Here is a 71,107-nt window from a genome sequence, read left to right as displayed (position 1 = left end):
AAAGAAGTGCTTCTGTCGTGCTTTAACATGATACATCCTATCTCAAGACTTCGAGCGGGTCAGCCTACGGCTTCAACCTCCTATCCCGAGGGCGGAGTACTTCTCATTAGGCCAGTTTAGCAAACTAAACTCTAGCGGCTTTGAGAGAGAAATTAGGCTCCCCGGCTAGTGACCGCACACTCGTGTCGAAAAAAGGAGTGATAAATAATAATAATAATAAAACTTTGCAACGACTAAGAAGAAGAACACTTATTATAAAACGGCTCAAATAAACTTAAGAGCCCCCAAGTGACTTGGGTAGAAGAATGATTGCATGTACCGAAGTACTTATATCATATCTATGTTCAACTGAACTTTAAACGCGTCTTAACCGACCGTCAGCTTCTCCCTCTTCAGTCAAGGACCGAAAAGTGTTATGTACTCCATCGGTCGAGAATATCGACGGTGTTTCCAATAACTAGGCAATCAGGCCATAAGGCTGTAACAGACAAAGCGCGCTCAGGGAACTTATGCTATATTACCGTGAAGTGTAAGAAGCATCTTTGAAGAAAATAGTACCCCCACCGATACCTTTCTTCGGTGCTCATTGTTATTATGAGACTTGTGCAATAGATTTTTTGTACTCATGAGTTCCGTTGTGTGCCGACCATCATTGAAAACTATAAGAGCGCTAGCTTTCGGCTTCACCCAGTCTGAGGTCCGGCTCGGTTGACCCGATCGTGACAATCACAGAGGTGCTCCCTTTACTCCCTAGCCGAACAATCGGGAATGTAGGGGTAAACACAGGAGCGAGGCAACCCAGCTTGCAAATCGCTTAAGTCAATATGGTGCATATTGTGGCGTAATACACGAACAAGGAACGAAGCCGTACAAGTATAATCATATGCAAGTGGAAAAGCTTCATGAAGGAAGCCCCCAAATGAAGGTATTTGAATTTATGCGTCACAAACAAAGTTTGGACAAGGAAAAAAATTACAAGCAACTTTTTTCCAAAAAAGTATAATGCTTGGTCGAGCCAAACACAAGTTAAAAATTAAAGTTTTGAGCATGAAAGCGACTTAGCTGGTTAATGTGTTCGGTATTGATGACGCGGTCCGAGCTTGATGCGGGGCAAGGTTCCATCCCCCAAGCTGGTCCCGAGGTGGCGGAGCGGAGAACTCGACATGCCGAAGTGGTGACATAGCACGGTCAATGCAGACCGGCAGAGTGACGCCGAAGTCCCCGGATCATTTTCCTGTGCACAAAAAATAGTGCAAACCAGACATAATAGTAATAATGATAATAAAAAAATGTTGCATAATAAATAATTTATGCAAAGTGAGGAATAGAAGAAATATGGCCTGGCGCCGAAGTCAATGTCGATGCAGGGCGTCGGCGTGATGTAGTAAAGGCGTGGCAAAGCCTGAATTCACAGGTCGGTCCGAGCTCCGGATGCGGCGTTCGCCGGACTATGTACGGAAACTGATCGAAGCACCACGTGATCGTCGTTAATGCGGTCACCATTTGATAGACCTGTGTACATATCATGGACAAAATAGAGTAATAATTCCTTGGGAAAAATGAACCCAAACAAGCAAAAAATACTGGCATTAATAGCACCTGGTTTATTTGTTGTAGCAATCCGAAGGAAGGTGATTCCCAAAATTGGGACTCACTCCGCACACCCATTGCCTGATGGGCGATAAAACAACGGCATGGAAATGTTGGTAAAGGTTGACTCGCCGAGGCAAAGCCCTCGGCTCAGCTAACGTGACGGACCTGGTCGGCTAGTGACGCCGAAGTGTCCGGAGTAGGTTGATGAAGAGATGGCGAAGCCCCCGGTCCAGCCGAGATGTCGAAGCCTCGACGTCAGCCAATGAGTTGAAGTAGGTCGGCGTGACGGACACCAGCTTGAAGAAGCAATAGTGCGGCCCTGTCGATGCAGGTCGTGACGTGGTCGATGCTGACTTGATGAAGCGACCGTGCGCCGATGCTGGTATGCCCGCTCCATGTAATCCGTGGGGCGGCGATGTTGATGATGATTTATCCTTCGCGATGCCGGACTCTTGTTTGGTTTGCCGAGATGATGATCCGAAGAAGTTGAGCTCGGCTAAAGTGACGACGTGTCTAGCGCAGGTCGGCAGCCGTGGAGTAATATTGCCGGACTGGTTTGACACCAGCATGATGTTGAAGATCATGTTCAAAAGATCTTAAAGTTAGTGGGATGTGTTCGGGAACGAAACACAATACCCCATACAAAACTTCCTTCAAAAGGGATGTCGGAAATCCCGTTCATAAAAAAGATGAACTCGGGTCAGATTCGTTTTCGCGCAGAAAACAGATCCGAAAAGTGATGCACTAATCGGAAGGTTTTCGGAGTTTGGACGGTCGGATCGAGCTGAAATTTTGAGAGGTGGTAGATATAGAAAGTCCGTAGACGATCAACGGTTGGATCTTCCAAAAGACGTCCGAGCTAGAAGCTGGACACCACGCCCTAAACTCATCCAAATTCCCATCCAGATTTGACAGGACTCCGGTATATCATGGATTGCCAGAGATTCCTCCATCGGAACTCGACGAAATTTTGCATGGTCTTTGAAGACTCAATTCCACACAATTCCACCAAAGGGATCGTCAAAGCGATGCTCTAAGAGGTGGTGGCAGCGGATACAAGTTCGTTGTTTGGAAAAACAGCACGGTCGCTTGAGGGCAATGTTGACGTTGAGCCCCCGAGCTCCATAGATGATTCCTCCGTGATCTTAATAGAGATCGGAATTGATGTTTGATGAAGGCCCTTGTCCGAACATGGTGATCCGAACATGGGTCGCAATTCTTGGTCGAACCAAGGTGACCAGTCGAACTGGTGACGGAGACGCCGAAGTCGCAGTTGATCTGCCGGCGAGCCATCGATCCTTTTGTCGATCACACAGCGGAACTCTCAATGAAAGCACCAATGTCGGTGTCAAAACCGGCGGATCTCGGGTAGGGGGTCCCGAACTGTGCGTCTAGGCCGGATGGTAACAGGATACAGGGGACACTTTGTTTTACCCAGGCTCGGGCCCTCTCGATGGAGGTAATACCCTACTCCTGCTTGATTAATATTGATGATATGGGTAGTACAAGAGTAGATCTACCACGAGATCAAGGAGGCTAAACCCTAGAAGCTAGCATATGGTATGATTGTTGTATATATTGTATATCTATCGACTAGCCTGGCCTCGGTTTATATAATGCACCGGAGGCCTAAGATAACAAGAGTGCTAGCCGAATACGCCGGTGGGGAGAAGTCCTTGTCTTGATCGCCAAGTCTTGTGGAATCTTCCTTGCATGCGGTAGCCGTCCGAACTGGCCCATGAGTATACGGCCACGGGGGTCCTCGGCCCAATCTAATAGATCGGGAGACGATGTGGTGAGTCCCCCCTAGTCCAGGACACCGTCATTAGGTCTCCGCCAAATTCATCTTGGACCGACCGAGTTGTAGAAATCGGTCTCACCGATTTTGGCTTAGGCCGGAGCACATGCATTTTTGGTCCAACCAAAAATTGCAAATCGGTGTGACCGAGTTCGATTCTCTGTGAAACCCTAGCAGTCTCGGTACCACCGAACTGTGACTTGGTCTGACCGAGTTCACTAGTTCATGTTCCAAAAGCTGCTTGGGTGTCATCGAGTTTACAAATCGGTAGATCCGAAATGCTTTCTGTGAAGAACTAAAACTAAGTTTTTAAGTCATCTGTTTTGCAAAAACTCCTGTACTTTGTGATGCTCATCTACTCTACCTCATCTATAACCTATTCACAGGGTCTGCTGACAGTGTACTTGCAGGATGTCTGACCAAAGTGACAGCCAGAACAAGTCAGAGGAACATGTTCAGTTAAGTGAATGCACTAGTCCCTCTAGCAGCTATGAGGAAGGCAGCAGGAGCACTCCAAGCAATCTGCCAAAGGCTGCTACCAGAACAAGGAAGAAGATGACTTCTGACTCTGAAGATGGAGACTATGTGGTTGTTGAAGATGAAGCCACTTCAAAGAAGAAAGTGCTGAAGAAAGAGTATGGCTCACCTGCTACAGTCAAGCCTGGGTTGCACAAGAAGGCGCCAGCAAAGAGAGTCCCAATGTCTAAAGCCAGAGCATCCACTCTGAAACCTCCAAGCCATCTGAAGAGGCAGTTAGAGAAGGCAAGGGCAGAAAAGGCTGCAAAGATGCCAACTGTTGAGGAGGCATCTCAGGTATTCTTGAAGACCAAGCAAGACCAGCTTGGATATATGATCCAATCCACCCTGAGGATTGAGAAGGGCTTGGCCACCCTGACCAAGAACCAGGAGAGCCTGGAGAGGATTGTTGAGCAAAAGTTCTATGATCTAGATATCAAGGTAACTGAGATCCAATCTGCAGTTGAGCGGCTACAGGAGGAAGCAGAGGAGAGGAAGGGAAAGTCCACTACTGATGCTTTCAAGTGAGTGCCACGAGGTCCAAGGTCTACTGCAGTGCCTGTGACAGATACTCGAGCTTTAGTGTCAGCACCAGCAACCACAGCTCCAGTGCCACCTCCAGCATCCACTCCATCTGCCCTAACTATTTCATCGAAAGCTTTCGTCCTTTGAGTCCTATCTACTCCACCTCCCGAAGATCAAGCCTGAGAGTCATTTTAGCACTATGCATTTTCAAACTTTTTGGTAACTTGTTGCCAAAGGGGGAGAAAAATGTATAGATCATAGGCTTCGAGAGAGAGAGAGAGAGAGTGTGTGTGTGTTGGTTTTTATCTCTCTTTGCAGTTATTTGGTTTGGTTTGAAACTTCATTGCGTGCTTGTGTGATACTACTTTGTGTCCTTGTGAGATACTTACTTGGTCAAGTGTTTGATCATATGCTACCCTTAATGCTTGTTGGATAATGCTATCTTTCATATCCTACTATGATCATTCACTTTGCTTGGTGATGAGTGCATCTCTTTAATCTCTATCATTTTGGGCGCTCCACCAAGATTTATGTGACATGGAAGAGCAAGCCATGATCCTAATCGATTGTGCATTTGCATTCAAAAGCAAATCTTAAATAATGCACAAATTTAGGGGGAGAGCTCTTGCTTATCACATACTTCTCAAAGCGACGATGTTTTTTCAATCTCATTTATCATTTGTCGAAGCTTTGATCTATATGTTGTCATCAATTACCAAAGGGGGAGATTGAAAGTGCAACTATCCCTGGGTGGTTTTGGTAATTCCTAACAACATATAGCTCATTGAGCTAATGCTATTCCAGGATAAATATTTCAGGAAAGCTCAATGTTTGGCATGGCATGGATTAGAAAGTGGACCCTTCAAAATGCTGAGGACAAAGGATTGGCTCAAGCTCAAAGCACAAGACTCTACATTTTCTATTTTAGTGATCCAAGATCACATTGACTCTATAGGAAAAGTCAATACTATTAAGAAGGGATGAGGTGTTGCTTAATGAGAATATTGCTCAAAATGCTTAGTGGTATGCTCCAAAACCCTCCACTACTTTCTCACTTCCACATATGTCCTAAACCAAAAAGTCCAACTCGGCCCCACCGAAGTTTCTCATCCGGAGCCACCGAGTTCAGTTGACATAGCCACTACCAGAAACCCTAATCAATTCGGTCTCACCGATAGGGATCTCGGTCTCACCGAGATGGGGTTGCAAACTCTCTGTTTCCCTTCGTAACGTTTCGGTCTAACCGAGATGAGCGATCGGTCCCACCGAGATTGCAATGCAAACTCTATGTTTCCTTTCATAACATTTTGGTCCAGCCGAAAGAGCGAATCGATCCCACCGAGTTTGGCAGACCAACTCTCTGTTTGGCTATTACCAAAATCGGTCTCACCGAGTTTGTGTAGTCGGTCTCACCGAGATTACATTATGCCCTAACCCTAATGACATCGGTCCCACCGAGTTGACATGTCGGTCCCACCGATAATCCTAACGTTCACATTTTGAACTAAATCGGTCCCACCGAGTTTAATGATTCGGTCCCACCAAGTTTGGTGATTTGTGTGTAACGGTTAGATTTTGTGTGGAGGCTATATATACCCCTTCACCCACTCTTCATTCGTGGAGAGAGCCATCAGAATATGCCTACACTTCCAATACACATTTTCTGAGAGAGAACTACCTACACTTGTGTTGAGGTCAAAATATTCCATTCCAACCACATAAATCTTGATCTCTAGACTTCCCCAAGTTGCTTTCCACTCAAATCTTCTTTCTACCAAATCCAATCCTATGAGAGAGAGTTGAGTTTTGGGGAGACTATCATTTGAAGCACAAGAGCAAGGATTTCATCATCAACACACCATTTGTTACTTCTTGGAGAGTGGTGTCTCCTAGATTGGCTAGGTGTCACTTGGGAGCCTCCGACAAGATTGTGGAGTTGAACCAAGGAGTTTGTAAGGGCAAGGAGGTCGCCTACTTCGTGAAGATCTACTCTAGTGAGGCAAGTCCTTCGTGGGCGATGGCCATGGTGGGATAGACAAGGTTGCTTCTTCGTGGACCCTTCGTGGGTGGAACCCTCCGTGCACTCGTGCGACCGTTACCCTTCGTGGATTGAAGTCTCCATCAACGTGGATGTACGATAGCACCACCTATCGGAACCACGCCAAAAATCTCCGTGTCAACATTGCGTTTGCTCCCTCAAACTCATCCTTTTACCTTCATATACAACTGTTTTACATTCCGCTGCTATACTCTTAGAATTGCATGTGTAGATTGATTACTTGTTTGTGCTAAGCTGCTAAAATCTGCCAAGAACTAAAATTGGGAAAAGGCTAGATTTTTATTTGGTTAGGTAGTCTAATCACCCCCCCCCTCTAGACATACTTCCGATCCTACAAATGTACTCTATTCATGTAGAACAAGTGCCTAAACCTGAAGAACAACTGTTCTAATTTAAGATTCCATTGCTATCATAGTTCAAAAAAGCGCTAGGCGTTAATTGTGCGTTTTGCCACCGCCTTGCGCTTTACTGACCAAAGCGCATGCTTATGCGCAGTTATGCATAGATTAAGCGTAGTTACGCGCAATGCGTTTCGCCAATGCCTAGAGCCTAGGCGCGCTTAAGCGCTTGCTTAGGCGCACCTTTTTTAACTATGATTGCTATCGTGCATACTGCTTTGCTCTTGTATCACTATATTTACTCATACAAACTTACTTTTAAATTGAAGGATCCAATCAAAACTGCAATGGCACAGCAGGTATGTTCACGCATGTTTCTTTAACAGGCTTTCTCTTATCAATAGCTCTGTTGATTTCAATTTCAATTGTGTATACAGTTGACTTCTCATATCATGCACATTACTAGCATCACAACAAATCCAATAGTGTTGTTGTACATGTAAACCCATGGTACCCATCTGAAATCTTGTTGTGCCGTGTAGTTTCCCACGCTTTGTATTCTTTCACTACTGCTTTGTCTTGAACTGATATGATTTGAACCGTGTCTCTATTTTGATTTGGCAACACAATGCAGTGACCATAGGACATAGATATATGTTTGTTTGATGCTTTTATTATGTACTAGTACTTGTCAATAGAAGACTTGGTAGTTTAATCCTGTCCACCTTACTAATGAACTGGTTCACCGAAATGAGTTTCATATACTAGTACATGCTAAATTGTTATGTGTCTGCTTGTTTCTTCTTTTAGAATGCTGACAAAATATTGGGGAAGAGTGCCTTATTAAGCAATGGTAAAGGAAGTAATGCAGATAAGGTTCAGGATAGTGACACATCCTTGTTGGTCTCCAACAAAGCTCATAAAACAGCTAAGGAAGACTATCTCGAAGACAGTGAGAGAACCCCAAAGTCCTGTCTTGGTTTAGTGTTAGAGTTACTGGCCACTACCGCTTGCACAAGCTATTCAAACTCACTGTCTGAATCAGTTCATTTTCTTGAGTCTCAACTACAAGCTGAAAGACATCAATCAGCTGTGCTGCGACAAGAAGCGGAAGGATTGCGGAAGTCCCTGCAGCATTCAGATGCATACTTTCTGGTGCAACAGCAAGCGTTGGAGGATTTTAGCACCAAACAGGACAAAGCTAATAAGCTTGCTAAGCTTATTGCCAGCATGGTGGATACCACGTTTCTTGAGCTCTTCTGAAGTTGTTTCAGTTATGCTCTTGTTTTGCTGTCGCGTTTATTTGCACTGGTGGCCAATTTTGACGACCAATGTATGTAATATGCTGCTTTGTTCCCTATATTTGCACTGGTGGCTAACTTTGAAGCCCAGTGGATGTAATATGTGTAATAGTGGTAATAGGCTAGCGTTAATTGCTTGCTTATTTATTTCCTTATTGTCTTGTTTAGTTGTTTGCTTGTAGTCACTGCAGTTCTTTTTCTATGTTTTTCTAGTGGCCACAATAACCTATCTTTGGAAACTAGGCCAGAATAATCATGGCAACACACGTACCGTTGTAACCATGGGCCTCCTGCGGGTCGTATGATCCATGGGCCTTCTACGGGCCGTAGGATCCATGGGCCTTCTATACGGGCCGTAGGATCCATGGGCCTTCTACGGGTCGTACGATTCATGGGCCTTTTACGGGCCGTAGGATCCATGGGCCTTCTACAGGCCATATCATCATTTCACCAATCATGGGTCGTACTATTCGTGAACAATAACGGGCCGTTAATATGCCATATTTGATAACTCTATGAAAACATCCCAACGGGTTTTTTTACATGAAAACGACCCAACGTATTATCAGGCCACAAACGGGACGACTGTAACCACGGGCTGAATTTGGCCCACAAGCAGAAAATGACAGTAACGGGCCGTAAGTAAACGAATGTGGAAATGAGCCCAAGAATAAATGGGCCCCAAGAAGGCCGAAAGATAACATGGGCTGGAAACGGCCCGACGGAATAATGGGCCGTTAATGGGTATAAAGTGATACACTGTTCATTACGGCCCAGTTTCACCACGTGACGTTAATGGGTATAAAGTGATACACTATTCATTACGGGCCAATTTTACCACGGGCCGTTAATGGGCCGAGAGTAATAAGGGCCTCATATGGGTCGAAAGACGTCATGGGCCATACATGGGCCGGAAGTTAAAATGGGCTGGAATTATATTGGATGGCCCAGATGACGCTACTGGGCCTAATTCGGATAGGCCGTAAACGGGCCCTGGGTTAGCGGGCTGTAATTAGGCTATATGCGAACAGGCCATTCACAGGCTTGCCGTGGGCCGGCCCGTCACCTTTTGACCAAGTCAAACGTGCCGGTCTTTTCACAGGAATGGTCCTCTGTTGGGCCGTGCCACGTGTCGACATATCATAGGCGCTTTGGGTCCAATGAGTGGATGACATCTGTCCCAACGTTGAGCCGACACGTGTTTCCTCCAGCCAATGATGATTTTACACGTGGAAAATCCCCATTGGTCGGGGCTGTTAACGGGTTATCGGATCCAAAACCGGACCCGATAGCTTAACGGTGTTCCGTTACGGTGGATGCCATGTGTCGGTCACCCTTGACGAAAGCACTTCTGTGACGCGCGATTTATCGTCATGGAAGTGGACACTTCCGTGATGATAATTTTGGTAATGTCATGGAACACTTCTACGACAGCACAGGTATGACTATCTTGATTCTGTCATAAATTTTTCATGGATGTACATGCATGACAGAAAACGTGACCTACTGTGACAAACACGTATCATCACGGAAGTGTATTTTTTTGTAGTGAGGTCGGTTACATCTAGGGACAAACATGCTGAAGATTCAAACATGTCTTGGAGTATGCGCCAAGTTTTCGGAGGATTCCATCTTGAGTATGCCTAGGAGTAGGGCAGTCTTAGTCATTCATCGATGATCCAGGGGTCCTTAGCCCGATCCACTATGACAAGGCCGACATGGATAGCACCCCCTATCCAGGACACTATCACCGCCGCTATTCAAGCAGATGCCTCCTGATACATATCTGTTCAAGGGGGTTATTGTGCAACCATCTTTAGTGGTGGCGATGCTTGTGTCGGCTACTAAGGCGACCATTAAGATTCAAAGGTACCGATTACTGGGGCTATGAAGGGGAACACAACGAAATGGTGGCCTTTCCCTGTCCATGTTCATGCTTATCAAGATGTGTGAGATTATCGCCAGTGGGGTGAGGACTGACAAGAGCTTCAAGGAGGTGCATCTCAACGTTATTGCCAAGAAGGTCTTTGAGTTCTATGGCACAAAGGTGACCTCAACCCCAAGTCTACAGCCACCTCATGAAGTGGAGAGCCAAGTGGATCCATGTGTCCAAGCTCAAAGACCTCAATGGTGCACAATGGGATCAGGAGACCTTCATGATCTTGTTGGAGGCAGAGCACTACCAAGGCTACATCGTCGTTAGCAAGCGTACCACTTGTTTCACTTAATTTTGCTTCTGTAGCATGCCAATCAAACTAACAATGATATGTTTCTTGCTTAGGACCACCCCAAGGATGTTGAGTTTCTCAACACTCCCATCCAAAATTACTCTCATATGCAAACCATCTTCTCCTAGGATCTGGCTACCGACAAGCATGGCATGGGCTTTAGCAAGCCTCTTGGTTCACCTATGCCTGAGTATCCGAAGACCCAGGAGTCAGAGACCATCATCCTCGATGGCCCTAATAAGGTTGCTGCTAGTTGGTGATCATTGACCTGTTCATGAGAAAAGAGGACGATGGGCAACTTAATGGAGGAGGATCTCATTGTATTTCCAGCATGACCGATGTCATGAAGGAGGTAGCATCCGCCATCAGGGAGCACCCTTCCCTCTACAACGCTGTCATGAACATGGGTGGCTTTTGTGAGGAGGCTTTGATGGCGGATCTTAGCCATCTGTTGTACAAATAGGGCACAAGGTATTGGGTTCGTTGGGATGGGAGAGCAGCATAGGACCATCTTGCTTAGGACCCGGTTGGGCAAGTGCTACTACTAGTGCTAAGGTCTCATGGTGGTGACAGTGTGCATGATGATGATGTACATTTTGTGGTAGATAAGGATTTACAACACTTGTTGGCCTGTATATATTGATGACTTGGTATATACTGACCCCTCATGGTGATGGTGAACTTGCGGTGGTAGGATTAGACCCTCTTTTGAATGTGGTGGTAGGATGACACCATAGTAATTAGGATGACTTCTGCTACTTTTTAGTTATATGATCATGCATGCCTATGTTGGTTTTGTTCCATATGTTTGTGTTGCTTTGCATGCTAGTTGAATTTTCGCTCCTATGTCTTGGTTGACGAAGTGATATGTGGTGTACTCATGAAAGGTTCCATGACTCTATGGTTCATGACAAACATACCATGAACAAATGAATGCTTACAAAATTATTTGTCGCGGAGGGTTTAAGACTAGGCAGGAGGAAAAATATGATTACTCCAAGTTCGTGCTCAAAGTGAAGAGTAATCATGAAGCAGGCAAGGGTGCAGGTCAGATCAGTTGTTTTGGTTGAAGCACTCCACTTCATTGTTATTGTGGTGTTACTTCTATCATGTCATAATAAGTAAGAGCATTGATTATGGTGGTAGCAGATGGTAAGCTCATCACACTAGGATACAAGGTTACTATATTTAGCCAAATGTGTGCAAATCATGTGTTTCGTTTCATTTTGTTAGTTTTATTAGGTTTTTTTCCTGTTTTTCCTTTTCTCTTTCCTTTTTTACTTACTTTTTCATTTATAAAAGTCGGGTAAATCTGTAAATTTGTGATTATGCTTTCGAATTGGTAAACTTTTTGGAATCCTAGATTTTCCTAAAATTCATGAAAAAAATTGTAATTCGGATTTTTTGAAATCCAAGAAAAAATTTCAAGTTCAGATTTTAAAAAAAATCATGAAAAATTTACAAAAATTGCAAACATTGTTTAACTCATGGAATTTTTTAAAAATTGGCAAAAATATCAAAACTACAATCTTTTTAAAATTGGTGAATATTTTTTCCTGATTCAAGAAAAAACTTGTTTTCTTCAAATTCTTGATTGTTTTCTGAATTTGTGTTTTAAAAAACAGTAAACCATTTTAATAAATCCATGAATATTTTAAAAAAATCATGAACATATTTTTAAATTTACCAAGATTTCCAAAAAAATAAATATATCAAAAAACCTGAGCCCGTTTTTCTTTTAGCAAGCAACAACTGTTTCTTTAAGCCAGCGCCAGGGGAAAAACAGAGAGAGGCAACCACATGGGCGGAGCGAGGCAGGCAGCGCTATTGGGCCTGTCCCATAGCACGTTACATCGAATGCAGCAACCATGCATTCACCCCTAAAAATAGGTGCGTTTGCTTAACATTTTGCGAGGCAAGGATGTGTCTAGTTCGTAGGGAGATGGCGATTCCTATTTGACACTTCACGTGCCGCTGACTCGGAATCGAAACCTGCGACCTCCCTCACCATGGTGCCTGTTGTAACAACCCGGCCACCCAGCGGGATATGGTAACGTTCCACTTTTTCCTTCTAATATTCTTTCTTTTTTCCAGTTTTCCTTTCTCCTTTTTTATTTCCTGTTTTTTCCTTCTTCCTGGTTTGATGAATTTGTTTTGCAAATAAGTGAACTTTTTTTGAAATATGATGGAGTTTTTTAAAATTCCATGAACTTTTTTTGAAATTGATGCACTTTTTTTCAAATTTGTGCACTTTTCAAAATTTCATAAAACTATTTTGACTCTTTTTAAAAAAATAAATTAACGTTTTTTCATATTGATTATTTTCTGCCAAATTGGATGAACTTTTTTCAAACTCAATTATTTCTTTTCAGAATCCATGAATTTTTTCCAATATTTGGATGAACTTCTGACAAACAATGATGAACTTTTATTCAAAATCGATGAACTATTTTTCAAGATTGATGAACTTTCTTCAAGTTTGCGAACTTTTTTGAAATCGATGATTTCTTTTTAATTTGTGAAATTCTTCAATTGGTGAACTTTTTTAAAATTCGTGATTTGCTGTGAAATCTGTGAACTTTCAAATTTTCTTCATATTTTTTTCTCAAAAAGAACACGTTTTTCTCAAAGCTGTATGTAGTAAATAGCGTGGCTACACTCATTCTTAAAATGCTTGCATTGTAATGATTCACTAAAGACTGCTTCATCTAGTGGTTAGTCAATAGCCGCTGCAGCTGAACGGCCCGAGGTCGAATCCTCTCGGGAGTATAGGAGCCACATGCGCGTCTACCTCAAGGACGTCCTAAGTTAGTCGGCCCATAATCACGTCAGTACATGTACATGTTTTATTCCAATTTTCGTTTTTAACTTTATTTATATTTTCAAAAACTATAAATACATATATTTCCACCATGAATTTCAAAACTATTAAGATGGCGTAGTTTTTTATTCGTTTAATTTAAAATAAAATGTCCATAGCATAAAAAAATGTCTAGCACATCAAAAAAATTATTCATATAAAATATGTGACATTAAAAAATGTAAAATAATGTTTGCATAACTAAAAAAACTATTAACACGTCTAAAAAATATGTTTGTAATTTTTTAAAAGTGTTTACAATGTAAAGAAATGTTTACACATTGCGTTTTTCGAATAAAATGTATCATTCAAGAATATGTTTCCAACATGTATTTGAAAACTGTTTAACACGTATTCAGAAAATATGCTCAAAAACATATATTTGAAAAAAAATCAAGTATTTGAAAATATTAAATGTGTATAAACAAATATGTATAGCAAAATTTTCAAATGTGTATGAAAAAATCGACATTGAAACATTTATATATTTGGAAATATATTAATCATGTATTTGAAAAATGTTAAACATGTATAATTGTTTTCCTGATGTATATGCAAAATGTACTCCTACAATTTGTACGAAAAATGTAGACATGTGTTGAGAAAAAAGGGAAAAATAAAAACAAATGGAATTGTTTTATTCCAATTTTCGTTTTTAACTTTATTTATATTTTCAAAAACTATAAATACATATATTTCCACCATGAATTTCAAAACTATTAAGATGGCGTAGTTTTTTATTCGTTTAATTTAAAATAAAATGTCCATAGCATAAAAAAATGTCTAGCACATCAAAAAAATTATTCATATAAAATATGTGACATTAAAAAATGTAAAATAATGTTTGCATAACTAAAAAAACTATTAACACGTCTAAAAAATATGTTTGTAATTTTTTAAAAGTGTTTACAATGTAAAGAAATGTTTACACATTGCGTTTTTCGAATAAAATGTATCATTCAAGAATATGTTTCCAACATGTATTTGAAAACTGTTTAACACGTATTCAGAAAATATGCTCAAAAACATATATTTGAAAAAAAATCAAGTATTTGAAAATATTAAATGTGTATAAACAAATATGTATAGCAAAATTTTCAAATGTGTATGAAAAAATCGACATTGAAACATTTATATATTTGGAAATATATTAATCATGTATTTGAAAAATGTTAAACATGTATAATTGTTTTCCTGATGTATATGCAAAATGTACTCCTACAATTTGTACGAAAAATGTAGACATGTGTTGAGAAAAAAGGGAAAAATAAAAACAAATGGAATTGTTTTTAGAGAACTGAAGAAAACCAATGAAAACCGAAGAAAAAGAGAAAAAAGTGTAGAGGACCAAAAAGACGCACCGCACACAGTGAAATAACCGATAGTAATAGGCCGGCCGTGTAGTGCGCTCCCCCAGAGGCCGGCCGTCTACCTCAAGGACGTCCTAAGTTAGTCAGCCCATAATCACGTCACTACCTGTACATGTTTTATTCCAATGTTCGTTTTTATCTTTATTTATATTTTCAAAAACTATAAATACATATATTTCCACCATGAATTTCAAAACTATTAAGACGGCGTAGTATTTTATTTGTTTAATTTAAAATAAAATGTCCATAGCATCAAAAAATGTCTAGCACATCAAAAAAAATTCATATAAAATATGTGACATTAAAAAATGTAAAATAATGTTTGCATAACTAAAAAAACTATTAACGCGTCTGAAAAATATGTTTGTAATTTTTTTAAAGTGATTACAATGTAAAGAAATGTTTACACATTGCGTTTTTCGAATAAAATGTATCATTCAAGAATATGTTTCCAACATGCATTTGAAAACTGTTTAACACGTATTCAGAAAATATGTTCAAAAACATATATTTGAAAAAAAATCAAGTATTTGAAAATATTCAATGTGTATAGAAAAAATTTCAAATGTGTATGAAAAAATCGACATTGAAACATTTATATATTTGGAAATATATTAATCATGTATTTGAAAAATGTTAAACATGTATAATTTTTTTTCCTGATGTATATGCAAAATGTACTCCTACAATTTGTACGAAAAATGTAGACATGTGTTGAGAAAAAAGAGAAAAATAAGAACAAATGGAATTGTTTTTAGAGAACTGAAGAAAACCAATGAAAACCGAAGAAAAAGAGAAAAAAGTGTAGAGGACCAAAAAGACACACCGCACACAGTGAAATAACCGATAGTAATAGGCCGGCCGTGTAGTGCGCTCCCCCAGAGGCGAGACGCAGCTCTGTCTCGCACTGCTAAAAGAAGCTCTCGCGCATTCCGCGCGCTACAGAAGGTCTCAGTTACAAGAATTCCAGCTTTCTCAAGAAAAAAAGTTACAAGAATTCCAGGTTGTATAGAATTACAGATATTTTTCATGGGCTTAGCTCGTGCTTCGACGATTTTCCTTTTTGAGGAAGTTCGACGATGGGTTTAACCGAGTTGACCTAAGTACCTAACCTCCCTCTCGGCTGCGCAGTTCACACGACAGCTAACCTCTCCTGCCTTGAACGTATCTCCCCCCCCCCCGCCTCCCGTGTCGCTCTCCCGAGGGCGACCTAGGGTTCCCTCGCGCCGCCACCTCCCCTCCTCCTCGTCGCTGCCGGAGGCGGTCGCCGGGGCCACCGCGCGGCTGCCTGTGAGGGCGGCGGCGAGGCCTCTGGCCGCTCCCTTTCGGTGGTGAAGGCCTGGATCTGAGGCGGCGGCCTCGCTGGTGCGGACGGCGCTCCCCCAGCGGCGGGGAGGGCTCGTCGGTGAGGTTGGACGGGTCCCCTCGGCTGCGCGGGCAGCGAGGTCCCGATGGGCGCTGGTCGTGGTGCGGGGAGGCTCCGGGCTCCCCTCGTCAGATCGGAGGCGTTCTGGTCCGCTCGTGACGCATGACCTCCGGCCACCTGGATCTCCGGCGTGCACGCGCCTGCTGATGTTGTGGCTGGTTCGGAGGTGGCGGCAGGGTGCTTGGCCGGGGGAAACCCTTGGCCGCCGGTGGCGGTCACGGCGTCGATGGCGTCCTGGACGCCATTCCCTCCTTGGTGGCCGCGCCGAGGCTCAACTTCCCCTGCCTCCCCTCTTCCCTTGCGCCCGGGTGAAAACCCTAGCCCCGGTGGCTAAGCGGCGGCGGCGCCACAGCGTCGTCACCTTCTTGAAGGCGCCGACTTGGGCATGGGGATGCTGGGCGTGCATGGCGAGCTTGTCTGGTTCCTGGTGGCGGCCCGTCTGATCTACTGCGTCGCAGCTCCGGGCAGGTCTGATGTTTCGTCCAGGCGGGTTGACCTTGGAGAGCTCTGATTATATCTCGTGGCTGCGGTGTTCCTCTTCCGGTCGTGTCTCCGATGGGGTCCTCGCCCTTCTGCAGCTTCCTGTTGTGTGTCGTGCTTGGGGCGTCGGCGACGCCTCTGCTACGGGTACACTGATGGGCGGTCGTTTGCTTACCTTCCTTACCTTGTACCTGCCGTGGTGGAGCGGTACTTCATCTTACACATTGATGGCGGCGGAGATCGGCGGCATGGCGCTATGGAGGCTTGGCGTCCGATGCGCGGAGATGGACTCGCGCAGAAGGAGGTAGTTGTCTGGCGTCATGGTGACATCGATGGCAGAGTGGCCAGACAAGGTAGAAGCCTCAGTATAATCTGAAGACGGACTTGTGGAAGATGGCTGCGACGACACACGAGTGCGTCTGGCCGGATTGTGCCCCAGACCGGGTATATGTGGCTCGGCTCGGGCTTCCAGTTTTTGATGTTAGGTTTAAGTGAGTGGTTTGGGTAGTGGCCCAGCTAGCATCCCTTCATCATATGGATAAAAGTAGCGGCATATGTTGTCAAGATGGTGGATTCAGGTATATTGTTTGTAATACTTTGTAAGGTCCTCGAGAATAATTAATAAAGTGGCCGTATGCATCTTTCAAATGCAGAGGCCGGGGGTCATCCTCCTTTTCTAAAAAAAATACCTAACCTAACCAAGTTTTCACTAGTCACTACCCCAGCACTCAGACTCTCTTTCAGTGGCAATTTTGATCGTCAACAGGTTTACTTTATTTTTTTCAAACAAGAATCAACAGGGTTACTTGATTTTCCTAAGAGGAGATCAACAGGTTTACAGTCATATTGCAGCACACTACCACCTTCAATCTCTTGGACGACAGACATGACACACTCGCCGGCGATGAACCAGCTTGTGATCTGTATATGACTATGGTGTCTAGTTCAGTACTGTACGCTGAAGCAGCGAAGCTCGTGCACAATGCCGGGCAAGTACGTTCCAAGTCCGGGCTACAAAATAACCAGTCGAATGCTATCCACTCCAGATCACTTCACAAGCGTGTTTTCCAAGAGATTGAATGCCTCTTGCTCCTGCCATCTCCTCAAAATGCTTCAAACTGTTATCCTCGGCGAACAAACCAGGTTACCACAGTATTGTTTTGAACGAACGGCACGACAGAAAGCTGCCTCTCCCCGATCCCGACGGAATTCCGAGTACCATATTCGTACAAGACGCACGCGGCATATACCTACTCTACAACATGCTACAGTCACCGCCCTCTGACCCTCTCTGTGTATAGTAGAGCGAGCCGGTCGCAGCGCAGCCCCTCGTCTGCGGTCTGCGCCGTGCATGCATTGCAGGAGCTCCCTGTTTCTTTCTACAGTGCCGCGGCAAGCGGAAATCGCCAATCATTGTACCGAAACCCATGTAGCCATGCGAGGCCGCGTCCGTTCGCATCGGTGCGTGTCCTCGCCGTCGTCGCGCGGCCTCGGCTCGGCGCACACGGACAGACTGAGAGCGGCCAAGCGAGGCCAGGGCCTGTCGCCCGCCCGCTGGCCGCATGCAGCCATGCAGGCTACACGCCTGCACGCACGTACTGGCCTTCGAGCGAGGGCCGGTCGGCTTGCATTTGCAGCGTGCACTTTGCAGTACCGTAGGCTGGGCCAGGACGCCTGTCGCTCTGGCTCTGGCTCCCTGCGTGCGATCGTTTGAAAATCTCCGGCCAGCCAGTGGTCAGTGGTGTCCTGTCCCGTCGCGGTGGAGTGGAGCCGCCGTAGTGCGCCCAAAACGCGTGCACGGCATGTGGCGTGGCGTGGCTGGATCGTGGCCGAGGGCATGCACATGCGTACATCAGTCGCGTACGCACGGCATGCATGGCTAAACGGAAGAAGACATGCTCTTCCTGGGGAGAAATCATCGATCGACCAGGCACGTCCGACGACGCGCGCACTCATGCGCCCATCGATCGATCAGACACGGCGGCACGCGCCGGCCGCCGGGTCCCCCCGCCGGTCCGGGAAAGGACGATGGCACACCAGCCGCAGGAGAGACGGGCGGACGGGGAGCCTCGGAGTCTGCGTTGCTCACAGTCGATCGCTTTACCCTATAGCCTGCGTGGCAGGCAGCGTGGGGGGCGCATGCAATCATGCACGGCCGGCCGGCCGGCCGGTCACCCAATGCCTGTGCGCCTCCGCGCGAGCAGCCGAGATCATCGATCAATCGAGCGCCGTGTGCCGTCACATCCGCCCATGGCGCATGCAGCGCCTGGCAGTGGCCGGCCGACACGATCGACCTATCCACGCCACGCCGCTTGCAGTGTGCGCACTCACCTAGTATCATCGTGCACGTACGTACGGGCAATGCAAGTGTATGCAAGCCACCAGTTTGGTTTCTCCCATGCGTTTATGTTTGTCGCGGCCCTGCCTCCTCGAGCAGTCAGTTCGTATGCTTTCAGGTGGGTGCTCGGTCGATCCATGCATCTGGCCAGCCGCCGGCCCTGTCGAGTGCCGAGAGGCCCCAGGCCAGGTCGAGCCGAAGGCCTCCTTTCTATCGTCAGACGTACCCCGACACCGACACAAGTTTCGAAGGCCATGCATGCATGCATGCATGCATGAACCGTTCGTCACTGGGTCACTTTCTGGCCGCGTACGTACGTGCGCTGCATGCATTGCACTAATCGCACGGTGCGTACCAGTGTTCCCCAGAATGCACTGCAGCACTTCTTTTGTGCTGCAATTGATCGATCGCGTACGTTGCATGAATATATTTTAATTAATGTGTTTCCGATGCCAGATCTAGCCCAGTGATTAGTCCATATAGTGATTGCAAAATGCAGTGTCTAGGAGGCACTTAGCCACGCTTAAATAGCCAAATGCCTCACCTAGGGTATAAGTAAAAGTCTAGACAGGGCAAACAAGAAACTGTGTACTCAAATAAGGAATCGTGCCATATTGCACTGATATTTCAAACGGGGCATATTTCAACGACAGTAGTTGGTAGTTAAAATATCGTTACACATATAATATGACGAATACACCATGATAGTAAAAACTATATTACCGTCTAGGTGGCTCTTAGGGCGCTTAAGCACCTCCTATGCACTAGCCGAAGGCCAACCACCTCGCTTACGCCTGCGCCTTTTCTAACCTTGTTGGAAGGAGTGCAAACTTCTAAAACATGATACAAAGAACATTAAAAAAATACATCTAGGTTAGTGCATCGTCTAGCGACACCTACAAATTAAGCACTAGAGTGAGTCGAAGGCGCACCGTCGACATCACCCTACCCTCATCGAAGCTAGGCAAACTTTGTTGTAGCCGGGCAAAGGTTGTTGCAGTTAGTGTCGTACCCATGAACTTTCCACGCCCCAGGGCAGCCTTTGAGCTACTGTGGGTATTGTAGCTACAATATAATACTGTTGCTATAGTCAACATTGTGGTTGCTTGCTACGCCCCAGGCCATGGCCCGGGCAGCCTGGGGCTTGTCTATTCCTCTGGTTGTAGTAGACTGTTGGGAAGTCGTCATGCTAAGTCCCATAGAATAGTGCATCAGAACAACAATCGTCGTTGATGAAGAGAAGTGTAGATCGGAAGAATCCAACTTGTAGACACATAAACACAGATGAATGAAGAATGGCTTCAATGGGATCCACCGAAGACAAGCGCCGACCGAATCCCAAGAGATCCGCCATAGAAAAACCTCCAGACGTCCTCCTTCAATGCTAGAAGCACCACCAGGACAATGGCTAGACTGGTAGAATCTTCAAAGAGCCGTCGCCGCCACGACTCTCTACTACTCCTATACTTAAAAAGAACATATAAGCTTCCCATTTTGCTTGTTCTCCCCTCCTTCCTCCCTGTTTTGATTTTCGCCCCCCCCCCCCCCCCTCATATCTGGTTTTTCTCCCATCGGTTTCCCCTAAAACCACGACTTAACTGCCCCATACCTAATTAACGTACAAAATTCATTTTTTTTATTTGTGAAGGCATTAGTTCCTACCAAAAGAGTGCTTACCATAAAATGAGAGGTAAATCACGGTCATTGCATATAAAAACTTACTGAAATTTTAGCGCGCAAATGTACAAACGATAGAGGTGCAGTAACAGGCTAACATACTAATTAAAATGTGTATGCTCCCGTTGCAACACACAGACAATTATCGAATTTTAAGAAAAATGCAGGATTCATACAAGTCGTAGGAAAGGAAGATAAAAAGCTGTGAGAGCAGAGTATTTTTGCCTCACGATAATAACAGCTCAACGACACAGATATATCCTAGAGAAACACAGAATGCACCGTACAGCAAACAAGTCATCGGATCATAAGGTGGCGTTCTGCTATAGTACAGCGTAACAACTCCACTAGTTCATGTCGACCAAAGTAGCGCCGGAAACACGTACGGCGAGCTCTACAGTGGCAACACACCGAGACTGCGACAACCGCAGCACAGTTTCTCGGCGCCAGCACCGCAGCAGGGTGGGTAGCTTTTGCCATGCAGGCGTACTGCTCCTTGGCACCGCAAATATGAGTACAGTACACTTCAAGCTCCCCGAAAACAAAACATAAAAGGCACTAGTAGGTACGTGCATCGTGCATGCATGAGCTAGCATTGAGGACGGGAACCGATCCATGCATGCAGATGCAGCCCGCCATGCACTTGGCCGCCGCGCTCTGCTTTGGACGTCGACCGAGCCGACTCAGAAATCATTTCCTAATCCCGATCTGAGGTGGCGCGCGCAAGGCTGGCGCTGCGTGCATGGCATAACTGAAGCGGCAGCAAAGACTAGCCATCGCCAGTTCCGCCACCAACCTCAGGCAGGCCGCCACCGCGACGCTAAATGTTGTCACGAGAAGTAAATACGAGCAGGCGACGGTGGTGGCCGGCCCCGCGGCGACACGGCATGATGACCCCCGCTCGCGCGCCGGCGCGAGCCGAACTGGCTGGGAGACCCATGCCATGATACCACATGATTGACCACCGTATCCGATCTTCCACGCATCTAGCAGTATACTCGGCAGTACGGCCGCATTGATGCCACGCATGATCCACACCGACCGAACCGATCCACGCACCGGCTTTCTCGGTCTCCGTTCAGATCTGTTTTGTTCCGCCACCCTGCGTCGCATTACACACGGGCGTAGTACTATAACTACACTCGCAGAGTCGCAGTGCGTACACGGTACACTGATCCCCTTGTCCGCTTGCCCCGGGAGGCTAGCTAGCTCGTACGCCCCATGATCGGCGGCCGGCAGGGGGCACACGCACGTACCATTTCAAATCTCCGTAGCCATGAAAGCAATCATAGAAAGCTGAGGTTTTGACTTGTGCGTGAAAGAAGCCGGGGAGGCAGCTAGTGGAAACACTACTGACTGATTTTCGAGGAGTGTAGTACGTTGCATTATCGCGAGGCGTACGGCCGCCTTGCATGCATCGTTGCGTTTAAACGGCGGTGCAATTGTTACTAGCAGCTTATCGTCCCTAGCTAGCACTAAGGTGTCAGGGCATCTCTAGCCGCGCCCCCAACAGATCTTCCTCAGGCGATTTTGTCGCGCCGACGTCAAAAAAACGGCCCAGTCGCGTCCCTAAAAGTCCGTTTTTTGTCGGCTCGGACAAAAACTGGTGCCGGCGGACCCAGGCCGAACCCGGCGCCCTGGGGGGGCACTTGGGGAGCCGGCGCAAGCGAAAAAAGCGCATGGGCCCGCCCTGGCGGCGACCCGAGGGTCTTTTCCCGCCGTTTCTTGACGCTTTTTCCTCGCATCTCTCCCGCTCGCTCGCCTTCCTCCCGCCATTCTCTTCCTTTCTCCCGCCAAACCCCCTCCAGCTCGCCTTCCAGTCGCCGCCATGCCGCCGAAGAAATACGCCATGCCGCGCGCGGCGGCAACCACGACTGGCACCGTGGCCTAGCCGAAGCAGAGGAAGCCGAGGGTGCCGCCATCGAAGCCACCGGGCATGTCGAGCGCCGAGCGGAGGGTGGAAGTTCAGCGACGCGACGCAGTCACCACCGACCGGCGGAACAGGGCCATTGCCAAGAAGGCCCGCGACAACGCGGCGCGTGCGGCAGCGTCTTCCTCATCGGTCGACCACGCGGGGATGATGAATCCACCCGCCGTCAGCCACGCCCAGTACGCGCCCTGGGGACAGCAAGGCGTCGGCTCTCCATGGGGATCGTCGTCGCCCGGCTACGCCGACGGCGACGCGCACGGGGGGTTCAACCCAAACGTGACATTCCCCATGGCCACCCCGCGACGCGCACACCCTCACCCGCCTTCGTCGGCGTGCAGTACCCTCCATACAACTACTCGCTGCCCGCCGCCTACGCGTCCACATCGACGCCCCATCTCCGACGTGGTCCGCTGCCCTTCTCGCACCTCGGTGACGCCGACGACACAGGAGCCGACATGAACGACATCATCGCGACAGGATCGACCGCGGCCGCCGCGTCTCCCGGGTTCGCCACCCAGGACGAGGTAGTGGATCTCAACGGCGACATAGAGGCCGAGCTCGGCTACGTCTACGGCGAGGACGCGCACGAAGCGCAGGAACCCGAGGAGGAGGAGGATGAGTCGGCTCCTGTTCCGATGAAGGGGCGCCAGAAGAAGAAGAAGAAGCAGGCGGCTAGGTCAGGCGAACCGCGCATCAAGTGGACGTCCAAGGAGGAGGAATGCATCGCCGAAGCACGGAAAGTCGTCTGCCTCGACCCGACCACCGGCGTGAACCAGAGCTTGGAGACGTACTGGGACCGCATCAAGGCCGAGTTCGACGAGCGGAAGCTCGTCGACCCGTACTTCAAAGGCGTCTGCATGCAGCGCGGCTCCAAGGTGATGGCGAACCATTGGGGGGGTATCCAGTTGGCGTGCAACAAATGGCATGGAGTCGTCGAGGAGGTCGCGGCTCGCCCGGAGAGCGGCGCCAGCGTTGAGGATCAGGTACGCACGCCGTTCGCCCGCATATCTTCGTCGGCTACGCCCGCCGCCCGTCAACTGTTTGTTCCTCCGCGCAGCTGCTGCGTATGTTCGCCATGTATCGGGGCGACAACCAAGACGCCGACTTCAAGCACCTCCACGTCTACAAGCACATTGACAAGTGCGAGAAGTGGGCGGAAGTCCGACGTGCCCTCGACAAGGTCAAGGGGACATACAAGCCGGACGCGACGACTCCGGGCGCGAGTGAGGGGCGGCCGGACGGTCACAAATTGGCAAAGAAGGGGAAAACGCCGACGCGGCAACCGCGCGAGTGCAGGAGTCCATCGAGCATTGCCTCGCCGAGGCCCAGGCCCGGGCCGTCCTACGTGCCATCAAGCTCGACCTGCTCCGGACAAACGTCGCCGCGAAGAAGAGGAACACCGACATGGCTTTTCTGATGGGCGGGGCGGACATGCTCCAGAGCGACGACGAGGAGCTCAGGGCGTGGTACATGGCGGAGCACGGCCTCATCCTGAATCAGATGCGGACGGCAACGCCGACGACGCCGACGACGCAAGCTCCCGCGCCCACGATCACACGGACGCCAAGCCCGAACGACGCCTCTACGTCGCCGCCCAGCAGTGCCGAAGTCGTGCCGACACAGCCCAGCACCGAAGCAGCTCCGACACCGCCGAGCCCGAGCACGCCGACTCCACCAACGCCTGGAGCCGACCCCGCCGAGTGAATCATGCACGCGAACTTGCGGCGTGCGACGCTCTGTTTTTTATAACGTCAGACTACGTCCGATCGCCGGATTTGTGGCGTCTTTTGAGGACGGGAACGACCAAGTTTTAAATTTCTCGCATCCTGGGGCCGGCGCTTGGGGATGTGACTGGAAGCTAGGTCGCCCCCAGGGGCCGAACTAGCGCCGGCACACCCCCAGGCCGCTCTATTTAGGCGCCCTGGGGGGCGAACGGCTGGAGATGCCCTCAACAAACATGCGTGCATGCAACGAATTCAACTCGACTTTTCCGCTGCCTGCATGCCTTTCCTGCCGCCTTGTCATAAGCTTTCAGCAGTCAAAATCTGCATTATTTTTGTGTGTTGGAAGTTTGGGACACTGTCAGGCTTGCATTAGCCCGCAGCTTTGAAACCAAATATACACTCTGCAGATGCACTAATTACAGGCGCAGAATTGATCTGCGCTGATTCCACCCACCCACGAGTTTGCCGCGCACGTTAACATATGTAGGCCAGCTTATATATGTAGGTGGGTGCGGCAGTAACTGCATGCACGCTCTAGCTCTACCAAAAACCTTGGACCGAATCATGCCTCGTGAAGTTCTTCGCGTTAAATAATGCCTCAACGCTATGTCACGAGTACTTTAACACGAGAGGGATCTCAACAAGGTGGAATGGCCCATGCATCAAATGGGTGGTAGCTGTTGGTAGGTCGAAGGTAAAATAGGGAGTCTCATGTTTTCATGCATCCCCAATATAGTCATATACATAGTAATGGATATGTTGTGGTTTCATAAAAAAAAGGAGATAAGTTTTTTTTATGAAAACGATTCAGATTTATTATGAAAATTCACCGGAAGTACGAAGTCCTAAAAGTTACATCAAGATATTGAGACCACCGAACGATCACCGCCGCCACTAAAAGGAGCCGCCAACGCGCCGCTGTCGCCGCTCCCCTATGGAGCCGGCTTGACCTTGTCGATGACAGCCGGAAAGTCTTCATGCATGTGCCCCTAAGGACTAGCATCCTAGAGCCGCAGTTGTCGTCGTTGAACCGTTGAATGGATCTGAAACACCTGACACCAAATTTCGCCACACGACGAGAAATTCTAACCTCACCGCTCCAAGGAGACGGCAGGAATCTACGCCGGAGCTCTGTCGACTATGTCCAGATGGACGAATTCGAGGAGAATCAGAGCACGAAATACAAACTTGAACAAAAAGCGCCGCCATCCACTCGAGCGCCACACCTGCGAGGACTAAAAAACTCTAACCTAAACTACTAACCGAAACGGAGGCACCGGGATTTCCCTCCCCACCACCGGACTCCGGAGCGTCAGGCGGAGGGGAGGCTAATCCACGGGCTGGCTGGCGAAGTATGGAGGGAAGAGTTTGCCCTAGCCGCCAAGGGAAGGAGATAAGTTGAGTTTAATATACTCAGCTGGAAGAAGAAAAATCCTCCTAGTTATACGTAGCAAATATTCTCTATGTTTGTATTTACTTTACATATTAGGTTTGTGTAAAGTGAAACTTTATAAAATTGACAAAGTTTATAGAAAAAAATACGAGTATTTACCATAACAAATACCCCCCTGTCTCAAAATATATCCAGAGACAAAGTTTATAGAAAATAATATGAGTATTTACTCTGCCTTATATATTTGAGACAAAGTGAGTATATATGACGTGAAAATGTATCCAACGATGAATCTAATGGTATTTCACCCGCAAAAAAAAAGAATCTAATGGTATTGGTTTGGTACTGTAGCAGTTAACAATTTGTTATCTATAGTTGGCCAAAATTAGCAAAGTTTGACTTAAGACAAAACTAATATTGAAAGTAAATAAAAACCGGTGGAGTAGAATATTCACATCTGAAATTTACTTCGAGTGCTCCTACAGAAAGGTACGAATGGCCTCTTTTGTTCAAAGGATAAATGGAGGAAAACCATAAGATAATATTTTTTCCTACAATGATACTATTCATACATTTGATTCAAAGGAATGTAGCCAAGAAAAAATGGAGAAAATTTCCGTTTGATATCCTATTCAAAGGAAAAAACACAAACATGAATTTTACAAATCCAATTGGACATTATTTTCAAATTCCTACGAACGAGGAACGAGACTATGATCCCCGCAAACCAAACTTGCCTCAGATTATCCAACTTTAGCTGAATCATGAATCCCAGATTTTGAAACTGAAAAGCCCAACACCACTTTTGATTCGACAATCCTCTGCTTACACGCATTTAATTCAAAAGTTGGTGCATGGCTGACCTAACCTAACCTCTGTCAACCATTGTCCCACCACACACACTCACAGGATACACCCCCAGCCATCCATCCAGCGTCCACGCCGTCCGATTGATGTCATGAATTTGGAATCCACGGAACAGCTTTGACCGCAGCCTCGATCATGCACGAGCCACAGAGCCAGGACGACGGCACTCATCACAAAACTGACGCCCAAATTCCGCCGGAATCCACCACCTGCGCCCTACGAAATCCCCATGAGCAACACAGGCAATGCCCACATTATCTCCCAGCGCCGGCGTGTTGACCTGCCGCGCGCATCATCTCACCGGCAGTCCTGGAACCTTGTGCGCCCCTGACTTTTTTCCCACCAGCCAGCCAGCCACTCGATCGATCTCCGTACGTAGTACCCTCTCGTTTGAATCGCGGCAGCAGCAGCAGCAGCAGGGCAGGGGGAACATTTCCCTTTTGCGACATGCTCTGCTCCGCCGTAGCGTTCGCCGCCGTGCCGTGCCGTGCCCTGCCCGTGTAGCGGGCGAGCACGCTACAGTGCCCCCGGCGGCCACGCTTTGCTCTGCTTTTGCGTGACCACAATGATGAATCCCGTCGCGCTTTGCCTTTGCCGTGCTCCCGTCTCCAACTCTCTACTTTCATTTCCTCAAATCAAGCTCGTCTTCCTTTATTTTCTTAATCATTTGACTGATCTGCTCGTCCCGCTTTGGATGGTGGTGGTTTTTACCATGCCCTGCTCTACCACCGTCTTTATCCTTCGTATATTCTCTTTGCCGGACGGTGTTTGATTTTACTCCATCCATTCCAAAATAGATGACCCAACTTTATACTTCCTCCGTTTACTTTTGTAAGTCGTTTCGGACAATTCAAAATAGGTTGTTTTGCATATTGTCTGAAAGGTCTTATAGAAATGAACAGAAAGAATACTAAAGTTAGTATAAAGTTGAGTCATCTATTTTGAAACGGAGGAAGTATATTTTAAACAAACGGAAAGAAGCCATTCTAGAGGGAGGCTTTGCGGTGAGTGATTAACAATGTGGTATGCTCAAGTCAAGTCCATTCTTTTACAAAAAGAAAGAAAAAGATCTCATGCAAAGAGCTTGACATGGAGGCAGCTCGAATTAAGGGGCGGGCCCATGCCTTGCAGACAAAAGGAAAGGCAGTTGCTTTCAGCTTTTCGGGGCTGTAGGTATGCGGCCGTAAACACGCACAGCCTGCTTGGCTACCAGGAGCACAAGGACAAGGGGCCACCGGCCGGCTCTCTTGTTCCTTGCTACGGCGACGGACGGACGATCCAAGGAAGCCTTCGCTATCGCTATCAGAGCATCCGAGAAGAAGAAAGATCAAAGACGAGATCCGGAGAAGAGAAATGGAAGGATTTTATTCATTCACTGACCCACTCACTCCTTATGTGATCGAGCATATAATTACACTGCATCGGAACTCGGGATACTGCTACTACGTGCTGGCTAGCGATCGAGCGTCTATCTAGCTAGCCATGCACGCACTGATTGAGCCGGGCTAATCTACACGGAGCACACCATCATCATACGTCGTCGTCCATGGGCGCGGCAGGCAGACATGGCGTGCTGCAATGATGGACGCATCAGCCTCGCGTCCTCATGATGGTGATGGTGCCGCGGCCGGGGGTGTGCAGCCGCGTGAACCCCGAGACGGCCCTGCCGGAGATGCCCGGCGCGTCGGCCGCCAGCACGCGCGGCGCGCACGCGTACTCGCCGACGGGGTGCCGCACGGGCCGCGCCGGCCGCATGAGGATGCGCGCGTTGATGTCCGCCAGCGTCGCGCCGCCGTCCAGCCCGTCGGGCTTCAGCACCGCGAACGGGCACAGCACGCTTCCCGACGCCGCCCTCCGCCGCTTGCCGCCGCTCTGGCTGCACTCCGCCTCCGCCGACGCCGACTCCGCCGCTGCTGCCAGACACCGACGCCAGTCAAAGTTAATTACGCCTTAGATTATGTGATTAGACGGTTCTTGGGAGTGGGTGGAGGCGACTGTGAGGCGTGTCGCGTCGAGGTCGGAAGAGCACCTTCCGGTGTCGCGCGTTTGAGCGACGAGGAGGAGCAGCGGGGGAGCGGCGGGGCCCGCGCGCCACTTGGCTCGGCGGTGGCGGTGGCGTCCTGCGGCCGGGCCCCGCCGGCGCCGCTGGCGGGTGGGCCCGCGTGGCAGCTGGAGGAGGAGGAGGTGCTGAGGAGGGGCTCCGCCTCCGCCGGGGCGAGGAGGAGCACGGGCGGTTCTTCTGCCATGGTGGGCCTCTTGGAGAAAATGGAGCCCAAAAGATCGTCCTCATCATCTGCGGCGGCGATCATCAACCGGTTAATAATCATCCAATTCACACACCCAATGCGCCTTGAAAATAATGAAGTGATCACGTAAAAGGTGCGACTTTGGCAGGAGCAGTCCCGCACAAGATTAGAATCTTTGCTACCGTCTAAGCATGTAACACCCACATCTGTCTTTACTTGAAAAGAAGCGCCTGTCTCTACGTGCTCACACTAACAAGTCCACACTATTATATTATAACATGCACATTGCAACACTATTATGGTGCAATCCTACCAGGATAGTACTATAATATACTTCTATATATTACCATGCGCAAATCATAGGGTCATCAATGTCATGACAATTAGGCGCTGCTAATCTCGGCCGGGCCCCACCCCACCCACCCGGGCCCACATGGCGTTTTTTGAACGCATGGCATTGACAAGCTCCATTGTTAAATGCGAGCTCTACGACTTCGTGTTTTGTCCTTGCCTCCTTGGTGATGTGCCAAGGACCGGGGCAGAGGCCTATAGTAGAGAAAGCGCACAGGCCTAGCGAGAGCTCAAGTCGATCAATGGAGTCTGAGGGAGGGATGGAGGGAGGGAGGGGCTTTGCTTACAGAGGAAAGAGTTCGTGGCGGTGGCAGCGCTGCTCTGGCTGCTCTTCTCGTGCTGCTGCGGTGCCACGCAGCCTGAATTGATTGCGACCGGCCGCTCGCTGGCATCACCGGCGTCCCAGAAATTCTGCCGAGAGCAAACAATGAGAGAAAGCGACGGTTTTCACACGGCCGAGGAAATCTCGCAAGAAACTGCCGCCGTAGTTAATTCGGACGCGAGAGATAAGGATGGGCATTGTGTATGTACCAGCAGGAGGTCGCCGAGCTCCCCGTTGGGCATTGCCGCCGGCGCCGGGCCCTGCTGCTCCGACGGGAGGCCCGCCGCCGTGGACGTCGCGGCCGGTGACAGCGGGAGCGGCTCCATCATGCCTGCAGTCGAAGAAACGGCGAGTTCAATTCTCCGCCGGAGCTGCGGGAGAGGGAAACAGAGCGCGGGCATGATGCCGGGCAGGCGCGCGCACGACGTACAGAGCGGGAAGAGGTCGTGGAGCTGCGCGTCGGCGAGGCCGAAGCAGCCGCCGAACGGCGGCTCCCAGCCGAGCAGGAAGGAATCGCTGCTCATGCTGCTGCTGCCGCTGCCGCTGCCGGCGTCGAAGCTGGGCGGCATGGCGTGGAAAGGCCACCCCTGCAGCTGCAGCGGCAGCCGCTGCAGCAGCTCTCTTTCCTGCGCTGTCTCCATGGTGCAACGGCCTCCCTCGGTATGATGAGCCGCGTCACTCGCCCGCCTGTGTGGCAAGACAAGAGCGAGAGGAGCGAGAGTGTGTGTGTGTGTGAGCGGGCCGTCAGAGTGCGGCGGCCGGGCGTGCTTAAATAGGACGGCTTTTCTTTTTCCCCCAACGCCAGAGCCCAGAGCGTGCAGCCGCGACATGCATGCCGAGTCCACCGCCGCCCCGTAACGCACCACCTGTGTACACACACCAGTTGGCCGCTGCGTCACTTGGTTATTTTCTTTCCGCTGGGTCAGTCAGTCCAGTGACAGTCGCGGCCAAAGTCAGTTAGCAGAGAGTGCGTACCTACGTAGTACACTACCAAAGGCCAAGCGAAGCAACGAAAGCAAAAGATAGGGGTGGTTGGCTGCTGCCCTCGCTCCACCTCCATCTCCCGGCGTGCTTTCCTCGTGATTCGCTCGCCGCTGGCCTTCCTCTACGTGCCGCCGCTTTGGCCTTTGGCTGGCCGATGTACGTACGCTACGCCTCCCTTCCTCCTCGATCCGCTTTCTTTACTGCTCCCGTTGTAATCTTCTCTTTCGCTTTTCTTTCGATCCTCACCTGCTTTTGTTTTGCCTGCCGATACGATCGGTTTGTTCCCGGGAATCGCCTCCGCAGGCTGCGGCAATTCGAAATGCTGTATGTCGGCGAGGGCTCTGAATTAGTACTACGACGGACGGCTTTGTGCTTTGTTTGGCCGTCGGCTTTAAGTCTCTGACGCCTTCCCTCATCACGTGTCGCCGCTATTTTACTTGTGTATTTTTTGTTGTTGTTGCCTCAAAGTGTGCAATGTGTTTGAGCTTGTTATTGTGATGAGTAGTAAGCAGACTGCAGGTCTGCGCGCGTCTGTTACAGCGAGGTCAAAGCCGCGCGGGTGGCTGCTGGTTCGGTGATCTCACTGGTCAGAGGGTGACGGCAATTGGGTTGTAGGCTTGTAGCACCTGTCCTGGTCTCTCCTTGGAGATGCACAAAGGCACCAGCCAGATTACTTGCATCCAAAGATGGGCTAAATTTCGTGTTTTGACCCTTTTTTAAAACATATTCGAGATTTGATCCTAGCTTGATTTTTTTTTTGAGATCTGACCCTTTTGCTATCGTCAGGGACCTTGGCGGTAGGGTATAACAACCTACCGCAAGGTCCCTGGCGGTAGGGTTGCATGCCCTACCGCCAAAAATCTCCTAAATATTGACCATAGTGCATGCTCGTGCCTACCGCCAAGCACCTTGGCGGTATGGTTGTGCAGGCTACCGCCAGCCCGGTTGACGATAGCGATGTTTCCTACCGTCAAAGTCCCTGGCGGTAGGCTGTTAGACCCTACCGCCATGAACTCTGGCGGTAGCAAAAGGGTCAGATCTTGATTTTTTTTCAAACCAGGGTCAAATCTCGAATAGGTTTCAGAAAAGGGTCAAAACACGAAATTTTGCCCCAAAAATGAGTGCGACGTTTTGGCTGCTGGAGCCCGGCATTTTCCTGAAACCCATAAAAAAAGGCCAGTTAAAAGCTTTAAAAAATATGTCCCTCTATCATAACATAAGACGTTTTTTTAATTTGCCTTATATTATTATGACTATTTCCAAAACCGTCTTATATTACGATACAGAGGGAGTATTTCTTTCACGGATACATATATTGCTAGGAAAATAGGCAGTTTTTGTTTAAGTTCGATTCAAATTAGCATCAATCACAACATTACTGATATGGCAAATCGCAACGGGCTAGAAACATCGTACATGCGCATATGGATCGATGACACATGTTGAAAGAAAGAGGGTCGGGACATACAAGGGTGTTGACATCTTCAGCCATGGCGGTGAAAACAGGGTGGCCGTCCGCCGTAGAGGAAGTAGTTGAAGCAGGTGGACGTATGTCGAGGACGTAGTCGAACCTGAGCGAGCAATCGTACCAAAACACTCTCAGAATACCTTATCGCCCCTCACCTGATGCAAGTTCACAACAGGTTGTGTTTCATTGTATTTTACTAAAGTATGATTTATTACTGTTCGAGCGCCTTCGCATGGTTTCAAGTAAACAATTCACCAACATAAACATTATATCTCTCATGAAGGTGAATAGAACATGTTTTCTACTTCGAGTGTCAGAAAGATGACGGAGATCTGAATTCCAATACCAACTACATAACCTGTATTAACATCTCAGGGTTTTACGTCTTGGTTATTGCTATTGAAAAGAGGTCGACGTGGGTACACACTTGGGTGAAAATATGGAGACTACATTTGCATTTCAGATTATTGAGAACCATGTTCCATCTCGTCATGCAAGAATCTATATTTTTGTATTTTACGCAACACCAAGTTAAGGTACTTTGTGTAGTACATTCAAAACATATTTTATCTAGACAACACTAAGATTTTTCCGGATGGAACATTCTACATTATTACATTGTTCATGTCAAATTTAAGGATATTTTAAATCACCTGCTACTCATTTAGGCATTAAATGAATTTCTCTCTAGTCATTGGATATAATTCAAATTGGAACTACATGTATCTCAAATAAAACCTCCCAGTTCAAACAAAATCCACAAAATATATTTTGAAAATGCTTGCTCATAGAAACTCAAATCTTTGCATGCATCTTTATTTCAATAAATCTAAATGTCGTCTAAATTTACGAAAATTGGCAAGGCCCCATATTATGATTTGCATGGGTCATGTAAAAAAATCATACAATTTCACAAAATTAGATTATACATTTCTCTGTAAAATCATGCATTTGAGGGGTAGAATCCTAGCATTCAAAGGAAAATATGAAGTTTGAACTTCATGAAACATTTTTATCACAATTTGCACTTGAGATTTAGATCACAACTTGGCTTTACATTATTATGCTCTAAGGGTATCTCCAACGTGATCCCCTAAAACAGACACACTATTTATCCGCGCATGCCATCCAACCATGTCTTTATAAATCAACCTTCTATAACACGTATGCACAAAATAGCTTCAAGTTTTGAATTGTTATGCAATAATTTGTATTTTCTACATTTTAAATACCAAATTAATGTAACTTGTAAAGTACCTCACAAATTATATTTTTATGAAATTATTTGTGTTTCAGGCATTAAATGCATTTCTAGCTATTTACTAGATTTCCTTTACAACTAGATGTTTACTAGATATAATTCAAATATGAACAACAAGTATCTAAAAAAGGACTTCGAATGGAAGGAAAATTCATATTGAAGTACTAATGTAATCTTTTAGCTGCTATCCAGAAAGTATACAAAAAATATATCAAACATCCACTTGGGAAAATACAAACCTTTACTTGTATTGTATTTCATTTTTTGTAAAATACCAAATTAAGCTACATTGTATGTTACCTTTCAAAAATGTCTATATAAAATGCTCCAAAAAGGTCTACATGGAAAATACTACAATACATTGTGCGGGTCAAAGTTTGGCATTTTTCGGAATTTATTTGCTATTGTTAGGTGTTAAATACATTTCTAGTTACTAGATATAATTTGAATTTGGACAACAAGTATCAAAAGAAAAGGCATCTAAACAGAAAAATCATATTGAAGTACTTATATAAATAATTGATCCTATGCATAAGATATATAAAAAGATCCAATGGATGGCGACTTCCATTTGAAAGGATGGCAGTTGTTTTTGGAGAGCGGTGTTTCGGTGCCTGGGCTCGGATGAGCCCGTGCATGAATAGTAAAATCATGAAAAAATAGGAAAAATAAGTTTTTTTGGTGATGCAAGATGCTCAAATACGTGATGTTCAAGCAAAAATTCGTAAAGTTTGAACATTCGAGGATCACGTGGCAACAAAAAAATCGGGTCTGTGAGAAACATTTGAAAATAGCACTATTCATGCCTGATTTTGTCTTTTTTGCCGCGCGCTCCTCGCATTTACAAACTTCACCAAAATTTGCATGAACATCACCAAGGTTGGAAAAAGCGGTAGGCGTAAGCGAGGCGGTTGGCCTTCGCCTAGTGCCTAGGCGGTTCTTAAGCGCCCTAGCCGTGGCCTAGGCAGTAATATAGTTCTACTATCAGGGTGTATTTCTGAGTATTATATGTGTGTCAATATTAATATAGGGCATATAAATAAGTTAACTAGCAGCTAGTGCCATTGGAATATGGCTCGTTTGGCATATCAGTGCAATATGGCATGATTCCTTGCTTGGATGGACAATTCATTGCTTGCTCTGCCTAGACTTCTATTTATGCCTTAGGCGAGGCGTTTGACCATCACGTAGCACCTAGGCGTGCCTAAGCGCCTCCTAGGCACTGACTTTTCCAACAGAGAACATCACACACATGCACATCTTGCTTGCCAAAAAAAAGAACTTCAGAGTTTTTGGATTTTCTCTCTCTATTTTTAGTGATTTTACTATTTGCCAGGTTCATCTAAGCCCGGGCACCCAAGTGAATATCCGGGTTTTTTGGTGATAGCTTACGCCTGGAATTCAGGATGTTAATGAAAACATCTAAAGTTGTTTCATTACAACAGCCGTGAAACGCATGTCTTATTGCAATTTTGCTCTAACGAAATTGGAGATCAAGGCAAGCCAGTTTTGGAATCTAGTAAGTTGGTAGGGATGTATTTATTTATACCACATTCCAAACTGAACGAAATAACTTCTCTTATAACAACTTTCTGAGAAGGCATGTGAGTTATGTCATGTGTCTTCTTATTAGGTGGAAACAACAAAATTTTCAGAGTCATGTACAAAGTGAGTAGTTTCCTCTTTATTAATGAGAAACAACAATGTTTACTCCACTTATGTACATGACACACGACATAACTTCTCTTACAACAACTCTTTGAGAACGCTTGTAATTTAAACATGTCTTCTTATTAAAGGGAAACAACAAAATTTACAATAGTCATGTACAAAGTGAGCATTTCCTTCTTTACTAATGAGAAACACACCAATGCTAACAACACTTATTTATAAGACACTCGACATAACTTCTCTTACAACAACTCTATGAGAACACGTGTAAGTGAAGCGTGTCTTCTTATTACGAGGAAATAACAAAATGTGCAAAGTGAGCAGTTTCCTCTTTACTAATAAGAAACAACAAAACGTACAACACTTATGTAGAAGACACACAACTTTTTCCTAAAAGCACGCGTAAGTTGAGTGTGCTCCTTCATTAAGAAGAAACAACATATCTGACAACTGTTATGCACAAGCTAGCTAGACAAGCAACTTTTTTTTTTCAAAACACACATAAGTTCAGCTTGACTCTTTGCTAAGAAGAAACAACAAACTTTATAACACTTGCATACGACGCAAGTTCCAACCGCAACCTTGCTGAGTTGACCATTGTCTTCTGTTAAACTGTGGCAAAGACAAAAAGCCCAAAAAAATATCTAAGTTGGCGAAATTGATCCTAAAATTGTAAGGTGTGACAAACGCAGCGGTCATATGACATGTGAAGTAGGCTGCTAGAAAAATATGGCATGCCGGTCACAGAGACGACACTGAAACAAACAACTACCTATAAATGATTTCTACACTTGTTGCGAAGTTCGACAAACAAAAAATGAGCACGCTCTAAGTTTTTTCGTAACAAATTTTGCTGATAAAATGCATATCTTTTATTATGTAATAATGTGAGCAGCTTAAAATTTACGAGTTCGTCCTTGAAAATCCATGCTACTCCTTTTTTACTTCCAGTCCCACCTTGCTGTGCAAAAAGCATGCCAACATTGAAGTGACATAACTCCAAAAATCCCTGGTCATGCACCACACTCAAACAGGAAGGCAAATTTGAACCCAGCAATTTTCTATTCCTCTTCTTAACCCCACAGAAGCTCCTCCTTTTCCCAAAGTGCCCAAAGTTACCCTCAGTATGAAATGCCGAAGGGCTTGGCGACCTGGTGTGCGATGGAAACAGATTAATTGGCCAGTTGCACACTGTTGCTTTTTTAGGGGGGGTGGGCTGAATTATTGCAGCTCGTCATGTGAAGAGGTGAGACAAATCCAAGGAAAAAGGGCTCCACGTAATAAAATCAAGGGCTGGTGCTGGTGGTGGTCACTCCAATCTTTGGGCGCCCAGGATCCATCAAAGTATATCAATCCAGCCAAAAGCAAGTTACCTACCGGCCCCAAAGCCATCGGGTCAACGGAGAAACACAGGTTCTCTATCATAATTCGTGTAGGTGGATTGTTAACCATGCACACATGCTGTCATGTACTCCTTCCGTTTCGATTTACTTGTTGTGGTTCTAGTTCAAATTTGAACTAAAACCACGATGAGTAAATCGGAACGGAGGGAGTAGTATGTGTTTGTGTGTTTTTTCTTTGAACTGATATATGCTACGTCTTTTTTGAAAAGGAAATTAAACCCCTGAGCCTATGCATCTTACTGATGCTCACAATCATTGTTACTCCCTCCGTAAAGAAATATAAAAGTGCTTAGATCACTAAGGAAGTACTAATTATCAATTAGAGTATTGTATAAAATAAAACATGATAAGATATGAAATAAACACCTATGACTAAGTCGACTTCTTTCATGACAATGTCTTCAAGAAGAGATAAACGTCCTCGTGCCATCATTGGCACGTCCAATCGGAGACAACATGGGCTAGGATTTTCATCCTGTTTTGCCAAGACTATCAATTATGTTGCTTTGTTGAAAATTGTGTTTCTATGTTAAATAAACATTTTCTTTGCTGAAGGTTGTGAACTGTGATTTCGATTGTTACATGAGCTATCAGTCCTTTTGATTAAAAAAAAGAGCTACTAGTCCTTTAAGAAAAGAAGAAGATCGATTATTTGAAATAGTGTAAAAAACGCTCTTATATTATGAAACGAGAGAAGTATTTAAAAGACAGAAACTAGCTGCTACTAGTCCTGCTCCGTGGGCCTGTTTCTAGGGTGCAGTTGTCTCGACCTGAAACGTTCTGGAACTAGGTACTACGCTAACGTCTGGTTAGGAAGAATGGACCACCTGCATCAGTCTGCTAACACCTGCATCGACCATCTACCAGCAGCTAATCAGTGAACTACTACAGTAGTAGCAGTACTTATCAGTATTATTTTAGTAGCATGTTTATTTTTGAGAAAAAGGAGCTACAGCGAGTTCAGTGTTGCGACAAGGAAAAAGATGCGTGAATTGCAGACCGTATCTCCTACTTTTCCCGCTTTTACCGCCACTTTTGGAGCCTTGTTTTCCACCAATCACGCCATCTAACCTTTAGTGTCGACACAGTAACTATCCGTCTTTTCCATCAATCGACCAGGGCGCTTATTTTCTTCACCATCTGTCACCTTCCCAGCAGAAAAGATAGAAAGAGCAGATGTTCATTTCAATAACCCTAGTGCATTATGCAAGTTCTTCAGAGAGACATTTTTTTTTCTGAGCTTGCGAGTTCTTCGTAGGTACACTATGCTAGTGCCATTCTGGCCTAGCTTGGACTATTGGTTCGCGCGACTTTTGAAAGAGCCGACATCAAGACGTTGATTCGAACACCACTATATATGTTCGGGGTGAAAAATCATTATTCTGACCTTTATTTGTCGAGCTCGCAAACGACGGACTCACGTCGTAACCTTGTTGAAGGCATCGTCTCCTTACTGACGTGCTGACCTTTAGTGGTTTGGTCGCGGTAATTAGGACGAAAATCCTTGTTTTGGTTGTCTTCGGCCTGACGTGACGATAGAGGCGCGAGGAAGTTTATCCTTACTTGAAGGCGTTGGTGTGAAGAAAATCAGCTTGATCGTAGGTGTTAAAATTCATATCTTGTATTGGCTCTACCGTTGTTGCACGTACTTTGCACTCCGCTTGTCTTACATCAACTTTAATAAAAATGCTTGTGTGTATTGCAATGATGCAGATGTCGGGAATTATGCGTAGAAAGAAGGACGACGCATTATGCAAGTTCTTCATAGAGGCTTGATCAAAAAAGGACGACACATCTTGCATTTGCTTGCCTATTTGTCTATCCTACCCTCTGTTCCTAAGTGTAAATGTAAGACGTTTTGGCAGTTCAGTTTAAACTGCCAAGACATTTTATATATTTCAAAAGGGAGGTAGCAGTTGTACTATAAGCTCCATTATCCGGATGTGCTATCCATCTCACGCACTTCCATGTCCACAGAAGAAGCCTAGAGCGGCAGAGCTACTCGCCGTCGTACTCCAACATGTTCATATTAATATTGTTTTGAAATTCTGTTACTACGACTAGACGTGGAAGGGGCAGCCTAGGGCTCTACGGCTAGCTTGCAACGACCCCCAGGAGAGCCGAATAGTTGATGGGATGCAAAATTGTCCTCATGACACCAAACAGGTGAGTAACTTTTGCACTCGACTGTCTCAGTTTGAATCCAGAAATAATTGCAACGAAATAGGGAAAGAGACAATGATTCGTACCAGTAAAAGAAACGGTCTTCCATACCACGAAACGAACGAACATGCAGATTTATTACCAGAACACAGGATAAAGTCCCAGCGGAGACGACGACTATAAGCTAAGAATGACTACCACAGTCACGTAATACGCAGCATGCATGTGCCCTCCCATGCGTTTCACGCCTTGGAGGCCTCTACTTCCACGAGCAGAAAGCAATCAGACCTTGTAGAGCATGCCGATCTCGACGCGCTGCTGCAGGGGCACCCCGAGGGCCGGCAGCGCCGACCGGCAGATGCTGTGCAGGAACTCGTAGAACCGGAGCATCACCTTGTCGAACCAGCCGGCGTCGTCGCCCACGTAGAGCCTCATCTTGCCCCGGACGTGCACCACCCCGGCCGCCCGCGCCGCCTCCAGGTCCGCCGCCTCCTCCGCGGCGGAGACGGGCGACGGCTGCCCGTCGGCGCCCGCCTCGACGTGCTGCTTCAGGCAGCTCACGACGCGCGCGGCGAGGTCGTCGCCGCCCTTGAGGCTCAGGTTGTCGGCGTAGCCGTACTGGACGGTGCACTGGTACACCCCTCTCGGCCCGAGCCTCCTGACCGCGATCCTCTGCCGCGGGTCGACCTTGGGAACCAGCAGGTACCTCAGGGTCACGAAGACCGTCACCGAGTGCAGCGAGCTCATGTTGCGGATGTAGTGGCCGAGTATGGGGGTCAGCCCGTCCTGTATGTTGCTGTAGAAGAAGCACAGGCCCTGCACCCTCTGGACCTCCGGCTTCGCCAAGAGCTCGCCGAGGCGCTCCGCGGTTATCTTGTTCGCCCTCTCGTACTCTGTTTTCTTTTGCCTGCCGTAGTACCAGACGAACATGATCAAGGCGAGGATCATGGAGATGGCGAAGGGAAGCCAGCCACCTTCCGTGAACTTGGTGAAGACGGCACTGACATAGGACCCTTCCATGATGACGAACGGGACGAAGTACGCCGCGATGAGAACGGGCGGCGTTCTCCATATGATGATCATCACAAGAGTCAGCATGATTGAGGTTATGAGCATGACCATGATCACCACAAGGCCTGCATGTAAAATCATGAATTATCAGTTACCAGTTAGCTCTATAGTACTCCCTCTGTCTCAAAATAAGTGTCTCAACTTTGTACTAACTCTAGTAGGAGTATAAAGTTGTACTCCTTCCGTCTGAAAAAGCTTGTCCCTCAAATAGATGTATTTAGCATCAAATTAGTGGTAGATACATCCATTTGAGAAACAAGCTTGAGACAAGCTTTTCCGGATGGTGGGAGTACTAAGTTTGAGACACTTATTTTGGGACGGAGTGATATTAACAACTGACCCCGCAAAAAAAAGTTTCATACAGTAAAATTCACTTACCAAAAGCATTCCCTATCGCTTGTCCACCTCCAAAGCCTAGTATAACACCAACGCACAGCACCATCAGAATGTAATTAGTTTCTGGCGAGTAAACCTCCCCTTCATTTTCATCCGATGTGTGCACCACTTTGACACGTGGGAAGTAGTCCAGGACAACTGATTGCTTGATGACAGAAAATGTTGCCGAGATTAAGGATTGGCTTGCAACAATGGCTGCGAGCGTCGCGATGACGAACATCGGCCAGTAAACAGGGCGAGGGATAAATTTGTAGAATGCATCATCGAAGACTTTGCCAATGTTCTCTTGATCGGTGTCTTTGAGATGATTAATAAGGCATGCTGTTTGCCCGGCATAAGTGAGGATCAGAGAAGGATATACGCTGGATAGAAACGCTATCTGAAACAAATAAAGTGTAAAACAACTATACATGGAAGGGGGAAATGATTTACAAGAATAATTTTCTTGATGACAATAACCTGAATAGCCTTTTTGCTGAAGTGGCCAAGATCGGCGAACATAGCTTCCGCACCTGTCAGCAGGAGATCGAACATCAGGCTGCATGGTGGTCATTGTCAGAAAAAAATTACAATTGCATGGTGGTCCATGTTGGTTTTTTTTACATCAACCTTGGGCCATTTTAATGTGATGTACAGTTATGATTGAAGATGAATAGATCGAAATTTTCTCGCGAAAAAAAGTGATGTACCTGTGATGGCTAGAACAGTGGCACCAAGCATCTGCCACCCTTCCTTTTTATTCTTTAGGAAGAAATGAACAATATAATGTGGCGAAATGGCTTTGAATATGCCGGGGTAGTAACGGAAAATGCTGTATATTCCAACCATCGGAGTGGTGAAAGTCCATGCTGCCATGATTGGAGAAAACAGAAAGCTCACTTTTGAAGTCCCATACTTTTGCACTAAGAATAAGCCAATAAGAATTGCCGCAGATAGAAATGCCACGACAGCTGCAAGATTCAAAGAAAGATCAATGTAATAGAAAAAGGGTTATCAGAGAGATTCTTTTCATTACTGATCAACATCTGTTGAGCTACGTACGTTGAGTCACAGCAGGAAATGGCGCGCGCAGTCCCTGGATTGCTGATAACACTGAAAAGAAATAAACAGCATGTTACTACTTATCTTTATTTATGATCACAAAAATGATTTAAGTTAGATATGCCATCTACACACAACAAACCTGAAATAGCAGGAGTTAGGACACCATCTCCAATGAGCATGCACATCCCAAGAATTGACATGAATAACAATACCCTTCTTGCAGTTAAGCTTCGCTCAAAGAACTTGCCCAGATTACTAGGGGTTTTAGTTGTTTTTGACTGATTGTGAAGCAGCTGTTCTTCTGCTGAATACACTCTCTTGGAAGGAAGGATGCCCATATTGGCATGCCTACACAACAGAGAATACATGGCAAATGTACCACCTGCAGAAAATAGAGTAAGCAACACTCCAAGCCAATAACAGCATAAAGTAAAATATTATCTACTCAGAACAAGAAACGTGTATTTTAAGACATTAATTAATTACAAAGTTGCACCTCCATCAGGCTTACGATTCATTGACATTTTTCCAGGCCAAACACATGCTGATATATCATACTCCCTCCATCCCAAAATAAGTGTCTTGACTTTAATACAACTTTGTACTAAAGTTAGTACAAAGTTGAGACACTTATTTTGGGACAGATGGAGTAATATCTAATCTGCATGCTTCATACATTTAATTGAAGAAAACACTAGAGAGACTAGAAAATAAATTGATCTATAAAAATATGCAATGCCACAAGCAACCAAATATTTGATCAACAAACTTTTTTGTACTGATGATTTGTCTGTTTTCAAATCAAATCATCAACTGCCGTTCTACAAGCTATTACCAATTCGAACAATCATCTAGAAAGGCAGCAATAACCGCTGAGCGGAAAGGGAAGGTAGAAGTTGCAAGGGGCTAGTTACCTTCACCGTGATCATCAGCGTTGAGAGCTATGCCTACATACTTGACGACACCAATTAAAGTAAGAGTCCAAAACATTATGCTGTATATTCCCAGAAAGTCAGCTTCTGTGGGGGATGACATGTGCATCGTGGAAAAAACATAGAGCGGAGAGGTAACGAGGCCACCGAAGACCACGCCGAGAGTCTTGTACGCGAGGAATAGATCTTTGCGAACATTGCCAACCTGTTCACAGTTGAGGGAAGGCATCTGTATGAGAGCTATATATACAGAAGATATTCAGTGTTGTAAAAAATAGGCATGCACCAAGCTGATCATACAAAGCATTTGGTCACTTGTATTCATAGCCCAAAGCCCCAAAGTAGTACCATTATTAATGCTTGAAATCAGTTACTATGCTGGGGATGTCACACAGGTCCCTTTCCCAACAAGTATTCAAGTGGAATTTTGTGGGGCTTACGACACACGTTAACACCGAGGACTTGTTTCTTTCTCTTGGTCCACTTTCGTGTGGCACTTTCAGAGGCTTCAAGATACTAGAAACTGAAGCCCTGTGATGTAATCAGTTGTGACATCATCAACAAAACCATCCCCAGTCTACGCACCAACTTCTCGCTTGTTTATTTCTTCACAAAAATAAATAGAAAGGTCAAACAATCGCTCCCTTCTAAGGTTGATGCATGAAAAATGACTAGGATACGTTTCCGAATGAAATAAAGAGGGAAGCTGATCGTCATTGCGTCTAGTAGTTCAATGCATACTACTTCCTCCGTTCCTAAATGTAAGTCTTGGTAGAGATTTCACTATAAATCATATACGGATGTATATAGATGCATTTTAAGTTTGGATTCATTCATTTTGCTCCGTATGTAGTCCATCTGATGGGATCTCTACAAAAACTTATATTTAGGAACGGAGGAGTAAATACGAGCACACAGACATGCATCTAGGCTGAAGAATTAGCAAGCAATTCAGAGGCGGAGCTATGCATACTTCAAGGGGGCAAGCCTGGGATCAAGTTGTCAAAGGGAAAAAAAATAGGAGGGCTTAGATTAGATTTTTTTTTTTTTAGCGTTTGGCGTCTCTCACCCCCAACGAGTTTCGTCTAGCTCCGCCTGAGTGTGGCACTTTCGTCACCGATATGCTTACATTAGTTTTGCTGTCGCAAGCATCGCTTTTGAGTCAGCGATGATCAAGCCTTCCGAGTACAAACACCCCTACCTAAGAGATAGCATGCACATTAATGGAAAAAATGATACAAGCTCCTACCCAAGAGATAGGATGCACATTACAATGGAAAAAAAGCCGAGTAAAAGCGCTCTCTAAATACGCTCTACTCTGCTAGTACATGTCTTCGAGGCTAAGCAAAAGCAAGCATTCACAAATCCCATGCTGGCCCGGGCCAAGACAAACAGCTCACTGTTGACAAAAGAAACTCCCCGCTGGCTTTGACAATTTAAGAAGACCATTGCGTGACTACAAACGAAATTGACCCATGGCACCGAAAAATAGGTTAAACAAAAAAAAAATTTAACGCCGCTCATCGCAACAAGACAAGATGGTTTGACGCCAGGTGTCACCGGCGCGGGACAGTTGGAAGGCGGGGCTATCGGCCGCGTGCGGGCTATCTATCACCAGTCATCACCAGTTCCAGCCTCCCCCTCCTGGCTCACTCTCACGTTGGCCATCTGGCATGGCATGGCATGGCATGGCATGCAGCGCCGCCGTCCTCGTCGCGAAAATATCTATCTCTACGACTATGACCGCATGAACCCGTGGTCTTTTTTTTACTTCTCTTTCCTCTTTGGCGCCACTGTAACTGAGACAAGCCCCCGATTATCACTGGGAAAACCTCGGTGAAACAAAGCCCCCGATTTACTCTGCGGGTGCAGATGCATGCTTCTCCCTCGCTCAGTCGCATGCAATCAGAAGGAACATGAAAAGATGCAACCAAATATTTAAAGAATTAAACCTACGAGTACTAAAATAAACAACTCCGGCGAGTATCGCACACGAAACTCGCGAGGCGAGAGGTGGCGCAAGCCATCAAACAAAAAACGGAACAGAAGAGTGAAATGGAGAGGGTGGGGGTTTCTCCGGCGCACTCACGTCGGCCGGCGGTGGTGGGGCGGCCGCCGGGACGCCGCCCGGCTCCGCCTCTAGATCCATGTGGGCCCCGGTTGACATGCGCGGAGGGAGGGAGACGTCAGAGCGGTGGTGACCGAAGCTGGCTGTTTCGAGGCGGGCGAGGGGGAGCGGGAGCGGGGAGGAGGGGAGGGAGTTTATAATCGCGAGGCGAACCCTGGTCAGCCGCGCGAGAGCCGCGACCGGGACCGTTTTCCTTTTTCCGAGGCAAGGGAGTCGGGCTCGCAAGTCAACACGCACGTGCGAGCTTCCGCCACCGACCACATTCACCGTGGGCAGCTGGGCCTTTGCCTACGTTTTTTTTTTGAGTAACGGACCTTTGCCTACGTGCCCGGCTGATGAGTACCCCGAATGGGCTATACTCTCTTCTAAATTAGAAAGAATGGGCTATACTGTGGATGGGTATCGCGAGAGCTATTTCTCGCTTCAAGCCAGATGATAGCTTGAAGGAATTTCGTTGTTGCCTACGAATCGGGCCGGCCCATCTCTCGCTGAAGGAATTTTGCAGTCGCCTATGAATCCGGCCGGCCCATCGCGCGTACATTAAAGGGAAAGGCCACCAGCGAGATCGCCAACCACTCCACCCGCTTCCAGTTACTGGTTGGAAGTAGGACCGCGGCCAACTAGAGCCGACCGAGCCGCTCGTCTCCATTTTTTTTCATTTCATTTTTCTTCTTCGATTTTTTCATTCTTTCTTTTTACTTCTCCGATTTGTTTCATTTCGTTTCGTTTTCTTTTTTCTTCTTTTTTTTCTCATTCTTTTCTTTATCCTTCTGTACATTCTTTTTTTTCTTTTTGTTTTTCATTCTACATTCTTATATACATGATAAAAAAAATTCAACTACTTGTTCAACATTCTTTTCTCATCTCCGATTTGTTTTTCATTATACATTCTTATATAGATAATAAACATTTTTTAAAATACTTTTTCAACATTTTTTAACTACTTGCTCAACATTTTTATATACGTGATAAACATTTCTTCCCAATACTTGTTCAATTTTTTTCAAATAATTGTACAACATTTTTATATGCATGATCAACATTTATTTCAAATACTTGTTCAACATTTTTTCAATACTTGTTCAACATTTTTCAAATGCTTGTTGAACATTTTCTAAATACTAGTTCAACATTTTTTCAAACGTTCTTTGAAAAGTTTTTTGTAAGATATATATTTAGAATATTTAAAAGTATAAACCAAAATACAAAAATAAAAGTAAAAAAGAAAACATAAAACATAAAAAAAAGAGGTTGTGGCCTCCCACGCTCATGGGCCGGCCCAGCTTGCTCGCCATTCAGCGAGTCCTAAGCCGGAGTCACTGAAGCCGAGATATAGCGACGCCCAATGGAAATTGTTCTCGCCTTCAGCACTGACGACGTAATTGGGCCAGCCCATCTAACGGCCGCTTTACGATGTTACGTTATTCAATTAACTAATCAAAGAGCGCTCCTTTGAGAGACTCCCCAAGGGTCACTTGGAGTGGGCTGAAAGCACGGTCTTGGTCATCGCCACATGTCACGCTCTAGGCGCCCCTCAGTTTTTTTTGTACGTGTTTTCGGTTTTTAGATGATTTTTTTTGGCTTTTCTTATGTTTTGGACAAAAAAACAATTGACGTGAAAAAACATTCATTTCCCATTCGTGAGAGGCACGGATTTACTTCTCGTAGAGCCACATATTTCTTTTGCGAGAGGCACGGTTATGCCTCTCGCAAAAAAATGAGTTTTTTTAATGACGAGAGGCACAAATTTACTTCTCGTAGAGACACGAATTTGCTTTCGCGAGAGGCACGGCCGTGCTTCTCAGAAAGAGAAAAAACACATTTTTTTTCTTCCGCGAGATGCATGGATTTAATTCTCATCGAGGCACAGATTTCGTTTCACGAGAGGCACGACTACGCCTCTTGCAAAAGGGAAAAACCATGTGTTTTCCTATCATGAGAGGCATGAATTTACTTCTCGTAGAGTCACATATTTGGTTCTATGGGAGGCCTCTCGAAAATGAACATTTTAACATATGTTTTGACACGCATGAACATTTTTTTAAATGTCACAGACATTTTTTTAATGGGACGAAATGTTTTTGAAAGTTGAGTGAATATTTTTCTTTACACTTCATGAACATTTTTCAAATGTTTGATGAAAACTTCCCAAATTTTAAGTGATTTGTTTGGTCATATGTATTGTAATATTTTTGAAAATATATACAAAAGTAAAAAATAGTAAACAAACAAACCGAATTTAGAAATGAAAAACCTGTTACTGGGCCAGCCTACTTGGGGGTGTTCCTTGAGGCCACGCGGTGGCAGCTCTCGCAGCAAGCGAGGTATAGTCGCGCCTTCTTGGGTTCAGTTTGCGCTCAGGAAGGGATGGACTCGAGGGCTCTATAACTGGCCCGACCCATCTGTAAGAAAATTGGGATAGAAGATATTATAGTTCACTGATGTACTAGTGAAAGATTCGCGGACACACCTCCCTCTTCAAACGTAACATAGCACGATGCGTTTGAGCACTTTCTGACGAAAGCTTAGTGGGGCATATTAGTCCTCGGAGCAGAATGCGATAGAATTTATTTCCACCGTGATTAGACCTTTGTTTTAGCAAGGGGAAGGGACCAAAGGTCCCCGAAGCTAGCTCTAAATAACAAAAGAGTTACAACTTCCCCGCAAAAAAAAACTCCACATAAAGGACTTGAAGCTTTCTTTTCCTTTTTTTCATACATGTCGAACTTTCCACAACATGTCGTACATTTCTTGCATACATATGAAGCATTTTTTTGATACAAGTTGAACATTTAAAAAATACAGAAAGAATGTTTTTGAAATACATGTTTTGAACACTTTTCTGAATACATGTTAAACACTTTTGAAATACATGTTGAACATTTTTCTGAAAAATTACATGAATATTTTTTATGGTGTATAAAAATTTAAAACATTCATGTTTTTGAACATTTTTTCGGATAATTGTTAAATATTTTTCACCGGCCAACCAGCCGCTCCAAATCTGAGGAGACGCGACACACAAAGTAATGTCAAAACATCATCGTTTGCAGTCACGCCAGAGGAACTGTTGGGGGCGTGGAGTGGCTGGGCTGGGCTAGGCTCACTTGCAAATTAAGGCCCATGCTACAGTATCTCTCTGCTATTTATTCTGTTTCCTATTTTACTTTGTTGTTTTGATTTAAATGAAGATACTCCCTCCGTTCCTTTATATAAGGTGCATTTATTTTTTCAAAAGTCAAACGAGTGCATGTTTGACCGAGTTTTAAGAAAAATATATCGATATTCACAACATGAACATTTTATCCATCATGAAAAGTAGTTGCATATTTTATCTATTAGGTATTGCAGATGTTGTTATTTTATTCTATAATCTTGGTCAAACATTCAAATGGTTGACTTGAACGGAAATCAATACACCTTATGTTCTGGAACAGACGGAGTACGAACTAGCTCTGAAACTTTTGAGATTTATGTGACCTTACTGGTGCAACCCAAGTACACATAAAAAGTTTCAAATTTGTTGAGATTATATTTTTATTTCTAACAATATAAACCCAATTCGATTAAAGTTTAGGGTTTAAACTACAAGTGTGTTATGGGCTTATGGCTGATTCCAAAAATCTTGGAATAATTATTATAGCTTCCTAATATTATTGGAAGGCTAGATACAAAATTTGAAGATAAATCATCATGTGAAAGTCCCTCATTTTAATATATCCTAATCTAGCTATTTTAAGAATTATGGTTTAAATTATGATTTCCAAAGTTTTAAACCATCCTTAAACCCTTGAAATTTTTAGAGGATCCATATCAATTATATGAAGCTCTTGCCATGAAGGGCATTTTGCATTCATTGAGGAAATTTTAGGGTCTTAGCCCTTTAGGAAACACGAGGTTTGAGTTAATCCTCATTTTTCACAATTCAAAGAATTCAGACATGGTGATATGCTATGCTCTCTATGCGTCCATTACATTACCACAAGCTAGGGTTGTGACATTTAATGGTAAAAAGAGACAACATCACTTCATGTGCACAAGGAATATAGAGGTACTATGTGTTACACACTATATTGATGTTGAACCATGAGAACATATATGCCCCTCTGTTGTATATATGCCCATCCGCTACAATGCACAGGCAATTAACTAGTATTATGAAAATGTTTCCTAGCAACATGATGATATTCTGTACACACAAAAAACTAGAATGAGACATCGTTCCATGATTGCCAGAGAATTTATATCGCAAGTATCGAACATGGGAAACGGTTTAGCAATATGCTATGTAACATTGTGTTTTAGCCTTTTATTTCTTTATTTTTTTAGACTATTGCGACAATGTAATAATTGGTTCATCTTTGAATCCAGAGATCAGATACTGGGGAAGTTGTTCTCTTCCATTTTTTTCATAATAAGATGATACGCCTCAAGTTTGGCTAACAAAAATAAGATCCCAAATGAAACATAATAAATCTTGAGTTCTTGACAGGTTTCCTACTGAACTGGTCAAACCTTCCCAGAATTTCTTACAGGAGACATGGTAGCACTTTTCGCTGACTTCACGGTACCCTTCTCCCGCTTTGTTGGCCCAACTTTCGTGCCATCACTCTTATGTCTTATATACCAGGAATTGAGATGCCAAATAATCCAATAGTTCAGGCCCACTTGTCTTCTAAATGTCAGTTCAAAATTCTTCACAAAAGATGTGCACCAACCGTGTCATTGCTTGCAAAAAATATGGCGTGGCCAACACAAATGACATTTCCGACATGACGGTATAGTATGGAGAGTGACCATTTTCATGAGATTCATACAAAAAACAGTTGATGCAGCGCCTCAAACCTTGTACAACATGCCGATCTCAACTCGCTGCTGCAGAGGCATCCCGAGAGCTGGCAGTGCCGATCTGCAGATGCTATGCAAGAATTCATAGAATCGGAGCATGACCTTGTCAAAACAGCCGGCATCGTCACCCACATAGAACCTCATCTTGCCCCGGACATGCACCACCCCGGCCAAACTCGCCGCCTCCAGGTTGGCGATCTCTTCCTCCATAGAGACAGATGAACGCCGGTCGGTGCTCATCGCAATGTGCCGCTTCAGGCATCTCATAACCTGTGCGACAAGATCATCGCCTCCTTTGAGGCTCAGGTTGTCAGCGTAGCCATACTGGACGGTGCACTGGTACACCCCCTTAGGTCCGAGCCTCTTGATCAGGACCCTTTCCCGTTGATCAACTTTGGAAACCAGCAGGTACCTCAGGGTCACAAAAATTGTGACTGTATGCAGTGAGCTCATGTTCTTGATGTAATGGCCAAGTATAGGAGTTAGCCCGTCCTGTATGTTGCTGTAGAAGAAGCACAAGCCCGGGACCCTCTGGACCTCAGGCATTGCCAAGAGCTCACCAAGGCGCTCCATGGTTATCTTGTTCGCCATTTCGTACTCTATTTTCCTTTGCCTACCATAGTACCAGACGAACATGATCAATGCAAGGATCATGGAAACTGCAAAAGGAAGCCAACCACCTTCAGGGATCTTGGTGAAAACGGCACTGACATAGGACCCTTCCATAATGACGAATGGAATGAAAAACATGCCGACAAAAACAGGTGGTGTTCTCCATATGATGATCATCACGAGAGTGAGCATGATTGTAGTTATGAGCATGACCATGATGACAACAACACCTGCAGTAAAGATATAAATTATGCATTGAGTCTCCAGGCACAAAGTAGCTGTATATCAACAACTGAAGCATTTGTTTCGTCAAATTTACTTACCAAAAGCATTCCCTATCTCCTTTCCACCTCCAAAGCCTAGTATAACACCAACACATAGTACCATCAGAATGTAATTAATTTCTGGTGAGTAAACCTCCCCTTCCTTTTGATGTGATGTGTGCACCACTTTAACACGTGGAAAGTAGTCCAGGACAACTGATTGCTTGATGACAGAAAATGTTGCCGATATTAAGGACTGGCTTGCAACAATTGCTGCTAGTGTTGCAATGACAAACATCGGCCAGTAAACTGGCCGAGGGATAAATTTGTAGAATCCATCACTGAAGTCATTGACATTGTTAATAAGGTATGCTGTTTGCCCGGCATAAGTGAGGACCAGAGAAGGATATATGCTGGATAGAAATGCTATCTGAAAACAAATAATAAAGTGTAAGCAGCTATACATGGAAAACATTCACAAGAATAATTCATGCTGATATTTGTTAATGATAATAACCTGAATAGCTTTTTTGCTGAAGTGGCCAAGATCTGCAAACATAGCTTCTGCACCTGTGATACATAGAACAGTCCCACCAAGCAGCTGCCACCCTTGTGTTTTATTTCTTAGGAAGAAATGAACAATATAATGTGGCGAAATGGCTTTGAAGATGCCTGGGTAGTAACGAACAATGCTGTATATTCCAACGATTGGAGTGGTGAAAGTCCATGCTGCCATGATTGGAGAAAACAGAAAGCTCACTTTTGAAGTCCCATACTTTTGCAGCAAGAATACACCAATAAGAATTGCTGCAGATAGAGCTTCCACAACAGCTGGAAAATTAGACGAAAGATCAATGTCATATCAAAGGGTTATCAGAGAGATTATGTTCGTTACTAATCAACACCTATTGAGCTACCTACGTTTACTAACAGAAGGAAATGGTCCTCTCAGTCCATCAATTGCTGATAACACTGAAACGACATAAACAACATGTTAGTTATCTATATGATCACAAAAATGATTAATTTAGATATGCCATCTGTAAACAACAAACCTGAAATAGCAGGAGTTAGGATTCCATCTCCAATGAGCATGCACATCCCAAGAATTGCCATGAATAACAATACCCTTCTTGCAGTTAAGCTTCGCTCAAAGAACTTGCCCAGCTTACTAGGCCTTATAGCTGTTGCTGACTGCTCACGAAGCAATGGTTCTTCTTCTGAATACCCTCTCTTGGAAGGAAGGATGCCTATATCGGCATGCCTACACAACAACGAATACATTGCAAATGTACCACCTGCAGAAACCAGAAAGTAGACTAAGCAACACTCCAGACCAGTAACAGTATAAAGTAAAAAATGATTTAACCAGTAAAAGAAGCTTGTATTAAGAGTTTATAGAAACAAAAGTTACAGCTCTACAGGCTAGGTTCATTGACATTTTCCAAGCTGAACACATATTCATAGATCATAGTATGTAAATTGCTTGGTTCATACTTCATACTAAAGTATTGAAGATAACAGACTAGAAAATAAATTGATCTAAACAGACATGCAACACCACAAGTACCCAAATATTTGGTCAAGAAATCTGTTTGTACTGATTTTTTTTGTTTGTTTTCAAATAAAAAATCATCAACTAACGTTGTCTAAGCTATTAGCAATTTCAACAATCGTCTAGAAAGGCAGCAATAACCGCTCAAAGGAAAGGAAAGGTGGAAATTTTACCTTCACCATGGTCATCAGCATTGAGAGCTATGCCTACATACTTGACCACACCAATTAAAGTAAGAGTCCAAAACATTATGCTGTATATTCCCAGGTAGTCAGCTTCTGTAGGAGATGACAAGTTCATTGAGGGATAAACATAGAGGGGAGAAGTAACGAGGCCACCAAAAACCACACCAAGAGTCTTGTACGCAAGGAATATATTCTTGCGAACATTGCCAACCTGCTCACAGTTGAGAGAAGTCATTTGTATGAGCTTTGAGCTACACATAAGAGATTCAGTACTCTAAAAAAGAGGGATGCACCAAACTGATCATACAAAAGCAATTGGTCATTTGTACGCAATAGTGAGTCAATGGAGTCAAGTCAAGCAAGGCCCAAAGCCGCAAAGTAGGACCATTATCATTGCTTGAAATCAATTGTGCTGATAATTTCACAGATCCCATCCCCAACAAGTAATGATGTGGAATTTTGTGGGGCTTACGACAAATGTGAACACAAAGGACTTGTTTCATTCTCTTGGTTTACTTTGGTGTGGCATCAACATCGAATCTGACTCCCTGTGATGTAATCCCTTGTGACATCATCAAAATAATCACCCCCAATCAGCAAACCTAGTTCTCTCTTGCTCTTATTATTTTATTGAATGGATAGCTTAGAAAAATCAGACAAGCAGTCCCGTCTAAGAATGATGGATGGAAAATGACTAGATGCATTTCCAAATGAAATAAAGAGGGAATCTGGTCATTGCAGACTAATATCCTTATCCGTTGCTTACGAGCACCTAGGAATCCATCTCAGCTACCACGTTTCACAGTGAAGGAATAGTAGTAGTAACAATTTTCAGTCAGAGATGTTCTAGTCTTCCAACTGAAGATACAAACTCTTAACTAAAAGGTAAAAGTGCTCTCTAATGCGTCAACATGTCTGGCGTGTTAAATATCATCCACAAGTTATGGAGGCAGGAAAGGAGAACATTCCACTGATTCCATATTGGCCCAGGCCCCCAGTCCAAGACAAACAACCTCCGCTGGCTTAGATGATTTAGACTATTGCGTAGCTGACCAGCGGTAGCGGAAAGTAGCAGAAAAAACAAAAGAGAAATCAACTCTGCTCATCGCTCGATGACTAAATTATTCCATGTCAGATGTCACCCCCGCGCGCGGAAAAAGAGATAGTATGGGGAAAGGAACAGCACAGAGTTTGGAAACTGAAGGGGCTGTTTGGTTGCAGACTAGTGGCGCCACATTTGTTTAGCCGCACTTGCGGCGCGCCACGAAGTTTGGCGTTGAAAACGAGCGCCACAGAGTGTGGCGAGAAATCAACTGCAAAAAACACTGCACGTCTGTGGTGAACCTAACTTTAGGAGGCAACCAAACGGCAGCCTAGGAAGCTGTGGCGCGCCGCACCTTTGGCATGGCAAGGTGCGGCCGGCAACCAAACAGCCCACTCGCGCAGCTCAGTGCTACCAACCCCGTGCAGAACTCGCCACCGCGGCGGAAGCCAATCCCAGGCTTGACGCTGGAATTTTGACACGCAGCGCCACCGCCGCCGTCGCAAGAATCAAGCGCAATATCTCTACGACTACGACAACTGCACGAGAACTTCCGTGGACGAACAAGTCGATCGATTCACCGCCGCTCGGCTCGGGTCTCCCGAGCATGCTCTGCTACTGTGCGCATGCACATACAGTAAAATAGATGCTCTCGTTAGAATTGTTTAATAAGCCTACAGATTGTAGTACTAAAGTAAAGCTCTCTCTCTCGACCGAAGCTTTCCGGCGAGAATCCCACGCCAACACGAGGCGAGAGCTCGCGCAAAACTACCAATAGATTCAGCTAGAGAACACAAGTACTCTAAAACAAAAGCTAAGCAGAGCTGTAAGATTGAGAGGATGGGGTTTCTCCCCGCGCACTCACGTCGGTCTCTCTGTCGGCCGGCGGTGGTGGGGCGGTCGCCGGGGAGCCGCCGCGGGGCCGGGGAGGAGCCGCCGCCTCGAGATCCATGTGGGCCCCTGTTCGGCGTGTGCAGGCAGAGGGGGACGGGAAGCGGTGGTGGCCGAAGCTGTATAGGAGGCGGGCGAGAGGAGGTTTATAGTACCGAGGCGAGTCCTCTCCGCCGCGCGGCGACCGGGACCGCGACTGATTGGGAAGGGAGTCGGGCCGGCTCACGAGTCAACACACGTGCCTGCTTCCGTGACCAGCGCGCACTGCGGGTCCGCAACGAGCCGTGGGCTGCTGCTGGGCTTTGCCTGCATGCTCCGTGGACATCAAGCAGCCGGATTTGGCGCTTGCTGGGGCCATACACACTTCGGGCATTGGCTGAGTGGTTTTGTCTGTTTTTCTCCTTTTGCGTTTTGCCGCGTACACCCGCCAAAACGCCTGCTTCCTTGTATATTGTTTTTAATTGCTTTCCTTATATATGAATACCGGATTCTAAAAAAGAAAAGAAGGTATCCTTGATCAATGATTTCGACGCGCCCGGGTCGGACTCTCGTGCTGGGTTCCCAGCACGCACTATCGTGCAGGGTCAACCAGCGCCCAGCACGTGTCCCGTGGACCCACCACCTAAACAACCCAGCATATCTCTCTAATTGCAGTTAGGTTCCAGAAAATCAGCAAAACGACATGTTTCTCTCCCGTGTTACAACTGATTGCCGCCAAAATCTCTTTCCTGGCTTCATCCTTCTCCTACCGATCTATTCCATTGTTAATTGTTGCCCCTGGATCATAGGAGAATAGATCAATCTTGATAAAAATTTATGCTCTCCGTGGATCAACATCTACTGTGTTCTTCAGCATGGACGGAGCTCCTCGCACTTCATCGTCCGGAGGTATGTTCTTGTGCCTGGAATTAACAGATTATCAGCACTCTTGATCATACGAAGGTGACAAGATTAAAAAAACGAAGAGCTGATTCTATGACATGCAAATTACTCCTTCAGAAATAGCTCCCCGCACTCCATGTTCCGTAGCCACATTTCTTTCAAACACATGCAAATTAATCCTTCGGAATTGCATTATAATTCTGTTAGTGATGATCACTCCTACGATGTTGCGCACATTATGCATCAGAGTACCACCAAGTTTATTATAAATTTTACTGCATGAGATTTCTCCTTTGACACTAACTCTAATGATAGAGATTACTGTATCAAAGAAAAGGATCAATAATTTGTTAATGCTCCTTGGGTGAATATCGTGTGATTTTCAGGTTTCACTAAAACCAGGACTGTGAATATCTTGTGATTTTTACTCTGTGTGTCATCCATGAACTAATTAGTATATCATAATTTTTATGTTGTGTAGATCATGAGACCACAAATGTGGGAGAGGCAGGTGGAAGTACAAATGATTATTACATCAAAAGGTTAAAACCAGAGATAGGAATGGAATTTGAGAATGATGATATAGCATATGAGTTTTACAATACATATGCAGGACATGTAGGTTTCAGTGTCAGGAAATCTTGGCATGATAAATCCTCGACGACTAATGTTATTCGGACAAAGAAATTTGTATGCTCAAAGGCAGGTTACAAGGACAAGAGCAAGGAACAATGTCAGAGGAAGCGAGCAGATACAAGAGTTGGTTGCCTCGCAGAGATGACCATCAAAATAAGTGCTAATGGAAAATATGTTGTAAGCAGCTTTGATGATGCTCATAATCATGAACTCGTAACTCCAAGCAAAGCCCATCTACTGCGATCCCAGAGAAAAATTACAGAAGGTCAGAAGGCGCAAATTGACATATTGAATGATTCAGGTATTAGACCAAAGTCTGGTCATGAAGTGATGAGTAGACAAGCAGAGGGTAGACAGTGTCTTAGCTTCGGTCAAAAAGATTATAAAAATTATCTCCGTTCAAAGCGTATGCAACCCATCCAAGAAGGAGATACAGGTGCCATTCTTCAATACCTTCAGGACAAGCAGATGGAAAACCCTTCCTTTTTATGCAATACAAGTAGATGAAGATGAGATGATAACCAATATATTCTGGGCAGATGCAAGATCAATATTAGATTATCACTACTTCGGTGATGTGGTATGTTTTGACACAACCTTTAAGACAAATAGTTATGGCAGACCATTTTCCCCTTTTGTTGGTGTCAACCATCATAAACAAACAGTGGTTTTTGGAGCTGCATTATTGTATGATGAAACATCTGAGACGTTTGAATGGTTGTTTGAAACATTCAAAAGGGCCATGTCAGGAAAAGAACCAAAGACAATATTGACCGATCAATGTGCTGCCATCATTAGTGCCATTAACAAGGTTTTTACTAACTCAATACATCGTCTATGTGTGTGGCACATGTATCAGAATGCTGCAAAACATTTGAGTCATGTTTTCCAAGGTTCGAAGACATTTAAGAAAGATTTTGGCAAGTGTGTTTATGATTTTGAAGAAGTTGACGAATTCTTAGCAGGTTGGAATGTTATGCTAGTGAAATATAATTTAGAAGATAATGAATGGCTACATAGATTATTCCAGAACAAGGAGAAGTGGGCTTTGGTTTATGGTCGACAAACCTTTTGTGCAGATATGAAATCTACACAAAGAAGCGAGAGTATGAATGCACTATTGAAACGATACCTGCATGTTCGCCTTGACTTATTAGATTTCTTCAAGCACTATGAGAGGGCCGTGGATGATAGAAGGTATGCTGAAGTGGAAAGTGATTTCTATGCGAGTCAAACATCACCAAAGGTGCCATATGTGCAGATGCTGATACAAACTTCGAAAGTATATACACCTTCTATGTTTGAGATATTTAAAGGAGAATTTGACATGGTAATGGGATATTGTGTGTACGAGAGTGGTCGTACTGGATCTATTTCTGAATTCAAGGTTACCCATTCAGCTAGCCAAAATAGTCATACTGTGATATTTGATCCCGATGGATCAAAAGTTTCATGCTCATGCAAAAAGTTTGAATTTGTTGGGGTATTGTGTCGTCATGCATTGAAGGTGTTGGACCACAACAATATCAAGGAGTTGGCACCGGAATATATCTTGAAAAGATGGACAAGGCGAGCAAAATCAGGGCCATCACAAGCAATTCAAAAGTGCTCTAATGATGAAGATGCAATAGTTGTGCTAGCTAGACAGTATGGATCACTATGCCGCACTTACAATAACATTTTGAGCAAAGCAGCAGCAAACAAAGAGGCATATGCACTACTGCAAAGTATGTCAATTGAACTAATGGAAAAGGTGGACCAAATTTTACATGGAAATCAAGCAAAAGATGAATCAACAAATCATGAACAAGCAGAGAAGCAACCAGTTGAATGCAACATTGAGAATGTAGTCCAAGCACGAGGAATAAAGAGAAAAGAGCAAGGAAGTAGCAACAAGAGGATTAAATCTGGACTGGAACTGAACAATAAGAATAAACGTAATACAAAAGGTATGGTATTGCACAAGAAATAGCTACATAAATATCTGGTCATGTTATTGAAATAGATCTAACAAATTCTTTTGCAAATAGGTCAAGGAGCAACATGCAAGAATAAGAGTGGTGATTGTGCTTCTACAACGTCTGGGGCAAATCCTAGCTTAAATATACCAAATAAGAACAAACGTAATACAAAAGGTATGGTATTGCACAAGAAATAGATACATAAATATATGGTCATGTTATTGAAATGGATCTAACAAATTCTTTTGCGAATAGGTCAAGGAGCAACATGCAAGAATAAGACTGGTGATTGTGCTTCTGCATCACCTGGAGCAAATCCTAGCTTCAACATGTCAAACGAGAACTATAATTTGCAAGTATTGCAGCATGCTATGCATCCACTACCAAATGTTGCTAATTACAATTTGCAAGTATTGTAGCATGCTATGCCTCCAGTACCAAATGTTGCGAATTATAATCTGCAAGTATTGCCACGTGCTATGCCTCTGCTACCACAAGTTGTTTCCCCATTACCACAAGGACATAATTACAATTTGCATGTACTGCCGGGTACTATGACATCAGTACCACAACCTGAGAACTACAATTTGCAAGTTTTACAGCATGGCTTGCCTTCGCTATCACAGGCAGACACTAGTAGTTTTCAACAGTTACTTGGCTTGCGACCACAACAACCCTATTTCTATCATAGCACTCAACCGAGCCAGGTATAATTATTTAGTTAATCGCTAAAATTAAGATGAGCATGCACATGTCATTTACTCTTTGATTAACACTATGTAGACTTCTGTGCTATCATCATACTCGGGGTGGCCAACATCTCAAAATCACCAGCTGCCAACTAGCACTCAACCAAGTCAGGTATAATTTTATTAGTTACTCGCTAGAAATTATAATGAACATGCACATGTCATCGCTTGTATTGACTTTTGGATCAACATTGTATAGAGTTCCCAAATGTTCTTGGACTCAGGATGGCCAACATCTAAAAAATGACCAGCTGCCAATTAAGGTATTGTTCACTTACATGTCATATTCCCAATTCAAGTTTATATCTCACAAGAAATCATTTCTCTGTTCTTCCAGGTCTTGGGTAGCCAATCAAGTCACATACAAGATAAACACTTCTAAATAGCTCTATATAAACTTTTGTATCTCAGGATTGCTCTACAAAACAGTTACCTTGCGATGTAATAATTTATCTTACCATTCCTTTTGATGTTAGATGCATAATGGTTTTATGCCCAAATAAAGATATATACATGAATATGGATCAGTTGATGGTTATTCCTTTTGATATGTTAGCTGTGTAACTGTTCTTTAGTTTTCCAATTAAATGTGGTCTTGGGCACTACATTAACCAAAAGCGCGTTCACCAATTTGTGATTTCCCCTGTACTGTGCTATTGAAAAGCAGAGAAGCCAGAGAAAAATGGATAGCTCTCATACTACAAAGTTGAGTACGATAGCTAGTTACCTACTAGTACAGAGGTAGATACTAGTACGGAGGTAGATGATTAATGAATCTTGACGCACCTTTGCCTGTTGAGTCTTCATCCAGCTCGCACCCTCTAGTGCGACTACGCGCATCGGCCACCGGCTGACCACGCGGTAGTTCCAGCATGGCACCATCTCCCAGGGAGCGGGCCTGGCCTTGGGTGCCGGAGACGGGTAGCAATAGCCGCGACGGCTCCCATCTTGCCGCCGGCCAAGGACACGGCCGGGCGTGCTGCAGCGCGCCTGAGGTGAGCAGAGCTAGCCGCGACGGATCCCATCTTGCCTCCACCCAAGACCACGGCCCCAGGCAGCCCAGCGCGCCGGAGGCGAGCAGCTCTAGCTAGCGGCGACGACTCCCGCCTCACCGCTTTCCAATCCCACGGCTCCGGACGGCGAAGCGCGCCGGAGATAGACGCGCTAGCTGCGACACCTCCAGTTCACTAAGCGCATCGGAGACGGGCGGCGCAAGCAGCGACATACCCGGCCTCGCCGCCGGCCACGGCCCGGGCGGCGGATTTCACCTCGCCATAATCCTCTCGCGGTGGAACCAGTGGCTGTGGAACAGGGACCGGCAGCAGTAGTGTGCCCGGATAAGGCAAAGAAAAAATATTTTCAATAAATTAGGAAAAGGAAAACGTTTTATGGAGTGGTGGGTCCACGGGACACATGCTGGGCGCTGGTTGGCCCTGCACGATAGTGTGTGCTGAGAACCCAGCACGAGAGCACGACCGAGGCCAGCAGAGCCAGCTCATGGTGAGTCATGCATCGTCCAGTAAAAACACGTCGGTTCCTCTCTTTGTAGATGGACCATAATGTGTAGGTGGGCATATGCTGCTACGGCGTTTCCAGACTTATTTGGACTCGCCAGTGGTCATCATCTCATCTGGACATGTCATCAGGTTCGAGTAGGAAGTTCGACATCAGCTGCCCTTGTTGGTCGAGAAGATCACTTGGTTCTAGACCTCGACCGAGAAGGGGCAGTCCTTGCACAGGTAGGTCGCCATTTCAGGCTCCTGGAGGCACAATTGCGCCACAAATCGTGAGTTCAGCCATGTATGTATGCCATCAGAATTCTGCCATGAAGGACAAGCCGTGCAAAGAAATTGTATTTTGGCTTGGCGTGGGTGGGCCAAGCCTTGGGCGAGTCGAATCTCGGATGTGAGTCGTGGAACTGGGCCGCATAGGCAGAGGCTGAAGAGTGGGATCCATTACTGGTTAGGTTCCAAACAATGAAGTCTTCTTGGTTATGGGTGAGATGAACCTGGCTAATCCACTCCCAAAGGGTAACATATTCTCCCAGTTAGCGTAGGGTATGCAACCTTGACATCAAAGTATGTAACCTTGACTCTGCTTTGATCCAATTGTCTTTTGATAGCTCGCGATGCACCGCCCTTTGTTCTTCCTGTAGCCGATCTTGAAAAGCTCCGGCGCTAGAAATTTGATGGGGCCCCTATCGCTCCAGTTGTCATGTGAAAAGAGCGCCTTACAACCGTTCCCCAAGGTGATGGTGATGCAGGCCCAAAAAAGGTTCATGTCACTCTGGGATGCCCATTGCAACCAGGGCGAACAAAGACGCGGGGTGCGGCCAAATCTTTCTAGATCTGCAATTCTGAGGCCGCCCAAGCTTAGCAGTCGGCAGATCGTCTTCTAGTTTACCAACGAGCTCATGGTCCTCCTTTCCCTAAACAAAAGCACGCATGATTTTATGATTTTATCAACCTTCCTCGATCAGAATCCACTTAGGCAAGATAAATGGCCAAGATGTGGTGGGTGATAGTGGCGGTGATGAAAAAAGCACTCGTGATTTTGCTAGGGACACTCTTTCAGACTTTTTCATATGCTTCCTCTTCCAACCTGGCAATCTACCAGCGATCTTAACAATGAGCGGTTGCAAGTCAACCTTACGAAGCCGGCGAAAATGGAGGGGCAGCCCGAGGTACCATCCCGAGAAAGTGCCCACCTTGGCCGGGAAGGCGGAGAGAATGTTGTGGAGGTCGATGCCATTGCACCGGATGGGGTAAACCTCGGTCATGTCCAAATTAGTGATAAGGCCGCTAGCCTCGCCAAAGGCATTAAGAATGGCAGAGATCACCCACAGCTCCTCTTTATTCGGCTTGGCGAAGATGCCAGCACAATCCGCGTAAGAGCATGGTTAATACTATAGCCTGCTGCTAGCTCTATTCTTGTGCCACAACATTTATGGCCAATCTAAAAGCCCATTCATACAATGTATGTTGGCTTATAGACTATGTAGTTAATGCTTGACCTCACTTTCTTCTCTCACAAAGTGTGTTGGAGCCCGTGTTGCAGTCGGCTACAAACTTACATCCCACCTCTCTTCTCTTTCCTCTCCTCTCTCCTCCACATTATTATAAATCTGAGGTGGTAACTCTTATAGTCCACTTATGTCACTGTATTGTACTTGCTCTAAAGGGGAATCTTGCATCCGGCGGTGTGTGCACGGATAGGCTTGAGGACGCCTGCAAGGTTCAGTTCCACATTCTCTCCAAAGTTCTGGATGGAGTTGTTGCTCTTTAAGGTGACGGTTCTTGTTGATACGCGGCTCGGCAAACCCCTTTTGCGTTGTGTTTGTAATACTTGTGGTGCCTAATCATTTGATTAGTTTGACTGTGGAGTTTGAACTGCACTTGTTGTTCGTAGCAAGTTGTAGTCTCTTGTAATTTGTCTTCTGCCTTTTATAAAAATAAGGTATGTCTAGGCGTACTCTATAAAGAAATCTTCTCTGCCGATGACAAGTGATGCATTGGATCTGCATACGACACTTGTCGTAATTTGAGAGTTTTGTGTTTTTCTTGTATGTTTATTTTTTAATGATTTATCTCTTAAATCATGCGCTCCATAAGTGAATCATTTTCATTATTGCATTTCTCGTGTCGAGATCTGTAAAACTGTATCTCATATTAATATACCTAAACAAAAGATTTCTAGAAAAAAGGAGCCAGAAAAAACTAAACATAAACATAAAGACAATTGTGCTTTTTTGTGAAAAAAGAGATTTTATGTTTTTTCATTTTTTTGGTAGCATAGTTATGCTTCACCGTGACGCATAATTATGTTTTTCACTTTCGGGAAGGACAATGGTTCTTTACACGGAAACACAGACGTGCCTCACAGTGAAGCACAACTATACTTGTCATTTCTCACGTACACCCCCCTACTCCTGCTCATGTATATTGCGTTGGGGGTGTACAAAGTACAGGTAAAGTACCAAACAATTGTATGTTAAATTCTCTACAACAAGTCGGAACATTGGCTTATATAGCATAACGAAGGTCTTAGGGTTACAGATCATAATCGGCTATATCAATAGAGATAGAGTCCTATAAGACTCCGATATCTTCGGCTTGTACGTCAAGTTTTTCGAAGTCTTTGCTGAATCTACCATGGGCTGCCCAATGTGACCCAAGACGATACCAACCTAGGGATCCTTAGCCCGGCCTCCAAGCCAGGAATGCGCCCCACATGTGTCGATCCCAATATAGCCAGCGTTTATTTTATTCGTTTATTTGTTTGTCATTGCAGCTTGGTGCCGAATCGCACCGGAAAGATAACACACATTTTAACTCGGTCAAGCCGTTTAGCCAGGTTCTCTGTTTCCGAAATCTGGAAGGGTTCGTGCCCCGTTGTTTCATTTTTCATCCTTCTATTGTTTCTTTCTTTCAGTTTTCTTCGGGGGGGTTTTGAAGCTTATTTTCAATTTTCTAAAATTCTTTGGTGTTCAAGAAAATGCCTTTATAAAAAATGTCTGCATTTATAAAAAAAATCAGAATTTTAAAAAATGTTAGGATTTCAAGAAAATGCTGATGTTTTCAAAAATTCTTCACAATACCTAAAACTTTGTGTTTGCAAAAGATGTCCATGTATTCGAAAAGTGTTTAGAATTTCCAAAAATGTTTGAACTTTAAAAATGCTCAGGTTTTTATAAAATATGTTCATGTTTCCAAGTTTGCAATTTCAAAAAATGTTTACTTTTCAATAAGTATTCACTGTTCTTTTAAAAAAAATCAAAATTTTCCGAAAAATCATAGTTTTTGAATACATGATTAAAAATCACAGTTTTCACAAAAAAATCATAAAACCGTGTTTGCTACAGTGTTCTCTACGGGAATAACCGAGTCAGTACAATGGTTGCTATAGGAAACACCGAGTCGCTCGGGTCGCTACAAAAAAAGGTACTCCTTCAGTCCCAAGCGTTTTTTATATTACATTAGTGTAAAAAAACGCATGTGGTGGCTCCTGTATTTCATGTCAGCATGGAGATGCAGGCGCCAAAGGTGGTGCAGCTGGACCTGGCTAGGGAGAGAGAGGCCATGCGATCGAGGTGGATCGCCATCGGGTTGCTCTTCTCGGTGCAGGTCTTCAGCTGCGTGGGCTTGTTCAATGAGCTCAAGAGCAAGTGGGGCCTCCGAGGACGCCTCAACTACACCCCTCTGAAGAACAACCGCTTCCTCCTCGAGTTCGAGCGGGAGGGAGATCTCCGCTTCATCCTCAACAACGACCCTTGGACCCACAAGGGCGACGCGTTCCTGATGGTGGCGGTGGACGGGAGCGCGCGTCCGGGTGACGTGGAGGTCGCCCACATGCCAATGTGGGCTCGCATCTACGACGCCCCACCGATTATGCTCTTTGAGCCGGTGGCCAGAGGACTTGGAGCAGAGCTGGGTGAGGTGCTCGAGGTGGATGCCGATAGGGAAGGAAGAATTTGGGGTGACTACATGCGTGTTCGAGTGAACCATGATGTTGATGAGCCGATCCATAGCAAGATAGAGTCATATGACATTGCTGAAGGGAAGTTGTATAAGCTGAATGTAAAGTATGAAAGATTACCTAGATTCTGTAGCTCATGTGGCCACCTAGGGCATGGCCAGCGCGATTGTAAGCTGCCTGAGGATCTCCAAGAGATGAGATTCTCGGCAGCGTTGCGCGCTTCCCCTTTCAAAAGAAGCAGCAGTAGGGGCGGCATCGTCGTCCCAGAGGCAAGCAGTGCGCGTCGTTTCCTCATCTTCGAACCGGAGATCAAAGGGAACCATGCCACACAACTTCCGAAGGCCGTAGCAGTGAGGGATGGAAGAATCCCAAAGGAGATATTGGCAGATCTATTGGTCCAGGAGGCCATTGCAGCGGTGAGCGCCATACGGCTAGACACTGGTGGGGCGGGTGAGAAGTCGGCTGGGCTGACCTCGGTCCCTCAGGCTAGCCTGCTGCAAAGTCCAGCTGCTGATAAGTACCAAACTCCACCGGACGCTCTGAAGAGATCGGAACATATACAGTCAACCAAGGAGGATCATGAGGAGAACCCTCTGTACCCACCGGGTTTTGAACCGGTGACACAACCAGCAGATGGCGTGGCTTCCGCCTCCACTCCAGCTTTGGCGGGGGCTGCACCAGTTGGGCAAGAACTACAGCAGGTCGAGACGACCACGACAATTGGCTCCTCTGTTAGACAGGTGATTCCACAGAAGCAGAAGGGTGCAAAGAAGTTGGGAAAGGTTTCAGAACAGACAGTTTCGGTACTTGGAAAGAGGGGCGACCGTGAGTTGGAAGAGCAGGCTACAGCTGGAAAGACCATAGAGGGGGATGATACGGAACAAAAGAAAAAGGTCAGAGGTGCAGCAACTGAAAAGGAGATGGCAGTGGGAGGACCTGGGGAGGACAAGGAAGCAACCGGCACAGGGGCTACCGGTCAACTGGCGGACGCCGAGGATGGCGCCCGCTAGGAGCCATGACGCTCCTTAGTTGGAACTGTCGAGGCCTCGGGCAGCCTCGCACAGTTCAGGAACTCGTGTGCCTCATGCACACTTACAAGCCCAAGCTCGTCTTCCTCTCTGAAACCCAGCAAAACAATAAGTACGTCAAGAATCTTAAGTGGAGGTTATGCCTCCATCATTGTATCATGCAACCCGGTATCGGAAAAGGTGCCGGCATTGCCCTCTTTTATGATGAGAGTACTGAAATAAAGAAGATTGCCGTGGGGGCGAGATACATCGATGTTTTGATCAGGCTTAACCCGCATGGCTTACAGTGGCGATGCACTTTTGTATACGGGGAACCGAAGGCCTATCAGCGTCACCATATGTGGACATTACTTCGGAGAATAAAAGATACATCAAATGTGCCTTGGCTCATGGTAGGTGATTTTAACGAAACGATGTGGCAGTCTGAGCACCTCTATATTTCTAAAAGATCTGAGAAGTATATGAGTGATTTTCGCACAGTGCTTGCTGATTGCAACGTCTTTGACCTGGGTTTTAAAGGCCCGGTATGGACCTATAACAACAAGCAGGAGGGCAAAAATAATGTGTGGGCGAGGCTGTACAGAGCAGTAGCGACCCCGGAGTGGTATGATCATTTTAGGAATGCCACTGTGGAACATATCTGCTCATCTCGTTCAGACCATCTACCCATCCTATTGCGGCTAGGAAAGAGAAAGGAGTGGAGACCAAAAGGAGAAAATGGACCAAAAATATTCAGATATGAGCAGATGTGGGAAAGAGTGAATACTCTATAGCCCACTATTGAGAAATCTTGGGGTAGTAGTGGCCCGGCTGGGAGCATGCAGCAGATTGGAGTGAAGCTTGCTGCAATGCAAAAAGACTTGCGTGATTGGGCGTAGAAAGACTTTGGATCAGTGGTGAAACAGGCCGCTGAAATCAGAAAACGGCTGAGTGTTTTGTGGAGCCTCCCTCCTTCCCAAGTACAGCAAAGGGAGGTTAATAAACTCTCCAAAGATCTTGATGAACTTCTGCTACGTGAGGAATTAATGTGGAGACAGAGATCAAGAGTGACTTTTCTCAGAGAAGGTGACAAACACAAAATGGTTTCAAAGGAAAGCTACTTGGAGGAAAAAGAAGAATGACATTACAAAACTGAAAGATTCCAGTGGTGTTTGGATAGAGGACAAGAAGGGTCTAGAGGAGATGACAAATTGCTTCTTCAAAAAGTTATATGAGAAGGACGATAGGGTGGCACCACATGAAATTATGGAGTTGTTCCAGACAACGGTCACGCAAGGTATGAATGAGTCACTGACAAAACCTTTCTTTGCTTCGGAAATCAGCGATGCATTATTCCAAATTGGTCCACTAAAGGCACCTGGACCGGATGGATTCCTGGCTCGTTTCTATCAAAGAAATTGGGCAACGATAAAAGAAGATGTGATTAAGGCTGTCCAGGATTTTTTTTGAGAGTGGGCTGCTACCTGAAGGCACAAATGACACCGTTATAGTGCTCATACCGAAAGGGAAAGATCCCCAGTCACTGAAAGATTACCGACCCATCAGTTTGTGCAATGTAATCTATAAGGTGGTGTCTAAGTGTCTTGTAAATCGTTTACGCCCTATTCTGGATGAACTAATCTCAGATACACAAAGTGCGTTCATTCCGGGCAGACTGATTACTGATAATGCTATCATTGCATTTGAGTGTTTCCATAAGATACAACACAGTAAAAACACTCGGGACACCTACTGTGCATACAAGCTGGACCTACCCAAAGCATATGACAGGGTTGATTGGGGCTTCCTGGAAGGTGTTTTGTTGAAAAGTGGATTTTGTAGCAAATGGACAAATTGGGTGATGCAATGCGTCCAATCGGTGAGATATTCAGTCAGATGCAATGGTGAATTATTGGAACCGTTCATACCATCCCGAGGACTTCGCCAAGGGGATCCTCTTAGTCCATATCTCTTTCTCTTTGTGGCTGAAGGTTTGGTAAAACTCATAAACAAGGAGATACTGGTAGATCGGCTGAATCCCATCAAGGTTGCCCGAAACAGTCCAGGAGTATCCAATCTTTTATTTGCGGATGACAGTTTGATTTTCTTCAAGGCTTCTATTGAGCAAGCCCAGACAATAAAAAGGGTGTTGGATACCTTCCAGAAGTGCACGGGACAATTACTAAGTGCGAGCAAGTGCTCGCTCCTTTTCAGTGAACAATGCCCAACCGAAATAAGAGAGGGCATTAAGGCTATACTTGAGGTACAATCAGAGGTATTTGAAAGTAAATATCTGGGATTACCTACACCAGAAGGAAGGATGAAGGACGGCCATTTCCAACCTATAATGCATAGGTTTGGAAAGCGTTGCAACGATTGGACGGAAAGATTCATGTCCTATGCGGCCAAGGAAGTCCATGTCAAATCCATTGTTCAAGCCCTACCTACCTTTACTATGAGTGTGTTTATGCTCTCAAAAGGGTTCTGCGAGAAGTATGAAAGAATGATTAGAGACTTCTGGTGGGGGGATGAAGAAGGCCACAGAAAGGTACATTGGATGTCCTGGGAGCGTATGACCAAGCCAAAACGGGATGGAGGTATTGACTTCAGAGACATGCATCTTTTCAACCAAGCCCTTCTTGCTAAGCAGGGCTGGAGACTAATCCAAAACCCTGACAGCCTATGTGCAAGAGTCTTGAAATCAAAATATTATCCCAATGGCGACCTTTTAGACACAGTCTTTGCCTCGGATGCCTCGCCGGTGTGGAGGGCGATTGAGTTCGGCTTAGAATTGCTAAAAAAGGGAGTAATATGGAGAGTGGGCGATGGTAAAAATATTCAGATTCAAAGAGATCAATGGATCCACAGGAAGCAAGGCCTCAAGACAGCCTCGTTCATTAGGAGGTCTCGGCTGCGTTGTGTAGCGACCAGACCTCAAACAGTCTGATCTCTGTGCTCCGGTGTCATCCCTGGATCAGTAATGCTGACACCACACAGTACTCAGAGGATTTATAGCAGAGTAGCAATCACACACTTATTACATCGAGTGTCTCAAAAGAGAACTTATTACAATAAGTATGGCTTAAGGCCATCTAATAACGATAACAGCGGAAGGCTTGGAAGATAAGTGAGTCCATCAACTCCAATGGCATCACTGAGTATAGGACCACGACCTAAAAACTCCTTAATCGTCGTCTAAAAAGTCTGCAACATTAACGTTGCAGCCCGGAACGGGTCATCATATGGAATATGCTGGCAAGGTAACACATAGAGAATAATGGAATGAAACAGCTATACTATATGCATATTTGGCTGGTGGAAGCTCTATGGTTACAGTTTTGCGTAAAGCCAATTTTTCCCTACTTCAAAGGAATAGATTTAATTACTATCATGGTGGTTGTTAAACATTGAGAATGGTTGACAACATTCTCAATCCCAATTAAGCATCATCATTAAACATAACCTAACAAAATTGATTTAGAGTAACATGTTGAGATTCACATGATAATTCAGGTACTAGATACTCAAGACGTTCATAATCGGGGACACGGCTAACCATGATTAGTTTATTACACTCTGCAGAGGTTTGCGCACTTTTCCCCACAAGACTCGATCGCCTCCGTTTGGTTTCTCGCACTACATGGTGTTTGAGAAGACGGATGACCGAGACATAGTCTTTCAGAAGCGCTGGCACCTTACGATCGGGTAGACCGTACCAGCTACATCCCCTACATCTGCTAGTCTACCACTATAAGAGTTCGCACAACTTAGTCAACTATGCTAGAGACCATAATAGCTTGTGGCTGCACACAGAAGTTTCTAGTATGAATAGTCTCATGATCCCTTTGAGCCTGGGTGGCGGTCCAAAAGAAAAGAGGCAAGTCCTGGAATACCCAGGTGCCTCAATCCACCCAGATGTGTGTTTAAGTTGCCACCTTAGATAAACCATTAATTAACAATCTCACATCTGTCATGGATTTCACTCACCCAATCCACGTCTACTAGCATAGCATGGCATAATAAGCAAACGTAGAAGTAACTCCCAAAGGTTTGATAATAAAAAGGTAATAGGTACTACCTCATCTACTTCCCATCCCACAATTTAATTAGATCATAATCATGCAATGTGTGAGGATTGATCTAATGCAATAAAACTGGGTAGTAGAAAAGGTATGATCAAAGTGTTACTTGCCTTGCTGATGGTCCGCGAAACCTAACGATTCGAAGTAACAGGCGGTGCACTCCGGGTATTCTATCGCAGACAAACAAACAAGCATACAATAAGTAATCATCTAATGCATAGGTAAAACTCAAATAAGAGATCTAACCAGAAGGTTCAACTTAAGAACTCCGGTTGGCAAAAAGAATCAAATCGAACGAAGCAACAAAAGACAAACGGCGAAAGAAAACAACTTCATTCTAGTAATCTGGATCTAGGACAAATTTTACAGTAGCAAAATCTTGTTTAAGTTGGTTAAACGGATAGAGGGTTTCGAGACGAATTCCTGGGCGCTTGAATCGCCTGATTCTGAAAAACGAGCGAAAAGTTAAACTAAAACGAAAATCGGATCAGCAATCGCGATCAGAAAAATCATGGATTTAATTCGAGAAAAAGAAAAACGACGAACGCCGAATTTTTTTTCTCTTTTTTGGCACGGAAAACGAGGCGCGACGAACCTCGTGCGGCGGGATCGTCGGCGGCGGCGGCTCTGGTGGCGCGCGGGGATCGAGGCGGGGCTGATGGGCTGGGGCGGCGCTATTTAAAGGCTGCCCCCAGGCGGTGTCCCGCTCGGGTACGACCCAAAGTCAGTTCATTTTTTTAATTATTCCGCTCGGAAGAAAAATAAAAAGAAATACTAAACGGACTCCAAAAATTCTGAAATAAATTTTCACGGGCTTCTAAAATCAAGTCGCACAAGGTGAACATTTATTTGGGCCCTAAATGCAATTTTGAAAAACGCACATTTTTCCTAAATTCAAATAAAACATCGAAAAACTCCGAAATAAAATCTTATTTGATTTTTTTATTAAATCCTCAATATTTCTTTATTTTGGGAAAGTCATTTTATTCCCTCTCTCATATTTTTGTAATAGAAATAATTGATAATAAAATAAATAAAATCAAATGATCCTATTCTCAAAATTTGAGAAAAACTCAAATATGAAAATAATGAAATCCCCAACTCTCTCTGTGGGTCATTGAGTTGCGTAGAATTTCTAGGATCAGCTTCACCTTCTGTTCAGACTCTTTAATCAAGTCAGGACCAAACAACTGGCGGTCTCCAACTTCGTCCCATGACAACGGTGTCCTGCAGCTCCTTCCGTACAAAGCTTCGAAAGGGGCCATCTTTAAACTGGTTTGGTAACTGTTGTTCTAAGAGAACTCTGCATATGGCAAATTATTGTCCCAACTAGATCCATAATCTAGCGCACAAGCTCTCAGCATATCCTCCAAAATCTGATTGACTCTCTCGGTCTGTCCATCTGTCTGTGGATGAAAAGCTGTACTGAATTCTAGCCTGGTTCCCAAAGTTTCGTGCAACTGCTTCCAGAACTTTGAGGTAAACTGGGTTCCTCTATCTGATACGATACTCCTTGGAACTCCATGCAGACATACGATCCTGGTCATGTATATCTTTGCCAACTTAGCACTGGTGTAAGTGGTCTTTACTGGGATGAAATGAGCTACTTTCGTCAATCGATCGACTACAACCCAAATCGAGTCATAGTCTGAACGAGTCCTGGGCAATCCCGTGATAAAATCCATGTCTAGCTTATCTCACTTCCGTTCGGGTATCGGCAATGGTTGTAACAATCCTGCTGGCTTCTGATGCTCTGCCTTTACTCTCTGGCATACATCACAATCTGCTACATACTCCGCAATATCCTTCTTCATTCCGGTCCACCAAAAAATATCCTTCAAATCCAAATACATCTTGGTATTTCTTGGGTGAATCGAATACGGTGAATCGTGTGCCTCTTGCAAAATCAACTTCCTGATCTCTGGGTCATTGGGCACGTAAACGCGGTCTTCAAACCATAAGGTGTCGTGCTCATCCTCACGAAATCCTTTAGTTTTTCCTTTGCTCACTTTCTCCTTTATAGCGGCAATCTCTTTGTCAGCTTTCTGAGCTTCCCTGATTTTATCCATCAGAGTTGACTGAATCTCCAATGCTGCTACATAGCCTCTCGGAACTATTTTCAAACATAGTTCACGAAGATTTTTGGCTAACTCCCTTGGTATTTCTCCCGTCATTAACGTATTGACATGGCTCTTACGGCTTAATGCGTCAGCTACTACATTAGCCTTTCCGGGGTGATAATGCAATTTCATATCATAATTCTTGATAAACTCCAACCATCTCCTTTGTCTGAGATTTAACTCCTGTGTGAAAATGTACTTCAAACTCTTATGATCCGTGTACACCTCACAATGATTTCCAATGAGGAAATGTCTCCATGTCTTCAATGCATGCACTACGACTGCTAACTCCAAATCATGCGTGGCATAATTTAACTCATGAGATTTCAATTGTCTTGAGGCATATGAAACAACTCTCCCTTCCTGCATAAGCACTGCTCCAAGTCCTCGACGTGAAGCGTCGCAATACACCTCATAATCCTTGGTCTGGTCTGGCAAAATCAATACTGGTGAGGTAACCAAATGTTTCTTCAACTCATGAAAACTAGCCTCACATTCCTCTGTCCATATGAACTTGGTATCCTTCTTCAACAACTCAGTCATAGGCTTTGCAATCTTTGAGAAATTCTCAATAAATCTCCGGTAGTATTCTGCGAGTCCAAGGAAACTCCGGATCTCTCCAACTGTTGTTGGGGCTTCCCACTTGGTCACGGTTTCAATTTTAGCGGGATCTACTGCTATACCTTCTCCAGATATAACATGTCCGAGGAATCCTACTTCCTTCAACCAAAACTCACATTTGCTGAACTTGGCATATAATTGATGTTCTCTGAGCTTTCCAAGTACCAAACACAAATGCTCCTTATGTTCCTCTTCATTCTTCGAATAAACCAGGATATCATCAATGAACACTACGACGAACTTATCCAAAACTCCATAAACACTTTGTTCACCATGTTCATAAAATAGGCAGGTGCGTTAGTCAGACCAAATGAC

At 45.2% G+C, this 71,107-nt stretch overlaps 5 protein-coding genes across 6 annotated transcripts; 2 read left to right on the top strand and 3 right to left on the bottom strand.

Annotated features, from left to right (window-relative positions):
* Positions 1-27,768: 27,768 nt before the first annotated feature.
* On the bottom strand, positions 27,769-30,116 carry LOC125509511 (uncharacterized). Of its 2 annotated transcripts, none has more exons than XM_048674491.2 (5): positions 29,773-30,116; positions 29,552-29,673; positions 29,308-29,431; positions 28,453-28,716; positions 27,769-28,336 (listed from the first exon to the last, which is right to left on the bottom strand). In XM_048674491.2, exons 1-5 carry the CDS (start codon positions 29,981-29,983, stop codon positions 28,014-28,016), a joined length of 1,044 nt encoding a protein of 347 aa, XP_048530448.2. In that variant the 5' UTR covers positions 29,984-30,116; the 3' UTR covers positions 27,769-28,013. The 2 variants fall into 2 exon arrangements, with proteins under 2 accessions (XP_048530448.2, XP_048530449.2); XM_048674492.2 differs by having other exon boundaries at positions 27,769-28,333; positions 29,773-30,111.
* An 8,259-nt stretch (positions 30,117-38,375) lies between these two features.
* Positions 38,376-43,991, bottom strand: LOC125556140 (putative potassium transporter 17). Its single transcript, XM_048718927.2, has 8 exons — positions 43,825-43,991; positions 41,718-41,940; positions 40,943-41,185; positions 40,801-40,851; positions 40,449-40,709; positions 40,219-40,271; positions 39,742-40,138; positions 38,376-39,428 (listed from the first exon to the last, which is right to left on the bottom strand). The coding sequence occupies exons 1-8, from the start codon at positions 43,900-43,902 to the stop codon at positions 38,575-38,577; spliced, it is 2,160 nt and encodes a 719-aa protein (XP_048574884.1). The 5' UTR covers positions 43,903-43,991; the 3' UTR covers positions 38,376-38,574.
* A 4,251-nt stretch (positions 43,992-48,242) lies between these two features.
* On the bottom strand, positions 48,243-58,837 carry LOC125509510 (putative potassium transporter 17). The gene is made up of 8 exons (XM_048674490.2): positions 58,274-58,837; positions 53,234-54,161; positions 51,315-51,537; positions 50,642-50,884; positions 50,508-50,558; positions 50,104-50,417; positions 49,647-50,016; positions 48,243-49,553 (listed from the first exon to the last, which is right to left on the bottom strand). The coding sequence occupies exons 2-8, from the start codon at positions 53,318-53,320 to the stop codon at positions 48,703-48,705; spliced, it is 2,139 nt and encodes a 712-aa protein (XP_048530447.2). The 5' UTR covers positions 53,321-54,161; positions 58,274-58,837; the 3' UTR covers positions 48,243-48,702.
* On the top strand, positions 54,168-57,405 carry LOC125507088 (protein FAR1-RELATED SEQUENCE 5). The gene is given in 2 exon segments (XM_087526340.1): positions 54,168-55,259; positions 55,261-57,405. Coding segments are annotated over 2 exon segments (2,046 nt in total). The 5' UTR covers positions 54,168-54,702; the 3' UTR covers positions 56,750-57,405.
* Positions 58,838-62,508: 3,671 nt separating the features above from the next.
* LOC147971797 (uncharacterized) lies at positions 62,509-63,972 on the top strand. Its single transcript, XM_087524124.1, has one exon. The coding sequence runs from the start codon at positions 62,509-62,511 to the stop codon at positions 63,970-63,972; it is 1,464 nt and encodes a 487-aa protein (XP_087380250.1).
* Positions 63,973-71,107: the final 7,135 nt, after the last annotated feature.

Source organism: Triticum urartu, chromosome 5A (assembly GCF_056163025.1).
Source record: "Triticum urartu cultivar PI428250 chromosome 5A, HENAU_Tu73, whole genome shotgun sequence".
NCBI lineage: Eukaryota > Viridiplantae > Streptophyta > Magnoliopsida > Poales > Poaceae > Triticum > Triticum urartu.
Note: the sequence above shows the minus strand (reverse complement) of the source record. Positions and strands in the feature narration are given on the sequence as shown.

What these genes read in the sequence shown, in the direction of transcription:
- LOC125509511 (XM_048674491.2), bottom strand. Translation starts at nt 29,983, where the DNA reads ATGGAGACAGCGCAGGAAAGAGAGCTGCTGCAGCGGCTGCCGCTGCAG. An exon ending in CCACGACCTCTTCCCGCTCT is followed by an intron (nt 29,674 to 29,772) that starts GTACGTCGTGCG and finishes CTTCGACTGCAG; the next exon opens with GCATGATGGAGCCGCTCCCG. An exon ending in CAAACGCGCGACACCGGAAG is followed by an intron (nt 28,337 to 28,452) that starts GTGCTCTTCCGA and finishes GGTGTCTGGCAG; the next exon opens with CAGCGGCGGAGTCGGCGTCG.
- LOC125556140 (XM_048718927.2), bottom strand. Translation starts at nt 43,902, where the DNA reads ATGTCAACCGGGGCCCACATGGATCTAGAGGCGGAGCCGGGCGGCGTC. An exon ending in ATTTCCTGCTGTGACTCAAC is followed by an intron (nt 40,710 to 40,800) that starts GTACGTAGCTCA and finishes TGAATCTTGCAG; the next exon opens with CTGTCGTGGCATTTCTATCT. An exon ending in AGCGATAGGGAATGCTTTTG is followed by an intron (nt 39,429 to 39,741) that starts GTAAGTGAATTT and finishes TTTTACATGCAG; the next exon opens with GCCTTGTGGTGATCATGGTC.
- LOC125509510 (XM_048674490.2), bottom strand. Translation starts at nt 53,320, where the DNA reads ATGGATCTCGAGGCGGCGGCTCCTCCCCGGCCCCGCGGCGGCTCCCCG. An exon ending in TGCTGATGACCATGGTGAAG is followed by an intron (nt 50,885 to 51,314) that starts GTAAAATTTCCA and finishes TGGTTTCTGCAG; the next exon opens with GTGGTACATTTGCAATGTAT. An exon ending in TCAGCAAAAAAGCTATTCAG is followed by an intron (nt 50,017 to 50,103) that starts GTTATTATCATT and finishes ATTTGTTTTCAG; the next exon opens with ATAGCATTTCTATCCAGCAT.
- LOC147971797 (XM_087524124.1), top strand. Translation starts at nt 62,509, where the DNA reads ATGGAGATGCAGGCGCCAAAGGTGGTGCAGCTGGACCTGGCTAGGGAG.